At 41.3% G+C, this 72,089-nt stretch overlaps 3 protein-coding genes and 4 long non-coding RNA genes across 8 annotated transcripts in view; all 7 read left to right on the top strand.

The window, feature by feature from the left end:
- LOC121404523 overlaps nt 1-167 on the top strand; it is a 516-nt gene extending 349 nt beyond the window's left edge. Inside the window, exons 2-3 of the long non-coding RNA XR_005968068.1 lie at nt 1-26; nt 85-167. The exon at nt 1-26 is cut by the window's left edge and continues 96 nt beyond it. This is a non-coding gene — a long non-coding RNA (uncharacterized LOC121404523). The remainder of the gene's footprint in view (nt 27-84) is intronic.
- A 32,321-nt stretch (nt 168-32,488) lies between these two features.
- Nucleotides 32,489-37,698, top strand: LOC121404519. 2 transcript variants are annotated; one of them, XR_005968064.1, is made up of 2 exons: nt 32,489-32,821; nt 32,889-34,805. XR_005968064.1 is itself a non-coding variant. In XM_041594178.1 (2 exons), the coding sequence occupies exons 1-2, from the start codon at nt 32,490-32,492 to the stop codon at nt 37,658-37,660; spliced, it is 339 nt and encodes a 112-aa protein (XP_041450112.1). In that variant the 5' UTR covers nt 32,489; the 3' UTR covers nt 37,661-37,698. The 2 variants fall into 2 exon arrangements, 1 of the variants encoding a protein (XP_041450112.1); XM_041594178.1 differs by lacking the exon at nt 32,889-34,805 and adding an exon at nt 37,654-37,698.
- A 1,133-nt stretch (nt 37,699-38,831) lies between these two features.
- Nucleotides 38,832-39,767, top strand: LOC121404528. Its single transcript, XM_041594183.1, has 3 exons — nt 38,832-39,160; nt 39,224-39,660; nt 39,741-39,767. The coding sequence occupies exons 1-3, from the start codon at nt 38,833-38,835 to the stop codon at nt 39,765-39,767; spliced, it is 792 nt and encodes a 263-aa protein (XP_041450117.1). The 5' UTR covers nt 38,832.
- Nucleotides 39,768-40,119: 352 nt separating this feature from the next.
- On the top strand, nt 40,120-40,874 carry LOC121404522. The gene is made up of 3 exons (XR_005968067.1): nt 40,120-40,191; nt 40,391-40,739; nt 40,803-40,874. It is a non-coding gene; the product is annotated as an uncharacterized LOC121404522 (long non-coding RNA).
- An 824-nt stretch (nt 40,875-41,698) lies between these two features.
- On the top strand, nt 41,699-42,926 carry LOC121404521. Its single transcript, XR_005968066.1, has 3 exons — nt 41,699-41,770; nt 41,969-42,317; nt 42,381-42,926. It is a non-coding gene; the product is annotated as an uncharacterized LOC121404521 (long non-coding RNA).
- A 350-nt stretch (nt 42,927-43,276) lies between these two features.
- Nucleotides 43,277-47,138, top strand: LOC121404527. The gene is made up of 4 exons (XM_041594182.1): nt 43,277-43,348; nt 43,542-43,654; nt 46,539-46,770; nt 46,834-47,138. The coding sequence occupies exons 2-4, from the start codon at nt 43,559-43,561 to the stop codon at nt 47,136-47,138; spliced, it is 633 nt and encodes a 210-aa protein (XP_041450116.1). The 5' UTR covers nt 43,277-43,348; nt 43,542-43,558.
- On the top strand, nt 44,823-45,654 carry LOC121404520. The gene is made up of 3 exons (XR_005968065.1): nt 44,823-44,921; nt 45,121-45,469; nt 45,533-45,654. It is a non-coding gene; the product is annotated as an uncharacterized LOC121404520 (long non-coding RNA).
- Nucleotides 47,139-72,089: the final 24,951 nt, after the last annotated feature.

The following is a 72,089-nucleotide window of genomic DNA, read 5'->3' as shown; positions in this document are numbered from 1 at the left end:
TGTTGTTAGCGGAGTTGAGAGCACAGGTAATATATTTAATACAAATTATTTAAATTAATTACACTATTCATGCATTCTTTGCAGACTTCTCATGTGTAACCGAGGATGTTACTAGTGATTTCTATGCTGACCAGAGCAACACCTCAGCGACCAAAAATTCAGGTGGAGATACCTCTGGTTCCCAACCAAAAAGTCGTCGAGTCGACACAATGGTCGAAAAACTACTGGAAGTAGAGGAGAGAAAGCTCGAGGTGATGCAGACAGTTGTTCAAATCTCGTCGAATTTTTGAGCTGTTTGAAAAACGGCAATAACGGCAGTATTTTAATAAAACAAAATATATTTAGTTAAATGGTTAAAATTGTTTATTTATAAAGGGTTGTTTCTAAGAAGTGGTGTGAAAGAGCGCTCCTTATAGCTTCAGCCCGTATGTTCGAGTTTCCCAGTCAAACTTCATGCTGAGGTTGTTCTTGGACTTGAATGGTTTCTGCATCTTGCTGCCATCTGTCAGAGACTTCGCAATTATGGGTGGAGCAGAAATTGTGAAGAATGCAGCAGCAGATAATTATCTTTGTAGTGTTTTTGATGTCGTTGTCTAGTCCCTTTCCTATCCTCCGATACAGAGCCTTGAGGTGGCCGAAAGCATTTTCCACTACACGTCTAACCTTTGACAAGTTGTAATTAAATGCCTTATGTTCCGGAGTAGACTCAACGGAAAACGGATAGGGTTTCATTACTGTTTTGGAAAATCGAAATGCAGAATCACCTAAGATTAACGCAGGTATTTCTGTATCATTTATAATTTTCGAATTCCCATCGAGTAAATCCGACTCATCCAGTTTTATTTTCCGTAATGTTCTCCTGGGTAAGAAATTCTACTGGCATATATTCATCAGCAAGTACAGCAGTCACCTCCCGACAAAATTCCATCAAAATACGGCACACGATGGCTTTGGACACACCGAAAAGATTCGCTATCGTGCGATACTCCGCAGAGGATCTCAGGCAATATAGTGATATCGCTATCCTTTTCTCCAGAGGGATTGCCAGTCGAAAATTGGAGTCTTTCTTTCGGAGATTGGGCAGAATTCCAACCAGAATATTGAAAGCACTTCTTTCCATACGAAAGTTGTCTTTGAAAAACGCATCGGAGTTTTGCACAACATCTTTCTCCCAAAATGATCCATATCGCGACTATTTAAATTTGTAACACCTTATTTAATTGTAAGAACTCCTAGAAAATGTGCTGCCTTCTACTTACAAGGGTCCAAACGCTGCGAGGACGGTGCAGTTCTACAATAAATTGTAACTTGGCTGCAGACAAGCCCGCCGCTTCCATGAATTTTAAAACATCCTCTTCGTTTTGCTCCACCGCAGATAAAATAATGAGGTCTGTGTCTGTAAGATTCCTCGTGATTTTATTCATTATTGATTTGATTAAAAAAATTTGTTTTGCTGTCATCAGCTGTTCTCAAGACGCACGTCTGCAATGTAAACGCCTTTTCTGCTTCATTGCGTATATTCCGATATCGATAGCAGACGCACCCAGTGTAAAAAGGCTATAACTCTTCACTGGATTCGGTCGCATCCATCTTCGGGTGGCTGAGATTCAGGAGTGGTCGGATGAAGCTACGTGGCGGCATGTCTTTACAAAACAAAACCCAGCAGATATTGCGTCAAGAGGTTGTGACGTCAAGGAAATCGTCCAGTCAACCTGGTTTGAAGGACCCGCATTTATAAATGATGAAGAAGAAAACTGGCCTAATAACCCTCATTTCGAGCCTTCAGAAGATGATGAGCTGGAGAAGACGAAGAACGCGGTTTCGGATTTAGTAGATGTCATCGAGGGATTCTTGTCACACCTCAAGCTGCATCGAGTGTTTTGTTATATGTTCCGCTCTATAAGAAAATGTAAGAACCCGAGCATAACGTTTGAAAAAACGGTCTCACCGACCGAGTATGATGAAGCCTTTCGCAAAATTGTTGAAATCATCCAACATAACGAGTATCGTCGCGCAGGCCTTCAACGGGGCCGGTGTTTCGTCATGTCATCGTCTTAGTCAATGTTTTATGTTAAGATTATTTTTGAATTCTTTGAAGTCTAGTGTAAGTAGGTTAGGGCAAGGCGGGAGCGCAATAAAAGCTCGCTTTTTCGCTCAAGGCGAATTTGCCCCGCTTTGCACCGAATTATAATGCATTTTTAGAACATAGTCGTAAAATTGGAATTCGATCGAGCGCACACATAATTATTTTCGTCCCGCCTTTTAATAAACTTTAAACGCCACCAACAGTTCTTTTTTTCGGTATTTTTTGATTGGAAAAACTATTCTAATTTTTCACTCTCCTCGTGGGGGCGCCTTGAAACAGGTCCTGGTACGGTCAAGTCTCTGCCACGGATGCTGGCTAATTGTAGTCGGGCGGAGCGCAGAAAACTCTCGTAGTGAAATTACTCCAATCCATGGTTAAACAGGATATGCTAATGGATGCGTGGCCGAGAGGGAGCTCGGTGCTATATATGCGAACTCTGGATACCTGCCGACCTCCAATTTAAATTAGGCTTCCCGGGGCAAGCGGGCTATGCCTCGGGTGACTATAACCTTCCCGCCTACTCGTGGGAGCAAACATGTCAATTACAAATATTAAGCCAAATAACCTAAAGAAGGCGCTTTTAATAACATCATCACGACCGCCATCACGGGTGCACTGACGGACATGGGGACTGATTCCCGGACGGTGAGTCTCATCGATCTGATGCTTCGATGCAGGACCATTGAGGCCTCACTGGGGACGTCAACCTCCACCAGGTTTGTCAGCAGAGGTACGCCGCAGGGCGGAGTCCTCTTTCCCCTCCTATGGAACGTAGCAGTAAATGAACTGCTGCGAGAGATAGAGCGGGTGGATGTCACGTGGTGGCGTACGCTGATGATGTTGCCATAACATTCTCTGGGAAATTTCCACAGACGCTATGCGAGTGCATGACAAGCACTGTCATGAAACTGTCTCAATGGGCAGACAAATGCGGGCTAGGTGTTAATTCGTCCAAAACAGAACTAGTACTCTTCACCAGGAAGTACAAGATTCCGACACTGATTCCCCCAAAACTCTGTGGGGAAGCGCTAGTTTTTAGCAATAATGCCAAGTATCTTGGTCTGATCCTCGATAGGAAGCTCGATTGGAAACTGAGCATAGGGGATAGGGTAAGGTAGCCTTCTTACCTCTGGCCCTCTATACCTGCAGAAAAACCGTCGGGCTCAAATAGGGAATGACACCGTATATAGTCCGGTGGCTATATACAGCCATCATACGACCAATCCTAATGTACGGAGTGGTGGTGTGGTGGCCAGCACTGGACAAGAAAACTTGTCGTAGCAAACTCAGCCGCGTCCAACGCATGGCAGAGCTATGCATAAGGGGCGGGCTACGTTTGGACACTCGGGAATCTTGACGAGACTCCCGTAACTATCGGAGGGGACAGATCACTGTATACCGAGTGATCACCTATCGACGCCCTTCCAGGTATCAATCCCACTCAGGGGACTGGGAGAGGGGCGAACCTGGACCCGCAAATGCGATCCACAATTACACTGATGGCTCAAAGTTAGACGGCCGTGTGGGTGGTGGTGTCTACTGTAACGAGCTCAACATTAATCATTGTTTCAGACTCCCGGATCACTGTAGTGTTTTCCAAGCGGAGGTTGAAGCAATCAACGAGGCTATTTCTATCGTCTCCAAGCTTTCTTTAGACAGACACTAAGTGTGTGTCTTCTCATACAGCTAAGCAGCTCTCAGAGCACTTGGATCAATATCTTCGAACTCTACGACTGTTAACATATGCCGCAGGTCTCTTAATTAGAGCGCAGAGCATTTAGATCTTTCCTAATATGGGTCTCCGGACACAGAGATATCCACGGAAATGATGCTGCCGACGAACTAGCCAGGCAAGGTTTCTTGTCCATAATAACTTCTATAATAAAAACGAGGAGGAACGTTGTGAGTCGCTTTTGTTTCCGCGACTCAATTTTTATACCCATACTCAGTCAGTATACATACATGTGAGCTTATATTTGAGTAGAATTGTATCTGTTTACATTCTTTTAATACATCTGTCATCTAGAAAATGACATCTTCTACGCCAGAGGGCGCACTAAGCAGAGTTTGTGAGCAGAGTGCGAGCGAAAGGGAAATTGAGTAGCGCTGCAGCTGCAGCTGCAGGGGCTGTGGTTTGCACCTAAAAATGAATTTCTTCATTCTTTCTATAATAATGGTTCAGCAATCTGGTAGATATGGTCATTCTCTACAATACTGCGTTTTTCGTACCTTCAATATTTTGGATGCCACAGATTGTCATTTGTGAGGGCGAAAGAGAGCGGTTAGAAATTTTAAAATACACTTGCAAAAGTGTGATGTCACATGAGTCAGGAAACTTTTATAATCTCTGAGAACTAGGCGCTCATCGGGACTGACAGACGGACGGACAGACAGACATGGATTATTCGACTCGGATATTGATGCTGATTAAGAATATATAAATGCGGTCCGCAAAACTAATACATGTGAAAGGTTGTATTTAAATGTATGTTTATTAACGAGATATATAAGTAATGGATACAGCTTTGTTAGATATGTTTTTATAAGCGACAACTGATTTAAGTACGACTGATTTTATTTACGACTGACGAAAACGACGACTGACTACGGACTGGCGAGAGGCCTCTGAGCGGCGTCGGCTGACGTTCTCGCGATCTCCTCTTTACTCTCCCTGCTCTCAGCTCTCTCTGGGAGGTCTGCACTTGTGTGCGCGACCCAGCCTTCTTACATTCGGCCATCCTGACATTCGTCATCCGTCCCGGATGACAACAGCTCCTCGTTTTCCTCGACAAACTTCCAAAGCTTGAGATTGTCACAACTAGTCGCTGTCACGTTTGGTCCTTCGATGTCCGGGGCTGCTTTCTTCACGTCGTGTCGTCCGTTACGCTTGACGTTGACGATCTCATACGGACCAAGGTATGAACTCGCCAGCTTTCGACCAGCAACGAATTGGGTTCGCTTTACAGCGACGAGATCGCCCAATCTGTAGCCATGCTCGACACGTCGTTTCTTGTCAAAGTTGGCCTTGTAGGTCTTCTGTGCTTGCTGTATATTCTGCCTGGCTTCATTTCGCAACATTAGACGGTCGTCGTTAAACTTCTCTACCAGCTCCTGATTCAGTAGTTCCATTAGTCGATCTTCTGCTTTGCTATTCATCTTGATGCCGAACATGATTTCGAATGGTGATACTTTCGTCGACATATGAATGTGGGAGTTAATCGCTCTTTGCACAGAAGGTACATACTTGAACCACTTTGACGGTTCCTCTGATGACAGCTTTGCTATGATCGAAAGGATTGAGCGGTTAACCCTTTCAACTTGACCATTACCTCTAGCAACACCAGTTGTTGACCAGACATGTTCTACCATGTTAGCGCTGAGGAACTCAGCAAACGCGTTGGCGGTGAATGCAACGCCTCTGTCGCTTATCAGGCGCCTCGGAAATCCGAACACGTTGGACCATTCGCTCAGCTTCGTTATGACCTCTTCACAGCCTGTAGACTTCGTTGGAAACAGCCAGACAAACTTTGAAAACCCATCCACTACTGCCAGTATAAACTTATAATGTTTAGACGTCGCATCCATCGGACCCAAGTGATCGATGTGCACCGTATGGAGTGGTACATCTCCCTTGTCGATGCAATGCAAGAGGCCTTCTTGCTTGCCGGTTTTTTTGCTGTGAATAATACAACTTATACAGTTAGATATGAAATTATTTACCTTCCCCTCTAAGTGGGGGATGTAAAACTGCTGCTGAATACTGTGCATCGTCTTTGTCGTTGACCAGTGTCGTGTGCAGTCTTGATCACCTCGCGCTCCATCTGTTTCGGGACTACCAGTAGCTCGTGTCCGACAACTTCTTTATAAAGTAGTCCACCTTTCAGCTTGTAGTTCTCATATGCACCGTTTTGTAGAACTCGAACAATTGCTCTTATCCCATCGTCGCTCTGCTGTGCCTTCTTTAAACGTGATGATATCTCTGATGTAACGACGTAGACTTGAGGATAACGACTTAGAGAGTCCACATGCTTCATTTTGTCTGCCGCTCGATGTTCCATTTCGAAGTCGAAGTCCTGCAAATGGAGCACCCATTGCGCCACTTCTCTTGGTATGTCAAGCTTACTCGTCGTCTGCTTAAACGCGATACAATCCGTGACCAGCTTAAACCTTATCCCCAGCAAATAATGTCTAAACTTTTTCAATGCCAGATATGCAGATTTGACCTCGAGTATGTAACTATGTTGCTTAGATTCAGCTTGCTTTGTCTTCTTGCTCCAGAAATAAACCGGGCGAAGCTTACCATCAAACAACTGCAATATAACTGCGCCGTATCCATCTTTGGACGCGTCAGTGTGAAGCTCGGTTGGCGCATCCCTTATGTAAATTCGTAAAACAGGCTCCGTTACAAGAAAGGATTTCAACTGTTTGATAGCCTGTTCTTCCTCTGGTCCTATCTTAAAATCGACGTCTTTTTTTAAGAGATTTGTAAGCGGACGTGCTACCTGCGCATATTGTGGTACAAACTTGCGAAAAAATCCTGTAAGCCCCAGGAATGCTTGGATGGCCTTGACGTTTTTCGGCATAGCAAAGCGATTTACAGCAGAACACTTCTCTTCTCCTGGCCAGATTTGACCATTTTCGATAATGTGTCCCAAGAACTTAATACGCCGCTGCAGAAAACTAAATTTTTTCCACTTAATCTTCATTCCATACGAAGCTGCTTTCTCTAGAACTTTCTTTGTTTTGGTCATGCATTCTCCGACGTCGTTGGCATAAATAATTATGTCATCCATGTACAGCTGCATAACGTCTTCATTGATAAGCGGCTGAAATATGTGATTTACAAACCGTATGAAAGCTGCTGGGGAGTTTGTAAAGCCGAACGGCGCCTTGTTGAATTCAAAAAGTCCTTCACGAGTAACAAACGCAGTGTAAGCTCTGCTATTCTCTTCCACGGGCACATGGAAAAACCCATTTTCCAAGTCCATAATGCTGAAAAACTTTGCTGCTTTGAGTTTTTCCAGAACGTCGTCCATCATCGGCACGGGAAAGCGATCTTTCAACACCATGCTATTCAGTTTCCGATAGTCAACGCAGACTCTCAACGTGTGATCTTTTTTCTTGACTATTACGATTCTGCTCGCTACGTGAGACGTCGATTTGCGCACAATACCCAGATCGAGCCACTCCTCAATCTGCTTCTTTACAGCTGCTGCTTCATCTCCAGACAAACGGCTTGGCGACTGGCAAAACGGTTTTATAACTCCATCTGGAACGATCTTCAGTTCTATTGGACATATTATTGGTACTTCGGCTGACTTATAACTGCTTTCCACTAGCTGCTCGATGTTCTTCTGATATTGGGGTGGAGCATCAAAATTACCTGGAGTTTCGATGACATTATAGACCATTTTATACTCTTCTTCCGACTTTTTCTGCTGTTCCAGGCTTAGAAAAGAGACTCCGTTTAAATCGGCCATAAGTGTGAACTTCTTAATGAAATCGTAGCCCAAAATTCCATCACATTCCATCGAATTGTTTGGAACCACCAGAAACTTATGCTCGGTTCGCAGCTGATCCACTTCTATGTAGGCGTTAAAAAATCCAATTGGCTTTGTATTCTTGTTTCCCAGGCCACGCAAGGTTGTTGCACTTTCCAGCATCTGCACACCGTTCAAATTTTTGAATACTCCTTCTCTGACCAAGGTCACGTCCGACCCAGTGTCAACCAGGCACTCCACTTCACATTCGTTTACGAGTATTGTCTTAAAGCGACTGCGATCCATAATTAGATTCACCCTTCCATCTTTCTTTCGGACAATTACGGGAAATATGTCCGTACTCGTTGCAACGGAAGCATTTGGTATCAGCTGTACACGACATTCGTTTGTGATCCGGAGAACCGCAATTGAAACAGTATTCTTTTCTGCCTTCAGGCACCGTCGCTTTACTTTTGTACACCACTGTGCTCTTGTCATCGCTGGGTTTTCCTTGAACTAGCTCGTAAATGGCATACTCTTCCTTAAGGGCTTTATACGACCGGCACCGATGCATCGCGATTTTAAACTCGTTTTTTATTTGCAACCCGTCTACGATATAGCGCAATACTGCTTCCTCTTCAACACTGCCGACGCTTGCCAACTTTTTCATGCTTAGCATATACTCATGGAATGTCTCCGACTTCAGCATTTTACGATTTCTCAACATTTGGTGAATATCCGCACTATTTGTACTCTTTTCGAATTCGCTTATTAATCTGTCTTTCAGATCGTCAAAATTAGACACGCACTCGGATTCCAAAAAAAGCTTAGCAGCGCCACACATCTTGCCTCGGGCCTGAACATATTTTTGTTTATCCGACAGTTCGTAAGCCTCCGCATTATTCTCGAAAATGTGGAACCACTGTTGCACAGGGATAGAGTATCCATCGAAGTCGCTCAGAATTTTCTCGAAATTACTCGCCGATATTTTCACTTGATTATCTCTGCGTTCATTTACCTCTATTTTCAGGGTTAACAGTTGCATCATTTGTTGCACCCTGGCGTCGATGTTTGCCACGCTTCCCTCAGCCATTGCTACCTTGTTTTCCTCTGGAATCAGCCCGGTTTCGCGATCTAGCTCCGTCTCGGACAAATTTTCATCTAGCAGCAGCAGATTCTCCTTTTCGATTCTTGTTTCCACTTCGTTGATTTTTTTCGACGGCGTACGTCTGGTTCTCGGCATTTTCCTTTTTATTTTACGTTTGTGTATGTATTGCGAGCGACGCGACCGAGCTGTTCTTTTCTTTCTTCTTGCGAACCGACACAACGAGTACCCACAACAACGACGTCGACCGAACCGTTCTCTTTCGTTCTTCTTTTCCGAATGTCTGTGTTCGTGTGTGTATTACGAGCAGACAAAACAGCGAGCAAGCGAACCGAACTGTTCTCTTTCGTTACTTTTCGACGATCGTATGTATATTACGCACCGACACAAAACAACCCCCGAAAATAACGAGGTTGACCGAACTATTTTTTCGCTCCTTTTCTGTTCTTTCGTATGTGTATGCACGCCGCAACACAAAATTTGAATTTCGAACAATTTTTCGCTTTTTGGGCAAATACTGTAATTTCACAACTGTTCGACTGTACAACTTTACGACTTTTCTTCTTTTTTTTTTTTTGAAATCACAATAAAATGGTCCATCCACTTTAGGCAACTTTTTCACTTATCATTACTAACCGCGCATTCAAAACAGGACGAGCCCCCAAATGTGAAAGGTTGTATTTAAATGTATGTTTATTAACGAGATATATAAGTAATGGATACAGCTTTGTTAGATATGTTTTTATAAGCGAAAGACAACTGATTTAAGTACGACTGATTTTATTTACGACTGACGAAAACGACGACTGACTACGGACTGGCGAGAGGCCTCTGAGCGGCGTCGGCTGACGTTCTCGCGATCTCCTCTTTACTCTCCCTGCTCTCAGCTCTCTCTGGGAGGTCTGCACTTGTGTGCGCGACCCAGCCTTCTTACATACATATACCCCCTTAACAATTAGTTTAAGGGTATAAAAGAACTGTAAACGTAACTGTGTGCTGTGCTTGGTTTCAGAAAAATAAGATATTTGATTTTATATTCGCTAAAATTCGGACTATCAATTTGGCAGGAAATTTAAGCGCATTACGTTATGAGCAAAAATTCTCGAGCTTCGAAACACATTGAGCTATGGAGCAGTGTCAAATTGATCGTTTTGCGAAAGGAGGTTCTTGAAAGGATCAGCTAGTTTTCTCTTCTTCTTGGATTTTACCAGCGATTCTGAGCAGCCCTATATTTTTCTACGAAAAAACCATACGAGTATATCCAAAACTAATTAAAATTTCATAGACCTAATAATTCGACCAAATTTTCTGACATATCTTTTTAGAGACCAGATCAGATTTAAGACACGAGCAGAATAGCACTTAAACAAAAAGCACACAGGTTTGCTATGCTACTATCAGTATATGCGGTTAAATTACCGAAGTTCATATCAGAAGGAAGAGCTCGTCGATCTTTTGGAACTTATGAAGCGCCAAAACGACCTGGAATTGATGTCCACTCTCATCGTCAGCACTGTACTGATTATAATCATAATTATATATAATTATATAAAAATATATAAAAACGTAGTATCGTAGAGAATGACCATATCTACCAGATTGCCGAATCTGAATCAGATCATAATTGCTTACCACACCTCCTCCAGCAAGAAACCCGCTACTCGTTATCTTTAACGCTCGCACACTCTGCCGCGTTCAGTGCGCGAGCAACCCCTAGCGGAGGAGATGTAGAATCTATATGGAACATGTACAATCTACATGTTAGATGTAGAATATACATTGTATATGTAGATGTAGATAGCAGATGTAGCAAAAAAATGTAAAATATATATATTTTTTTTGTTTCTAAAATTCTAAAAAATTATTAGCTCAAATATGTATATACTGACTGAGTACGGGTGTAAGTAGAGTCGCGTCCCCAGAAGCGACTCACACGTCACACGTTCCTTCTCGTTTTACTTCTTAAATTCGAAAAAATTAAATCAAAATGAAAAATATATATACTGACTGAGTACGGGTATAAGTAGAATCGCGTCGCCAGAAGCGACTCGCACATTCCATCTTTTACATCGTTACTTACAATTGTACATAAATATTTGGCAAATGCCGTCGGCTTTCGACTTCGTTCTTGCCGTAATATCAACTTTGTCAAAAAATGTATGTTCGGCTAAGCGCCATCCATGGCAGCACAAAGAGAGGAGAGCTAATCTCTTACGCACAACATATTCTACCTGACGCTGCGCTCTGGAGCCATTTGCCCCTGCCCGAAACTCGTCAGCCGACGAAGGCTGTGAGGGAGGGTCGTCTGCGGAGCAGATGCACTTCAAGATCAATCACCACCGTAATTAAACGTTTTGCTGTCTGACACAGTGACCTGCCTGCCAAAAGTTCTATACGTTCATAACATAAATATATTGCTTTCAAAGGTCTTGAACCGGACCCGCGTCTTCAATCGACCCATCATAAACTCTCGCTAGCAAATTTACACCTTTCGCTATTTTTCAATACAAACCATATATAAAGCTTAAGTCCAGTAAACTTTGAAATAGTACCTGAACAATCAACGTCTTTTAATACCTCGCAAAACAACGCTACTGAAAAAGCTCAGTAGCTCAACATTTGGTGACCCCGACGTAATTTAAACATATATATACATATATAGATTATATCACGAACAAAACAAAACCATAACACTTGTAGGTTGGTTTAATTCGCTTTGAACCACGGTTTTTCGGTTTGTCGTTTGTGCAGAAGCAACAGAAACGGTTCTCGCGTCATCTGCTTTGCGGTCGCTTGCTTGCTGTTGTTTCGTTTCGGTTTCGTGCTCTCAGTGTGCATGCCTTTGTTGTTGTCGGATGCACAAGTGCAGTGCGTTTCAAACCATTTAGCTCTCGCTGCTGATCTGTAAAACTGCAAGACCGTGTGTTTTGAACGCTGCATCGATTGTACAGTTCGTGTAAAACTGTTCGAGGCTATTCACCGGCTGTTAACCTCTACACTCTCTTAGTGACTCTAAACCCAGCCTTTCTGCTGAACATACACGGTGTTCTAATAGCACCCCTTCAATCTTGCCCCCATCACCATTGTTCGTCGATTCGGAAGCTGCATGCTACAAGCGCAAGGTGCAATCCATAGTAGGGGCAGCACGGAGAATCGAAACGGCCGTCGGCAAGGAGAGGATTGGCGAGCTCAGTGAGGAGGAGTTGAATGTGCGACTAATGTTGCTGGCGGGAGTTGAACAAGCGGCAGCCCACAATGCTCCCATGCTCAACAATGCGGACGGACCATGTTGGAGAGGCCCCAGCTACAGTCATAGTGCAGAGTCGGCCTCGCCTGCCGGAATTAAAGCTTCCCGAATTCAGCGGGGGCTACGCGCAATATGCTGCGTTTTGGGGCATGTTTGCTGCAGCTTCTCCACATTCGTTAGGTCAGAATCATTGTCAATTATGGAGGCAAAGGACCTGCTCTAGACACAATCTCTTCGCTAGAATTCAGCCACGCCAGCTATCCCATCGCCTTAGACCTTCTTAATAAACGATTCAATAACAAGCGTTTAATATTTCAGGCACATGTCACCGACATTTTGGGTGTGCAGCGTATTGAGACCTCGTCTGTGTCCCAGCTCCGGTCATTGTCAGATACTGTAAATGCCAATCTGCGGGCATTGCAGAGTGTGGGGACAAAGGACCAGATTGCTGACTCCATTCTGATACATATCCTGCTACAGAAAGTGGACAGCGCCACACAAGCCAAGTGGGAGGAATGCTCGTCAATGGATAGCATACCCACAAGCCAGCAATTTACCGCTTTTCTGGAGCAGAGATGCCAGAGGTTGGAGACTCAGGAGTACGCTAAGGACATGTACACTAATAGCAATCGGAAACACTGCCTAGTTGCAACTACCTTCAAGCCGATTGCCTGCGCGCTCTGCGGCGATACCGGACATTCGATATATCGATGAGAACGTTCAGCAACCTTTCTGCTCGACTTCGGCTCCAGGAAGCTAATAAGCTATCCCTATGCACCAGCTGCCTCCGATCAGGCCATCAGCAAGGTGAATGTCGTTCACGATCCTGCCGAGTATGTGGTGCTAAGCATCACACACTACTTCATTTCGAGTCTTCGTCCTATACTTCTCAAGCCATTCTGCCTCAACTCTTCAAATCAACATCGACTCTACGAATTCCCGCGATATCCTCTGTCGCTGAACATGCCGTAACATCGTCAGCCACGTCGCTCTTGGCCCAGAGGCCCCACTGCCATAATCAGCGTAAAGAGCCGCTCCGGGATGTTGATTCCTTGCCGTGCCCTGCTCGATTCTGGATCGCAGCTGCATTTCGTCACTTCTCTTCTGTTGCAGCTACAGAAGAAAGAGTCGGAAGTTTCTGTTTCTGGTCTTCGGTACTAGTACCGAAGAAAGCTCTTCCGGGCACAGAACAAAAGAAATGGTGATTAGTAGTTGACTATCGTCAAAAAAATAAAAAAAAACTCCTGTCAGATAAATTTCCTCTACCAAGAATTGATGACATTTTAGATCAACTAGGTAGAGCAAAATACTTCTCATGCCTTGAATTAAAGTCAGGTTTCCATCAAATTGAACTAGAAGAAAGTTCACGTAATATAACGTCTTTTTCAACGAGCAATGGCTCATAACGCTTCACGCGACCACCATTTGGTTTAAAAATAGCGCCAAATTCATTTCAAAGAATGATGACTATAGCATTCTCTGGACTTGAAGCTTCGCAAGCATTCCTATATATGGACGATCTTATAGTCATTGGTTGTTCCGAAAAACATATGCTCAAAACTTTACAAGATATTTTTGAGGTATGTAGGAAACACAACCTAAAATTACACCCACAAAAATGCTCATTTTTCATGCACGAAGTGACCTTTCTCGGTCATAAATGCACAGATAAAGGAATCTTGCCAGATGACAAAAAATATGACGTCATCAAAAACTATCCAGTCCCGCATGACGCGGACAGCGCTAGACGATTTATTGCATTTTGCAATTATTACAGACGTTTCATTGAAAACTTCGCCGACTATTCATGGCACATAACCAGATTATGTAAAAAGAATGTTCCATTTGAGTGGTCAGATGAATGTCAAAACGCATTCCAATACTTGAAAGATAAACTAATCGTACCCACTCTATTACAATAACCAGATTTCAGCAAAGAATTTTGCATAATAACTGATGCAAGTAAGCAAGCATGTGGGGCGGTTTTAACTCAAAACCATAAAGGACTCCAACTTCCAATAGCATATGCATCACGTTCATTCACAAAGGGTGAAAGCAACAAAAGCACAACTGAACAGGAATTGGCAGCAATTCATTGGGCAATTACTCATTTTCGACCATATATTTATGGAAAACACTTTACAGTGAAAACAGACCACAGACCTCTAACGTACTTATTTTCAATGGTTAATCCTAGCTCAAAACTGACACGCATGCGGCTCGAGTTAGAAGAATACGACTTTACAGTCGAGTATCTAAAGGGTAAAGACAATTTCGTGGCAGATGCACTGTCACGAATAACAATAAAGGAATTGAAAAAACATAACGGCAAATATACTAAAAGTCACTACAAAACAGACAAGACATTAATAGTAGCGCTACTCAACCCGGTGACCCTAATAACAAATAGTAAAGAAAACGAAGCAATCTTGTCTACATTAATGTAATGTAATGTTATGTAATGTAATGTAATGTAGATGTTCGGCTAAGTGCCGGCCCATGGCAGCACATTGCTGCCATTTCATTGCTCAAAACCATATGTAAGATCTCTTAAATGTAACGTCTCTCTTTATTACCGTTTTTTTTGCTTTGCTTATGCTCTATCTGGTGCTTTGCTCTCTGTCGGCGTTCGACAGCCGCTGTGGGGGAGGCTCATCAGAGAAAGCAGAAGACACTTCAGATTCGATCATCACCGTAGTTAAACGTTTTGCTGTCTGGCACAGTGACCTGCCTGCCACAGAGTTCTAAACTAAACCTTACATAAACCTAACAACAGTCTTGAACCGACCTCCGCGTCTTCAATCGACCCATCCTTAACTCTCGTTATCATATCCGCACACCTTTCGCTAGTTTTGGATAAAACATATATATTAACTTAAGAACAATAAACTGTGAATATATTAACTGTACAATCGTCGTCTCTTAAATAATCTGGCAAAACAACACTACTGAAGAATCTCAGTAGCTCAACATTTTGGTGACCCCGACGTGATAGAAACATAAACTCGTTAAATTTTATCACAAAAAACATAACATTTTCGTTGGATAAATTTGCTTTGAACCACGGTTTTTCGGTTTGTCGTTTGTGCACAAGCAACAGAAACGGTTCTCGCGTCATCTGCTTTGCGGTCTGCTTGCTTGCTGCTGTTTCGTTTCGGTTTCGTGCTCTCAGTGTGCATGCCTTTGTTGTTGTCGGATGCACAAGTGCGTTTCAAACTGTTAGCTCACGCTGCTGATCTGTAAAACTGCAAGACCGTGTACAGTTCATGTAAAACTGCTCGAGGTTATTCACCGGCTGTTAACCTCTACACTCGCTCAGTGACTCTAAACCCAGCTTTCTACTGAGCATACTCGATGGCTTTTAATAGCACCCCTTCAATCTGGCCCCTCACCTTTGTTCGTCGATTCGGAAGCTGCATTCAACAAGCGCAAGGTGCAATCCATGGTAGGAGCAGCTAGGAGAATGGAAACTGCCGTCGGCAAGGAGAGGATTGGCGAACTCAGTGAGGAGGAGTTAAATGTGCGACTAAAGTTGCTAGCGGATCTGGTCACTTCGTTCAGCGAGCACCATATTGCCCTGGAGAGGATTGATCTCGATGAGAGGGAGGAGTTTGACGAATGCGTGGTCATGCTGGAAATTTGCATGAAGCGTGAGTTGAACAAGCGGCAGCCCACAATGCTCCCATGCTCAACAATGCGGACGGATCATGTTGGAGAGGCCCCAGCTACAGTCATAGTGCAGAGTCGGCCTCGCCTGCCGGAATTAAAGCTTCCCGAATTCAGCGGGGGCTACGCGCAATATGCTGCGTTTTGGGGCATGTTTGCTGCAGCTTCTCCACATTCGTTAGGTCCGAATCCTTGTCAATTATGGAGGCAAAGGACCTGCTCTAGACACAATCTCTTCGCTAGAATTCAGCCACGCCAGCTATCCCATCGCCTTAGACCTTCTTAATAAACGATTCAATAAAAAGCGTTTAATATTTCAGGAACATGTCACCGACATTTTGGGTGTGCAGCGTATTGAGACCTCGTCTGTGTCCCAACTCCGGTCATTGTCAGATACTGTAAATGCCAATCTGCGTGCCTTGCAGAGTGTGGGGACAAAGGACCAGATTGCTGACTGCATTCTGATACATAGCCTGCTATAGAAAGTGTACTGCGCCACACAAGCCAAGTGGGAGGAATTCTCGTCAATGGATAGCATACCCACAAGCCAGCAATTTACCGCTTTTCTGGAGCAAAGATGCCAGAGGTTGGAGACTCAGGAGCACGCTAAGGACAATAGCAATCGGAAACACTGCCTGGTTGCAACTACCTTAAAGCCGATTGCCTGCGCGCTCTGCGGGGAAACCGGGCATCGATATATCGATGTTCTCAGTTCAGCAACCTTTCTCCTATCGCTATGCACCAACTGCCTCCGATCAGGCCATCAGTAAGGTGAATGTCGTTCACGATCCTGTCGAGTACGTGGTGCTAAGCATCACACACTACTTCATTTCGAGTCTCCGTTCACACTTCTCAAGCGATTCTGCCTCAACTCTTCAAATCAACATCGACTCCACGAATTCCCGCGATACCCTCACCCTCACTCGACCCAGCATAGGGTCAGACATAAAGTCCGGAGTAGCGGTGCTGAAGACAATAGAATAATCTCTTACGCACAACATTGCCAACCTGACGCTGCGCTCTTGAGTCATTTGCCCCTGCCCGAAACTCGTCAGCCGACGAAGGCTGTGAGGTCGGCTCGTCTGCGCTCGTTTTGCTGTCTGACACAGTGACCTGCCTGCCAAAAGTTCTATACGTTCATAACATAAATATATCGCTTTCAAAGGTCTTGAACCGGACCCGCGTCTTCAATCGACCCATCATAAACTCTCGCTAGCAAATTTACACCTTTCGCTATTTTTCAATACAAACCATATATAAAGCTTAAGTCCAGTAAACTTTGAAATAGTACCTGAACAATCATCGTCTTTTAATACCTCGCAAAACAACGCTACTGAAAAAGCTCAGTAGCTCAACAATGTACATATATATATTTCAGAGAATTGTTTTTACAATCCATATAATTACATTTAAGGATCCTTTTATATACGGCACTTATTTTCGAAATTTCTGAATTTCAAAGGTCTCAGGTTCTTAAAATGTTCCTTTTGTTATGAAACAATAAAATAAAAAGTTTAAGCCCGATTGGAATACGTTTAGAGGTGCAAACTTGAGGTCAAAATTTAAAAAAAAACGATATTTTCACAATGTTTGTATGGAAGCTATACCTTATATCGCTCTGATCAGACTGATTTTTATATATGATTTAAAAAATGAGAATATAACTCTTCTCCAAAAATTTCAACTCAATTGGTTAATATTTAAGCCCACAAAAAATAGTTAAAGCACGAAATTTTTACACCTAGCGACAAAAAACAGCCGCTCCCGGATATTTCATGCATTTGTGACTTCTCTAGCCGGTGGTTTTGGCAAATGATATCCTATTCCTTTAATTATACCCGTACTCAAAAAAAAGTTAAGGGGTAAAAGTTTGAGGTAAAAGTGGATGTGTATAACGCAGAGAAGGAAACGTTTCCGACCCCATAAAGTATATATATTCTTGATTAGCATCAATATCCGAGTCGATATAGCCATGTCTGTCTGTCCGTCCCGATGAGCGCCTAGATCTCAGAGACTATAAGAGCTAGGGCAACCAAATTTGGTTTCCATACTCATGTGATATCCCACTGCTACAAGTGTATTTCAAAATTTCGAATTTCAAAAGATGTAATATCGCGTAAACTCCCAGATAGGACCTTTATGACCTTAGTCAAAAAAGACATAACAACACTGTCTAAACTTAAAAAAGCCGCTCAAGAAGAAGGCTTGTACGAAGCTAAGATAGAAGATAAGAATACCAATAAAGATCAGCATAAACCGCAGCAGTCCGCTCAGAAGAATAATGGGAATTATTACCCAAACTTTAGTAGTAATACACAACAAGCTCAGAATCTATTTGGTTCAGGTACATCTAGGCACAATAATAACAATCCTGGACTGCAACAGGAGTTTCGTAACTCCTTGAATAAAGGTCAAGCACAGAATCCAGTGAATTATCAAATGAATCAAAACCAAGCTAGTGGCAGCAGGCCCAATCAACCTACTAAAAGGATTCGGGAAAGTCAAAGCGACCAGATGAAAATGGATGTAAATTTTCATCAAACAGCCTCGGAAGAAACCGAGGGGGATCCTATATAAACCTAAAATAAAATAACAAAATACTTAGAGGTATCGTGGATTCGGGATCATCAATAAACATCATCAAAGAAAACATTCCGAATGCCCCCATATATATAGAAAACCTCAAGGTCCATACCATCAACGGACCAGTTAAGTTATCCAAAAGTATAGTTAGGCCCCCAACAAAGTCTGTCCCAGTGAGCAGAAGTTCTACCTGTATAACTTCTCGGACAACTACGATATCCTTCTAGGAAGAGAATATCTGATGGCTGGCAAAGCCATAATTAATTACAGTGACAATACTGTAAGGTTAGGAGAAAGAACATTCCCAATCATTATTAGTGGAGAAGCAATTGAAGAAGTTAAGACCGCACATAAGTGCAAAGATAACTTCTCGGACAACTACGATATCCTTCTAGGAAGAGAATATCTGATGGCTGGCAAAACCATAATTAATTACAGTGACAATACTGTAAGGTTAGGAGAAAGAACATTCCCAATCATTATTAGTGGAGAAGCAATTGAAGAAGTTAAGACCGCACATAAGTGCGGAAGTTCGGAAGAAGATAATATCGCACAGAAGTGCCTTGACTCATCCTCAGAAGGGGATCAATACTTCATTTCCGCTATCGATAATGAACTAAGGGAATGTCACGAGCTAAGGCTAGAGCATCTGAACGATGAAGAGAAAGAAAGAAGGTGTTGTATGAATTCAGCGATGTGCAGTACAGAGATGGTGACAATTTGACCTTCACAAGTACTGTCAAACATCCAATTCAAACACAACATGAAGATCCGGTATACAGAAAGCCATACAAATATGCCCAAATACATGACGAAGACGTCAATAAGCAAATCAAAGAAATGATTGAACAAGGAATAATTCGGAAATCGAAATCGCCTTACTGTTCCCCCATTTCAATGATTCCGAAGATAGACGCTTTCGGAAAACAGAAGTACAGGTTAGTCGTAGACTACACTGATAGAAAAAAGGCATAGTAAAAATAACTACAACCATATTTGAATTTAAAATGCCATTTTTAAATACAAACATAGTAAAATTTAATAGAATTCACTTTGATTCAAATATAAATGTATTAAAAATGCTTTTTTAATTATATTTTTTGAACAATACGGTCATATTTAATCTAAATACAAAACACTTCAAAATAACTCTAATATATTAAATTTGTAGTTTAATATGTTTCATATTTAAATTGAATATTATTATGACTTGATTTCAAAATTTTTCTTTTAAAATCCAAAGGAAAAACTTTTTATTTCAAATATTCCATATTAAATGAAATCAAATATTTTTTGTATTTATTTTAACTAGGTTTTTATTATTTTTTTATATCCCTCGAATTCCCAACTGGTTCCAGCTGCTGCCGCCTTGAATGCACAGTAAAATTATCTTAGCGCAGGGGCATAATCACAACTAATGCAGTCCTACTCATGTTGCGATTATTTCTAGTTGAAATCTTTAACCAATTCACACCATGAGGACTTGAAATGTAATTTGCGTACGCAAAATAATAACCAACGAGAAGGAACGTGCGAGTCGCTTCTGGGGACGCGACTCTACTTATACCCGTACTCAGTCCGTAGATACATTTTTGAGCATATGAATTTTTAGAATTATAGAATTAAAAAAAAAATTTTACATTTAACATTTTTTTGCTACATCTGCTATCTACATCTACAATGTATATTCTACATTTAACATGTAGATTATACATGTTCCGTTTAGATTCTACATCTCCTCTGCTAGGGGTTGCTGGGTATACTTAGTTAAAAATGGATATAAATATAAATATAAAACATATTAGATTTAAATATTAAACATATTAAATTTAAATATGAAGCATATTAACATTAAATATGAAACAAATTAAATTTGAATATGAAACATATTAAATTTAAATATGAAACATATTAAATTTAAATATGAAATATATTAAATTTAAATATTTCTATATTAATATCAAAATTTAAGTGAAAAATATTCAATTTTAATACAACCACTCTTGGATGAAAATCAATGGCATAAATATTAAAATCTAAGTGAAAATATTAAAATTTCAGGGCTTTTTTCTATCGGTGTATAGAGGTCTCAACGAGATAACCATAAAGGATACGTTTCCAACTCCAAGAATGGATGAAATCCTAGACAAATTAGGAAAGTGGCAATATTTCACCACGATCGATTTGGCAAGAGGTTTCCATCAAATCCCAATGGAACCCAATTCGATCGCGAAAACAGCCTTCTCCACCAAACATGGTCATTACGAGTATGGTCGAATGCCATTTGGGCTAACCAACGCCCCTGCCACAATCCAAAGATGCATGAACGATCTTTTGGAAGACTTCATTTTCACAGACTGTTTGGTGTACTTAGACGACATAATAATTTTCTCCACTTCATTGGACGAACACCTTCTGTCTCTAAGAAAAGTCTTTGGCAAGCTGAGAGACGCAAACCTCAAGCTACAAATGGATAAGTGTGAGTTTCTGAAGAAAGAAACTGAGTTCCTAGGTCAGTTACCCCCGAAGGAATAGTACCAAATCCTAACAAGATAACAGCCATCACAGGGTTTCCCATCCCCGAAACCACGAAACAAATCAAGTCATTCTTAGGACTATGTGGATTTTATAGGAAGTTCATTCCTAATTTCGCTAACATAGCCAAGCCTATGACGCTCAAACTAAAGAAACGAGCAATAATAGATCCTAAAGAAGAGAAATATGTCGAGGCATTCGAGAGACTAAAAGTACTCATCACTCATCAAAAGTTAGTATGGTTAAACAACCTCAAAGAACCAAACATGAAACTACAAAGGTGGAAGATCAAATTAAACGAATTCGACTTCAAAATCAAATGTATACCTGGAAAAGAAAACCATGTAGCGGATGCCCTTTCCCGAGTTAAAGTTAACGAAAACCTACTCTGAGAAGTCTCTGACAGTGCAGGCGCCACAATACACAGTGCGCAAGAAGACAATCTCAATCATATTCCCATTACAGAACGACCAATCAACTATTTCAATCGCCAGATTGAGTTGATCAAGGGAAATGAAGATAAAGTAACTACACAACACTATTTTCATAAATTGATGATCAAAATCACATACATGGAAATGACCAACACCTTGGCTAAAGAACTCATTAAGGAATATCTATGTACCAAAAAGAGTGCATTATATTTCCATAACGAGACTGATTTCCCAACTTTTCATCAAGCGTATTTGGAAATTATCAGTCCAAACAATTTCACAAAAGTTATGAAATCAAGTTCAAAACTCCTATGAGAATTACACCAAATTACGCAGAATTCAAAGAATTGATAATGAAAAACCATAAAGAATTACGTCACCCTGGAATAGAGAAAACCATCAATTGGTTTAAGGGAAAATACTACTACCCTGCCCACCAAAAATTGATACAAAATATAATAAACGAATGCAGAACGTGTATTATTGCCAAGACTGAGCATAGAAATACCAAGTTGTCATTTGAAGTAACACCGGAAGTCTTAAACATCCGAGAACGTTACGTAATGGACTTCTATCTGATAGGTAACCAACAGTTCCTATCATGTATCGATATATACTCAAAATTCACTACACTAATAGAAGTGAACAGTCGTGACTGGTTAGAAACCAAAAGGGCGATACTAAAAGTCTTTAATGAAATGAGAAAACCCCAAGAAATTAAATTATCGTAGAGAATGACCCTATCTACCAGACTGCCGAATCTGAATCAGATCGCATCATAATTATAGCCAGAATGAAGAAATTAATTTTCAGTCGTTTCCCCCCGCCCCCTCCATCAAACGACAACGGAACTCATTTTCCTTCTCGCTCGCACACTCTGCCGCGTTCAGTGCGTGAGCAACCCCTAGCGGAGGAGATGTAGAATCTAAATGGTGCATGTATAATCTATATGTTAGATGTATAATATACATAATATATGTAGATGTAGATAACAGATGTAGCAAAAAAATGTAATATGTAAAATTTTTTTTTTTTAATTTTAAAATTCTAAAAAATCATATGCTCAAAAGTGTATATGCTGACTGACTCCGGGTATAAGTAGAGTCGCGTCCCCAGAAGCGATTCGCACGTTCCTTCTCGTTTTTATTTCTTTTTGTTGCTAAATCATTTTAAAACGAAAGTCTATACTAAGTTTATTATTTCATGGTCATATACTTAAAAAAACTGATTTTTAGTATCACATGTTTGTAACGCTTTTTCAAATATATTGACCCAGCGGAAGAAAAAATTAAATATTAACCAATTGAGTTGAAATTTTTGGAGAAGAGTTATATTCTCATATTTTTAATCATATACAAAAATCAGTCCGATCAGAGCGATATAAGGTATAGCTTCCATACAAACATTGTCAAAATATCGTATTTTTTTTAACTTTGACCTCAAGTCTGCACCTCTAAACGTATTCCAATCGGGCTTAAACTTTTTATTTTATTGTTTCATAACAAAAGGAATATTTTAAGACCCTGAGACCTTTGAAATTCAGAAATTTCGAAAATAAGCGCCGCCCTAATATACATATATAGTAACATATCCATAATGCCCTACACCCACATACGCATTAAGTATACGTTAAGCACTTGACATATTCATAACCACACCCACACCTATACACGTTATGTATATGCCCAGCACTCACCCTTACACCCATGTATTCGCATCTATATGAAATAAGATAAACATATAAGAAGATACCCCAACACCTGAATAAACAACGCATGATTCGTCCATACCGAAATCAACAGGAAGTCCCATGCAACCCAAAACTCAGGAATGCAATAGAACGTCGCTGACCAATACGTTATCAGCTCGTTCCCACACTCCACACCATGACTAATTCAGAATCAGTCCCACACTCCAATAGAAGGGAGAACTCTTGTAAACAAGTGAGTTCTCAAGATGAAAGCTGACACCAATCACCAGCTGCGGCTGCCTGTTTTATCCAAGCCGACGCATCTCCCAAGCCTCCCACACATAGGCCATCGCTTACACTAGTCAACACGATTTTTCCTCAAGGAACAAAACGAACTTTTTCTTAAAGATTTGGAGCCGAATGCATTCGGGAGCCGAATGCGTCACTTCGGAGAGTATGCAGTTAGAAATATCTGTAGAGTCCGTGTCCATCGAGTCCGCACCCTTAACTATCTCCTCAGTTTCGCTCCCACCAACTAATAGATGTCCAGGACCACCGGATACTGCCATCACAGGTGCTAGGCCTGTGGTGCCAAAACCACTGGTAGGAGTCCCACCAAAGCGACAAGTTTTTGTCTCGCGGCTAGCCCCTGATCTCATATCCAATGATGTGACCGCTTTTATACAAATCAAAATAAAAGCCGTCGGCTTAAAGATGGAAAAATTTAACTTTTCTTACGCCAGGGAGATATCTTCCTTCAAGATAAGCGTCTCCCCAACTCAATTTGAAACTATTTGTTCCGCCAAGTTTTGGCCAGAGCATTTGGTGGTTAAAGATTTTAAGGCTAAGAAAAAGAATAGGCCCTCCATTACTCTTCCTAGTATTCAGACCAGTGCTCCATCTCCATCCTCAGCTTCCACCTCTACTTCCACCCATCCAAAAAACTAACTTCCTCTCTTGTAGTTACCTACCAGAATTCTAGAGGCTTGCGTAGTAAGCTCAGCACTCTTTCCCTTGAGAGTCTCGCATTCTCATCCCACGTTATTGTGTTCACCGAGACCTGGTTAAAGCCGGACATCCTTAGTTCCGAAGTTTTGGCAGGTCGGTACACAATTTTTAGAAATGACCGTTTGTCTCGACGTGGAGGTGGGGTCCTTATTGCAGTGGACTCAAACTTCACGTCGGAACATTTCATGGTCCAGGTTCAACAAGACCTGGAATTCCTGTAAAACTGATTCTCCCAGGCTTTCCATTTTCATTACTTGCTCGTATATTCCACCTTCCTCGGCTATCTTAATATACGAGCATCACCTGTCCGCTTTAAAAACAGTTTCTTCCTCGCTATCAGATAAAGACCATATGATAGTTCTTGGTGATTTCAATTTGCCAGGTACTGTTTGGTCTTCGGTAAACGAGTCTAATAACCTTGTGCCCATGTCACGACATGACTTTATCGACGGCTTGCTAGACCTATCCCTGTCTCAAGTCAACCATGTGAAAAATTCCTTGGGTCGATTGCTTGATCTGTGCTTTGTCTCGGATCCGACCATAGCGTTGTTAACCCGACCCCTTCCGCTCAGTATACCTGAAGACTCCTACCATCCTACATTCGAAGTGTCAGTCGATATTGGCCCTACTGTATTGGATCGAATGGGTAGGCTATCTGAACGTGTCCGCTGCTTTCGTAAAGCCGAGTTTACGAAGCTTAATAACCTCATTAGTGATTTTGATTGGTCCGCTCTGTATTTGTGCACTGACGTTATAAAAGGCACAAACATTTTTTACAATGTACTTGACACATTTTTTGATTCTTGTGTTCCACTTTCTTGTCCGGTTAGATCTGGAAAGCCTCCTTGGTGTACCAAAGAGTTATCCAGTATAAAAAATTTAAAATCAAGACTTTATAAAAAATTTCGAGAAGTTGGTTCTCCCTCTTCTCTTTCTCACTATGTAATAGCTCGGTCAAATTTCTCCGTTCTTAACGCTCAATGCTATAAAAACTACCTATCTCGATGCAGGATACGATTTTCACAGGACCCTAAACAGTTTTACAGCTTCGTAAATAGTAAGCTTAGAACGTCCGCACATCCATCCTCGTTATCTTTTCTCAATATGTCAGCACACAATGATCAGGCAATTGCCGATCTTTTTGCCAAATTTTTCCAAGCAACCTATTCTCATGAAAGCTACTCTGGTCAGCCGTATCCATACAGTTTACCAAGGTCGAATGGCATCTTCAGCCCCTTGTTAAATGAAAGCTCACTGCTTCATGATCTTCGTCTAGTTAAGCCGGTGTTTTCACCAGGTCCCGACGGAGTTCCCGGCTGTGTACTTAGGTACTGTGCCGACGCTCTGTGTGGACCCTTGCTTAAACTATTATAACTATAACTAACTATTATTATATAATATAACTATTATAACTCTTCATGCTTCCCCCCCCCGGCCGGGCCCCCGGCCAGCCCCGGCCGCCAGACCCGGGTTCACCGGCCCGGGTTACTTACCCGCTCCCCCATCTGGAAGGAATCTTTTATTATTCCGCTCCATAAGAAAGGTAGCAAGTCTGATGCAAATAATAATAGAGGTATATCTAAGTTATCCGCTATTCCTAAAATGTTTGAAAAAATTTTAACTCCGCACTTGCAACATCTCTGCAAATCACTTATATCTCCGTCCCAGCACGGATTTATAAGGCGACGATCAACAACCACAAATTTATTAGAGTTTACCTCTTTTATCATTAAAGGCTTTCAAGGTAACTTGCAGACGGATGTCATTTACACTGATTTTAGTAAAGCATTCGATTCTGTAAACCATTCCCTTTTAGCACAAAAACTTGACCTTTTAGGGTTTCCGCCTAATCTTTTGAGATGGATTTCGAGCTACCTTCGTTCTAGGTCTCAAAGAGTCCTCTTCAAAAACTCCTTCTCTTCACCTGTTAAGTTAACTTCTGGAGTACCACAGGGCAGCCATCTAGGCCCCCTACTTTTCACACTCTTTATTAATGATCTGCCTTCAGTATGAACAAACTCTCGAGTACACATGTATGCGGATGATGTTAAAATCTGTGTCCGGTATAAGGACATTTCATTTCACTCTCGCTTGCAATCCGACCTCAATAACTTTCAGTCATGGTGTTGTGTTGTTTTTGGGTCCTTACAGCCTCAGCGGTGGTTCTCTTGAGAGAATTTCCTTGGTTGATGATCTTGGTGTTAAACTAGACCCAAAGTTGAAGTTTTCTGAACACATTTCTAACATGGTAAATAAGGCCATGGGCGTGCTTGGGTTTATAAAGAGGTGGTCAAAGGAATTTGACGACACCTATATAACGAAGACTCTATATATCTCGCTTGTTCGTCCGATTTTAGAGTACGGAACTTGTGAATGTTGCCCCCAGTACAAAGTACACCAGGACCGTATAGAATCTGTAACACCACAATTGACTAGTGGTATAGTAGCCCAAGCACAAGCTGGGAGGGGCTTCGGCTGTCGAGGCACTGCCGGTCGGGTTCGTTTGACCGTCTCGACTCCTACTACGTAAACTTAAATATAGAATCCCTTGACTCTAACAGGAGCTTAACTCCGAAAACAACAAAATGTATAACTATACACATTCTACGCACACAAACCGTAATGAAAAAAAAATCAAAACTTTTGTCGATTGCTCCGACAGATGGTATGCGCGAGGCCTTGAGATGGTATTCGACCCGCACTATTCTTTATCCACCCTTCCATGATTTCCGATATGCGATAATTTTTCGGAAATCCCTTAATGTTATCACCCTATCCCATTATGTCTCCATGTCACCAGGAAATAAGTAGCTTAACTGTCCATATTCATTTCATCAAATTTCAAGTTATATTTATAAACTTACGCAAAAACATCCTAACACCAATTCAAGTAAAAATGAAAGAATTCATTAAAATATCAGCATCCTAATGTCATAGAAGAAAAGAGGAGAACAAGTGGCTTAAATCATAATAAAAATAGAAAAATATATTATATAAAAATTATAAAAAAATCAAAAATATATGTATAAGAGGGTATAAGTAGGTTGGTACAATAGAATGAATTAAATAGTATAATATTAAAAAAATTATAGAAAGAGGATATAATTAAAGAATATCAAATCATTTTAGGGCATTAAGGAAATTATTTATTTCCAAACAAACGTCAAACCAAAGATTTAGTTTAAACCGCAATCAAAATTCCATTAAACTTTTTCTTTGTTGGCTAGTGCAAATGTAATGCATTAGAAGAATGCAAATAATTCGGTAAACAAACCCAAAACGAGAAAGGGAATGGCCGACTAAACCTAACGGAAAACTCTGATTAAAAGCTTTACGCAGTTATAGCGGCAGCCGAATATCGTACGCCGGGCGTGCGCGGCTGAAGAGAATACCCGCACAAAAGGGAAATGGACAATTATTTCTTTTTCTGGGCTCACTTACGGCTTACAGTGGTTCCTCGCTGAAAGGCGCCTTTCGCTGAGATTTTCTGTGGAAGCTGTGAAAAATTGTTAGGGTGTGCTCATGGCGGGGGGTTATTCAAATGGGGTATATGTATATATAAACATTTTTTTTTTTTAACCAAAAACAAAAAGTAAATTTTGGAGTACTCCAGAGTGTTTACTGTACTTAAGCTTAGAAGAAGAAACCAAAAACGGTATAAAGACAAGAAAATAAGGAGAGAAAGATTTAGAAAAATTACACTAGGCTACTCTAAATTTAAAACTGCATCCGCAGCGGCTCCATCTGTGGGGGAGTTGAGGGGGTAGCGGCTACTTCCAGCAGCTTGCTCTGTGCAGCGACGGCAACGCGTGGCGGCTGAGCAGAGGCTACGGCCGGTGCAGGTTATGTACCCTCGCCTGTAAAATTCGGTCGTTGCCAATCGGGGTGAAAATAGAAGTGGCCCACACCAAGGTAACGCGGCCTGGTAATAGATAGCGACTTGACCTGGTGTGGGTGTATAGACTGATGCGGGATGAGCTGGCAATCGCGGCCAAGGCACTAAGGCGAAAAAAAAAAACGAAACTCGATGAGCCTACTACAACTCCTGCTTTTCCCTACAGGGCTTTAAACATACCGTTCTTACCGGCTTTCAAACCGGGGAGGATCGTTGGTCGGTGTGTGAGGCGGGGCGGTAGGCGTGGCAGCACCGTGGCAGCAGCGTGGCGGCCGCAAAGCCAAGGGAGTTTTCTCCGAACTCTCGGTACTTTTTTCTTGTTTGTAAGCTTCACTAACAGCACAACACAGCACAGAATTTAATTTTGGGAAGACTTTTCGCGTTTACTCCGGACAGTTATGTAACTGTACTTTTTCGGACACGTGGCCAAAATTATAGCAGCGTTTTTTCCGAACGTTTTGAACTCGCGCACAGATCCAAGGCTTCGAATTTTCAAAAGAGCACGACCTGGCCTTTTAATCTGTTTAAATACGATCTAAAGATCTAAACAGAAAGGGCTTCTCTTTGGTGCGCTGCACTGCACTGGCTCAAGCTTAGCTCAGCTGTTCTATGTGCAGAGCTTGCACGCATCCACCACAAACTATGCTACAAACATAATTTGTTTGCTTCTCAACGGCGACCGCTACAAATCAGTCCAGAAAACTTTTTACTTTTTTCTCTGCGTGGCCTTAACTGGGATGCAGGTGTGAGACTGCCATCTTATCCTCGTAGATTGCTTTTAATAAACCTTCCAACCTTAGTTAGTCGTAGAAAAATGCTTGGTGTGATTTTTATGCACAACCTGATCAAGGGTGACGTAGATAGCCCTGACTTGTTGAGCCGCATAAACTTTACGATTCCTATTAGATCTACTAGAAACTTCATTCCTTTGTTCCTTCCGCTTTGTAGATCGAATTATTCCTTGCACGAACCATTTAGGGTACTTTGCTCGGACTTCAATTCACTCTACCACATAATATCAACTACTAATTCCCTTCCTCTTCTTAAATCACTAATACTAACATACCTTTCCCGTAATTAGTTATATTTCTTAGCTATCTTTGCATGTTTAGCTCTTTGAGTTGTGTTTAGCTCTAATTTTCCTCGAATTTTAGTCTAACACCTATCTTTCCTGCATGCTCGCGATCGGTTCGGTAACACGCGTCACGCGTCATGCGGCAGCGCCCCTCGGTCGGTTGGGCGGGAGGAGGGCTGCGTTTCTGCCTGGGTTTGGCGCGTAATAGGCTTCGGCTTGGTGTCGCATGGGCCACTTGATGGTGCAGTCATTGCATATCAACGTCCAGACAAGAGGCAGCTTTGGATACCATACTAGGCCTGGAACCGATAGACCTCCATCTTAAGTGCAAGGCTGAGATAAGTGCAGCTAGGCTACTAGCCGCGCAGTTCTTCAAGCCATCGCCTTATGGTCACGCCACTATACTCCGCGATGAGGAAGGTGGAACGGCCGGGGGGAGTGAGTACTGTGTTTCAGAGCCCTCGTGGAAAAGAAACTTCAAAGGACACATACCGGACAGGGAGAAATTTAAGAGTAACACGGCCTTGGGGCAGAACGAGCTCTCCATTTTCACCGACGTGTCAAAGACGGCCGAAGGGACAGGAGCTAGAATCTTCTCTGAGGAACTAGCAACCAACACATCCCTAAGGCTACCAGACTGGTGCAGTGTATTCCAGGCGGAGATATATGCAGTATGACAAGCGGCTAAGTTGGAGATACCTCCGAGGAACATAGCAATCTGCGTCGACAGTCAGGCTGCCATGAAAGCCTTGGTATCCTGCAAGACCACAAGCAGACTCATACGTGATACGGTTAACGCGCTAAACGAGATCAGCGCGCACTCAATTACACTCACGTGGGTTTCGGGTCATACCGACATAGCGGACAACGATAGTGCGGACGAATTAGCCAGAGCTGGATCGGTGGAACACCATTCCCAACTGTGAGATCTGTCGCTCGCTTTGGCCCCACTATGACCCTAAACGCACCAAGACTCTCCTAAGCTTCAGGAAGATTCGGGTGCGAACACTGATAGGAGTTATAACGGGAACTGTGTCATCGGCCACACAAGGTTTAGACTGCCCCACCATGACTTCTGTCGCAGCTGCAGGGACGACTTGCCTCCGAGTGACTTCGACTTCGGTTGAGCAGCCCTTTAAGCCTAACCTAACCTAACCTTCTCGCTCTCGTAACTTTCTGTGCAGAAACGCTGTCACTTATAAGCTGTTGCTGCAACGACTCTCCTGTATCATCTCAGTTTTTCCGATTTCGCTTTAAGCATTGCTCTAAGCATTTGCTCTGCACATTGGTCTGATTGATATTTGTTTTAAACTTTTTTTTTCTCGAAATAAAAAAAAAATTAAAAGACATCATTATGGATTTTGCTGTCGTCTTTACCAAATAAACCAGCAAGAAGCAGATCACCCATGACCAGCCTAATATCCCTTGCTGGCTTTGCGAAAGCGTAGTGCACGCAAAATGTGTAGGGATCTCGGGCCGTGTAGCAAATGCCAAGTCCCAAAACAACAGTCTGCATTATAGTTGTGAAGAATGCCGTGCTGTGGAAAACGACATTCGTTCTTTCATGAGGCAGACGCAGAGGGGCTTCAAAGAGCTGATCGTGGGCTTTAAGCAGCAATATGATCGGCTCTTGGCCATGGACACTCAGTTCAGCAGTTTACAGCTGCTGGCTGAGTCTCCGAGCCGCATGAAGTATACTCCGCGGGACTTGCAAATACCGACTGCCTCACGTCCGCCGGCATCCGAAAACTTACTCCGGCCACTCTCTTAGTGCAGCGGGTGAGTACGTTTGCTACTCCAAGGGCAACGATCGTTGCTGGTGATGCAGATTCTGGAGCCGAATACGTCACTTCGGAGAGTATGCAGTTAGAAATGTCTGTAGCGTCCGTGTCCGTCGAGTCCGCACCCAACTCCTTAACTATCTCATCAGTTTAACTCCCACCAGCTAATAGACTTCCAGGACCACCGGATATTACCATCACAGGTACTAGTGCCAAAACCACTGGTGGGATTCCCACCAAAAGTACAAGTTTTTGTCTCGCGGCTAGGCCCTGACCTAACATCCAATGATGTAGCCGCTTTTATACAAAGCAAAATAAAAGCCGTCGGCTTAAATGGAAAAATTTAACTTTTTTTACGCCAGGGACATATCTTTATTCAAGATAAGCGTCTCCCCGGCTCAATTTGAAACCATTTATTCCGGCAAGTTTTGGCCGGAGCATTTGGTGGTTAAACAGTTTAAGGCTAAGAAAAAAAATGCCCCATTACACACATACATTTTTACCACAAATCTAATATACCCCTTAACTATTTTTGAGTACGGTTATAAAAAAGCCTTAACGGATAAACTTTTCTATACTTTTTGTTTGCTTCGTCTTATTAGCTGTTCTGTTCACTACAGAGTAGAAATTGCGCAGCTAGCGATGAAGATGTATTTACGAGTAGTAACGAAACAAAAAGCGCCTAAAGCGACGCAAGATATTTTGGAGAATGTAAATCAGGACACTTTGAGATGGAGAATAAATATTTCAAATGAAACAGAAGCAATAAATTCATGACAAAGATCCATAAGCTTCTCAGTGACCAAAGAAACAATGTCAAAATGTGCATGCAAATCTGTGCCGAGGCCAATTTGTAAGCATTGCAAAACAGTAAAGTAGAGCAGTAAAGGTCACTGTAGTCGAATTTAAAAGTTTTATTGGCATTTTACTGTATGTTGGTGTAGTCAAAATACCTGCACTTAGACACACTACTCAACAAAATTGAACTTTTTCTTTTGGCTGTCGCCCAAAATGACTTTTTCTAATAGATTTCGGAATTCAACAATTTTTTTAGTACTTTATTTTTTTTTTTGTATTTTTTCTTAAAGAATTTTTAAAATCTGGTATTTTTTTCATGGTTTTTTCAGAGGTAGTGCTTCTATTTTTCCCAAAACTTTAGTATCTTATATCTGGTTGCATAGAACTTTGCAGTTCTGAAAAGCAGCTATAAATAGGACCCAGACATTTTTTATCTGCAGCTTAACGCCTGGAAGATATTAAGATAAGATACGCCTTTCAAATTCAAATTTCATAATTTATTGCAGTATTTATTTTTATTTTTATTTTTTTTTTGGAAATTTTGGCTTTAAAAACTCGGGAAAAGTCGAAAGAAAAATAATTCTTGGTATGCATTTTAACCCTCTAACACGTAAGGGTGTCTTGAGACACCAATCATATTATTGACATTATCTTAAAAACTAAGAGCTTTTACGTCATTTGAATATTGTTTTTCTGTTAACAACAAACACGAAATTACGTGCAGAAGCTTTGAAAGCTCTCAAAAGCTTTATGCTATGATTTTTTTGTTCATGTGCACAGAACATGTGTTATTTCGCGCGTAAATTTTGAGCTGTTGCTTTTTATGTTTTCTTGTGGTGTAAAAGTGTATATATAAAACGAATCGAGCTCATTTTTTTTTTTCGTGAAAGGTATGTTTATTAGCTTTTAAAATCAAGTTACAGGCACTCAAATATAAGAAAGATGTGTGTTGTAGCTGAGAAATAGTGATAAGTGTCTGGAGGCTCTTTTGGGGATCCAAGCTATCTTTTTTTTTCAGCAGCTGTTTCACAGCTACGTTCAATTTTTGTGTTGGTTTTTGTTTTTTGTATGATTTTTCTTAATATAAAGGTTAAATATTAGAAAATATGGCAAAACGGATTCGTTACAAGCTGTCCGACTTGACTGATGAACAGTTGCTGGACTTGTTTGAGTCAGTCCCGTCGGATGAGGAAGTGTCAGACATATCAAGTGACGACGGGGACGACGACTTGAATTTGGAAGAAGCTCTGACCAATGCACTAGAGGACGCTGAGACTGTATCATTTATAGACTGTAATGTTGAAAATGTGCAAAATGTGGTAAAGGAACCTGGGCCATCACGGAAAACCGCCAAAAGGCCTCGATCGCCATTACCAATTATGGACGAAACATATTGCAAACATATCTTCGCCATCTTCTGGTGGCTTCAATGGTTTTGGTAAGCAAATATATTTGCGATATGTTATACGAGTAACTAATTTATTTATGTATACATACATGTAAAGTGGTAGTATTGGCGTGAGTCGATAGTCCTCACTCTGATCGCCCACCACCAAGGATTGGTCCATCTCAAAGTCGTCGTCGTTGGTATGTCAGTAGTTGAGTTGGTCGGCAGATGTCAGAAAGTAAAGTTGAATAAGTTGTTTCTAAAGTCGTCAAAATCAGCAGTTCTGTTAATTACATATAATCAAAACCTTTAAACATTATACATTCATATATCCTACTTGTGTACTCAATAATAATACTCAATAAAACACTGATAATATAAAATTATCTTACATGGGGGCTCAACCTACGAAAGTATACATGTGATTACGCACACAACGATAATGATGATGCGTTCAGCTAAAAAGAACAAAAAGCAAAGCGGACCAAATGAGAAGCAACAAAGAGGACAGCAGAATAAAGAAAGAATAGAGGCTGATGAAGGAAGAGTAAAAACGGACGAAGAGAAGACACCAGAGGCGAAAACAGGAGAAGCTGTCAAAATGGACATAAACAAAACTTTTTTTGTCCCATTTGACGAAATAGAAGAACCAGAAGAAAAAACAGAGAGCGAACAACATGTTGGGCTTCGTGGCGCACCAACAGAAGTCACGATCCACCACGACGCAAAATACTCAAATATCAGCGCGGAGATGAGCAACAACAACGAATAGAGTGAGGTGCTCAAACTGCTGGCAACAAAAATTACACAAAACGATTCCAGTAAAAATAATATCCCAATCGAGAGCTTTTCTAAGGTTGTTCCTGAGTTTGATGGAGTGTCAATTCCAATTAAGCAGTGGATAAAATGTTTTGATGAAAATGCCGACGCCTACGAATTGACTGACAAGCAGAAATATGTGAACGCTCGTATAAAAATTAAGGGAACAGCAAAGTTATTCCTGGAGACCACCACTGTGTCGGATTATCATACGTTGATTGGATTGCTGTTGGATGAATTTGACAAGACCCTGACCAGCGCTGAGGTACATAAGCAGCTAAGCGAACGAAAGAAACACGAAAACGAGAATTTTCACGAATACGTCTTAAATATGCGAAAGATAGCTGCTCTTGGATGTGTAGATGATGAGTCGGTGATCCGTTATATAGCCGAGGGAGTAAAGCTGCGTGACGATCTAAAATATCCCTTATACAGTGCTTCAACATTCAAGGAACTACGAAGCCGATTCGAAACAATCGAAATTATGACAAAATCAGCAGTGGACCGCAAACAAGCAGCGAAAAAGTATGACGTCGGTAAAGCAGGAACTCTGGGAAAACGATTTGACCAGAATCAAAGGCATTGTTTCAACTGTGGATCAACGCAACATATGAGAGCCGAATGCAAGGAAGATACTAAGTGCTTTAAATGCAACGGCAGTGGACATACATCCCGTGATTGTCTGGGCTTAAAACCAAGCGTCAATATAATCAGCGAGACAAGGGAAAAGGTGCTGTTCATCAATAATAAAACTGTGTCATGTCTAGTCGATACAGGAGCTGACGTGTCTCTTATGCGAATGAAAATATACAAGGAGAAATTTGCTGAATATCCACTGCAGAAAAGTTTTGCTAAATTGTACGGCCTAGGAAACATTGTCACATCTGTGCTGGGTGCGTTAGATGTGCAAGTGCTGGTTGATGGAATTCGTACGGAACATAAATTTCTCATCGTTCCCGATACAAAACTCAATGTTAACATAATTATTGGCTACGACTTTCTCAAAAAATTTATTGTTGTTTTGGAAAATGGAAAGTATGCTTTTACAGAAGGAGATAGCATCGTTGAGGCAGAGGCTGATCATAATGTTTTCAATGTGGTAAGTCAGGACATGGAATTAGACGTTCCTCAAAAATACCAAGCAGCAGTCAAGCAGTTAATTGATAATTACAAGCCGTCTAAAGTTGAGCGAACCTGTCCTATAAAGATGACAATTATCCCTAATAGAATATGGCATTCAGAGAGCAACCAAGTCGATATGCAGCAGCAGAGAGAGAGATAATTCGCAACCAAGTAGAGGAATGGTTGGAACAGGGCATTATACGAGAATCCTACTCTGACGTGGCGAGTAAAGTTGTTTTAACCAAAAAGAAAGATAAAACGTTGAGGCTATGCATAGACTACCGTGTCTTAAATACGATGGTACTGAAAGATCGATTTCCGGTCCCGCTTATAGACGAAGTTCTCGATAAGATGCAAAGCGCGAAATATTTTTCTCGTCTTCGACTTGAGGAATGGATTTTTTCATGTCGAAATCGATGAGCCCAGCCGCAAATATACAGCTTTCGTGACAAAAGAGGGACTGTTCGAATTTAATAGAGCTCCATTTGGCTATTGTAATTCGCCTGCAGTATTCGTAAGGTTTGTCACATATATTTTCCAACAGCTGATAAATGAAGGTATTATGGAAATGTATATCGACGACATAGTTGTTTTTGGGCGAACAGCCGAAGAGTGTCTAAGCAACATCCAGCGCGTATTGAAACAGGCGCAGCAGTATGGACTCGACATAAAATGGTCAAAATGTCACTTTTTGAGGGAGCGTATCACTTTCCTTGGTTACGAGATAGAAAATGGGAAGATATGGCCTGGGAAAGAAAAGGTAAAAGCTGTAAAAAAATTTCCGATGCCAATTAATATCAGAGGTATTCAGGCGTTTCTTGGACTTACTGGCTATTTTCGCAAATTCGTAAAAGACTACGCTTTTATTGCCAAGCCATTAACGGAACTGCTGAAGAAAGATGCCGTTTTTAAGATAGAAGGATCACAAAAACAAGCAGTAGAACAACTAAAAGCAGCACTAATAGAAGAGCCAGTGTTGAAGATTTGGAGTCAAAGCGCCAAAACACAGTTGCATGTGGATGCATCAAAACATGGCTTTGGTGGAACATTGCTGCAGCAGCACGATGGTAAATGGCACCCCGTTTTCTACTTGAGTAAGAAAACAACACCACAAGAGGAAAAACTTACCAGCTATGTACTTGAGGTAAAGGCAGCATACCTAGCAACAAAGAGACTCCGCCATTACCTATTAGGAATAGAGTTCGACTTGGTAACAGATTGTGCGGCTTTTAAAACGATCTCCAAAAGAGATATTCCCCGAGAAGTAACGCCGTGGCTGATGTACTTGCAGGATTTCACCTTTAAAGCAGAGCATCGTGCTGGAAGCAGAATGCAGCATGTTGACAGCCTGAGTCGTTTTCCGGTGATGATCGTGACTTCCGAAGTTAATGCACGGATCAAAAGAGCACAACAGAGTGATGAACACTTAATGGCAGTTAGCGAAATTCTAAAGCAGAGACCCTATGCAGATTATGTTCTCAGAAATAACCTTATCTTTAAGCAGGTAAAGGGCCAAGATCTGTTGGCAGTACCAAAATGTATGGAAAAGGAGATAATAACAAACTCACACAATTTTGGCCACATGGGAGCGCAGAAAACAATTCACGCAATTCAGCAGGACTTTCATATACCACACTTGGAGAAGAAAACTAAGCAGGTAATTTCCAATTGTATCGAGTGTATCACCCATAATCAGAAATTGGGGAAACAAGAGGATTATTTGCACGCTATCGACAAAGGCGACACACCCTCTCAACGTTGCATGTGGATCATTTGGGTTCATTGGACAATACATCGAAGAACTACAAGTATATATTTGCTGTCGTAGATGGTTTTTCAAAATATACTTGGCTATTTCCTACAAAGTCGACAAATGCGGAAGAAGCTATCAAACACCTGGAATCATGGGTTTCAATATTTGGCAGCCCGCAGAGAATTATCAGCGATAAGGGAGCGGCGTTCACATCGCATTCATTCAAGGAATTTTGCGCAACGAACAATATTGATCACGTCGAAACAACAGCTGGCGTACCAAGGGGTAACGGACAGATTGAACGGGTTAACAGGGTTATCATTTCAGTACTCTCAAAAATGTCAGCAGCGGAACCAGCAAAATGGTATAAATACACATCGCAGGTGCAACAGGCCATAAACTCTCACATACATGCATCAACTAGATACACGCCGTTCGAAGTCATGTTTGGTGTACGTATGAGAAACAACTCCAGTGCTGAGCTTCTGAGGATCCTTCAAGAGGAGATGCTGTCGAACCTGCAAGAAGAACGTAAGGAAATTTGGCAAGAAACCAGGCGCCAAATCGAAAAAGCCCAAGCTGCTTACAAGGAGAGTCACGACAAGAAGAGAAAGGGGCATCATGGTTATCAGCTAGGCGACCTAGTAGCCATTAAGGTGACGCAGTTTATAACTGGAAGGAAGTTATCCAACAAATATATCGGCCCGTATGAAGTCATTCGAGTGAAACGGAACGGCAGATATGATGTTAAGAAGGCAGCTGAATTTGAGGGTGTACTACAGACCTCTACAAGCGCTGACTTTATGAAGCTGTGGCGCTATGCTTACTGCGAGGAAGAAAATGAAGAGCAGAGTGAAGAGGAGGAGACATCTGGGACAGATGTTTTGCAGGATGGCCGAATGTAAAGTGGTAGTATTGGCGTGAGTCGATAGTCCTCACTCTGATCGCCCACCACCAAGGATTGGTCCATCTCAAAGTCGTCGTCGTTGGTATGTCAGTAGTTGAGTTGGTCGGCAGATGTCAGAAAGTAAAGTTGAATAAGTTGTTTCTAAAGTCGTCAAAATCAGCAGTTCTGTTAATTACATATAATCAAAACCTTTAAACATTATACATTCATATATCCTACTTGTGTACTCAATAATAATACTCAATAAAACACTGATAATATAAAATTATCTTACATACATAGGTATTGAATCAATAACAAAGGAGCCGAGTAAGATTGTGTGGCGACAGCAATGTTTGCAGTTGCATGCGAGCGACATAGTCTTTCGAGGAGATTCTTCGCTGCCAGCTGAATTAATGAAGCTTAGAACTCCATCACAGCTATTTTGCTATTTTTTCAATTCAGAAATAATGAATATGATCACGGAGGAAACCATGCGCGCAGCTTTAACGAATAATATATCAAATAAGTTCAAAATTAACAGTAATGATATCCACCGTTACATCGGTATTTTGATGTATATGTCCATTTATCGCTATCCAAATCTGAAAAGCTACTGGGCAAAACACGCGTTTGGACCTATACAAACCTGCATGACCCGAACCAAATTCGAGGGAATTAAACAGTACTTCTCACTGCGAGATGAGCGCGAGCGGATCAAAAAGTTTCCCAAAACTTTAGTATCTTATATCTGGTTGCATAGAACTTTGCAGTTCTGAAAAGCAGCTATAAATAGGACCCAGACATTTTTTATCTGCAGCTTAACGCCTGGAAGATATTAAGATAAGATACGCCTTTCAAATGCAAATTTCATAATTTATTGCAGTATTTATTTTTATTTTTTTTTTTTGGAAATTTTGGCTTTAAAAACTCGGGAAAAGTCGAAAGAAAAATAATTCTTGGTATGCATTTTAACCCTCTAACACGTAAGGGTGTCTTGAGACACCAATCATATTATTGACATTATCTTAAAAACTAAGAGCTTTTTCGTCATTTGAATATTGTTTTTCTGTTAACAACAAACACGAAATTACGTGCAGAAGCTTTGAAAGCTCTCAAAAGCTTTATGCTATGATTTTTTTGTTCATGTGCACAGAACATGTGTTATTTCGCGCGTAAATTTTGAGCTGTTGCTTTTTATGTTTTCTTGTGGTGTAAAAGTGTATATATAAAACGAATCGAGCTCATTTTTTTTTTTCGTGAAAGGTATGTTTATTAGCTTTTAAAATCAAGTTACAGGCACTCAAATATAAGAAAGATGTGTGTTGTAGCTGAGAAATAGTGATAAGTGTCTGGAGGCTCTTTTGGGGATCCAAGCTATCTTTTTTTTTCAGCAGCTGTTTCACAGCTACGTTCAATTTTTGTGTTGGTTTTTGTTTTTTGTATGATTTTTCTTAATATAAAGGTTAAATATTAGAAAATATGGCAAAACGGATTCGTTACAAGCTGTCCGACTTGACTGATGAACAGTTGCTGGACTTGTTTGAGTCAGTCCCGTCGGATGAGGAAGTGTCAGACATATCAAGTGACGACGGGGACGACGACTTGAATTTGGAAGAAGCTCTGACCAATGCACTAGAGGACGATGAGACTGTATCATTTATAGACAGTAATGTTGAAAATGTGCAAAATGTGGTACAGGAACCTGGGCCATCACGGAAAACCACCAAAAGGCCTCGATCGCCATTACCAATTACGGACGATTCAGCAAACATATCTTCGCCATCATCTGGTGGCTTCAATGGTTTTGGTAAGCAAACATATTTGCGATATGTTATACGAGTAACTAATTTATGTATGTATACATACATAGGTATTGAATCAATAACAAAGGAGCCGAGTAAGATTGTGTGGCGACAGCAATGTTTGCAGTTGCATGCGAACGACATAGTCTTTCGAGGAGATTCTTTGCTGCCAGCTGAATTAATGAAGCTTAGAACTCCATCACAGCTATTTTGCTATTTTTTCAACTCAGAAATAATGAATATGATCACGGAGGAAACCATGCGTGCAGCTTTAACGAATAATATATCAAATAAGTTCAAAATTAACAGTAATGATATCCACCGTTACATCGGTATTTTGATGTATATGTCCATTTATCGCTATCCAAATCTGAAAAGCTACTGGGCAAAACACGCGTTTGGACCTATACAAACCTGCATGACCCGAACCAAATTCGAGGGAATTAAACAGTACTTCTCACTGCGAGATGAGCGCGAGCGGATCAAAAAGTTTCCCAAAACTTTAGTATCTTATATCTGGTTGCATAGAACTTTGCAGTTCTGAAAAGCAGCTATAAATAGGACCCAGACATTTTTTATCTGCAGCTTAACGCCTGGAAGATATTAAGATAAGATACGCCTTTCAAATTCAAATTTCATAATTTATTGCAGTATTTATTTTTATTTTTATTTTTTTTTTGGAAATTTTGGCTTTAAAAACTCGGGAAAAGTCGAAAGAAAAATAATTCTTGGTATGCATTTTAACCCTCTAACACGTAAGGGTGTCTTGAGACACCAATCATATTATTGACATTATCTTAAAAACTAAGAGCTTTTACGTCATTTGAATATTGTTTTTCTGTTAACAACAAACACGAAATTACGTGCAGAAGCTTAGAAAGCTCTCAAAAGCTTTATGCTATGATTTTTTTTGTTCATGTGCACAGAACATGTGTTATTTCGCGCGTAAATTTTGAGCAGCTGCATTTTATGTTTTCTTGTGGTGTAAAAGTGTATATATAAAACGAATCGAGCTCATTATTTTTTTTCGTGAAAGGTATGTTTATTAGCTTTTAAAATCAAGTTACAGGCACTCAAATATAAGAAAGTTGTGTGTTGTAGCTGAGAAATAGTGATAAGTGTCTGGGGGCTCTTTTGGGGATCCAAGCTATCTTTTTTTTTCAGCAGCTGTTTCACAGCTACGTTCAATTTTTGTGTTGGTTTTTGTTTTTTGTATGATTTTTCTTAATATAAAGGTTAAATATTAGAAAATATGGCAAAACGGATTCGTTACAAGTTGTCCGACTTGACTGATGAACAGTTGCTGGACTTGTTTGAGTCAGTCCCGTCGGATGAGGAAGTGTCAGACATATCAAGTGACGACGGGGACGACGACTTGAATTTGGAAGAAGCTCTGACCAATGCACTAGAGGACGCTGAGACTGTATCATTTATAGACTGTAATGTTGAAAATGTGCAAAATGTGGTAAAGGAACCTGGGCCATCACGGAAAACCGCCAAAAGGCCTCGATCGCCATTACCAATTATGGACGAAACATATTGCAAACATATCTTCGCCATCTTCTGGTGGCTTCAATGGTTTTGGTAAGCAAACATATTTGCGATATGTTATACGAGTAACTAATTTATTTATGTATACATACATAGGTATTGAATCAATAACAAAGGAGCCGAGTAAGATTGTGTGGCGACAGCAATGTTTGCAGTTGCATGCGAACGACATATTCTTTCGAGGAGATTCTCCGCTGCCAGCTGAATTAATGAAGCTTAGAACTCCATCACAGCTATTTTGCTATTTTTTCAATTCAGAAATAATGAATATGATCACAGAGGAAACCATGCGCGCAGCTTTAACGAATAATATATCAAATAAGTTCAAAATTAACAGTAATGATATCCACCGTTACATCGGTATTTTGATGTATATGTCCATTTATCGCTATCCAAATCTGAAAAGCTACTGGGCAAAACACGCGCTTGGACCTATACAAACCTGCATGACCCGAACCAAATTCGAGGGAATTAAACAGTACTTCTCACTGCGAGATGAGCGCGAGCGGATCAAAAAGTTTCCCAAAACTTTAGTATCTTATATCTGGTTGCATAGAACTTTGCAGTTCTGAAAAGCAGCTATAAATAGGACCCAGACATTTTTTATCTGCAGCTTAACGCCTGGAAGATATTAAGATAAGATACGCCTTTCAAATGCAAATTTCATAATTTATTGCAGTATTTATTTTTATTTTTATTTTTTTTTTTGGAAATTTTGGCTTTAAAAACTCGGGAAAAGTCGAAAGAAAAATAATTCTTGGTATGCATTTTAACCCTCTAACACGTAAGGGTGTCTTGAGACACCAATCATATTATTGACATTATCTTAAAAACTAAGAGCTTTTACGTCATTTGAATATTGTTTTTCTGTTAACAACAAACACGAAATTACGTGCAGAAGCTTTGAAAGCTCTCAAAAGCTTTATGCTATGATTTTTTTGTTCATGTGCACAGAACATGTGTTATTTCGCGCGTAAATTTTGAGCAGTTGCATTTTATGTTTTCTTGTGGTGTAAAAGTGTATATATAAAACGAATCGAGCTCATTATTTTTTTTCGTGAAAGGTATGTTTATTAGCTTTTAAAATCAAGTTACAGGCACTCAAATATAAGAAAGATGTGTGTTGTAGCTGAGAAATAGTGATAAGTGTCTGGAGGCTCTTTTGGGGATCCAAGCTATCTTTTTTTTCAGCAGCTGTTTCACAGCTACGTTCAATTTTTGTGTTGGTTTTTGTTTTTTGTATGATTTTTCTTAATATAAAGGTTAAATATTAGAAAATATGGCAAAACGGATTCGTTACAAGTTGTCCGACTTGACTGATGAACAGTTGCTGGACTTGTTTGAGTCAGTCCCGTCGGATGAGGAAGTGTCAGACATATCAAGTGACGACGGGGACGACGACTTGAATTTGGAAGAAGCTCTGACCAATGCACTAGAGGACGCTGAGACTGTATCATTTATAGACTGTAATGTTGAAAATGTGCAAAATGTGGTAAAGGAACCTGGGCCATCACGGAAAACCGCCAAAAGGCCTCGATCGCCATTACCAATTATGGACGAAACATATTGCAAACATATCTTCGCCATCTTCTGGTGGCTTCAATGGTTTTGGTAAGCAAACATATTTGCGATATGTTATACGAGTAACTAATTTATTTATGTATACATACATAGGTATTGAATCAATAACAAAGGAGCCGAGTAAGATTGTGTGGCGACAGCAATGTTTGCAGTTGCATGCGAACGACATAGTCTTTCGAGGAGATTCTTCGCTGCCAGCTGAATTAATGAAGCTTAGAACTCCATCACAGCTATTTTGCTATTTTTTTAATTCAGAAATAATGAATATGATCACGGAGGAAACCATGCGCGCAGCTTTAACGAATAATATATCAAATAAGTTCAAAATTAACAGTAATGATATCCACCGTTACATCGGTATTTTGATGTATATGTCCATTTATCGCTATCCAAATCTGAAAAGCTACTGGGCAAAACACGCGCTTGGACCTATACAAACCTGCACGACCCGAACCAAATTCGAGGGAATTAAACAGTACTTCTCACTGCGAGATGAGCGCGAGCGGATCAAAAAGTTTCCCAAAACTTTAGTATCTTATATCTGGTTGCATAGAACTTTGCAGTTCTGAAAAGCAGCTATAAATAGGACCCAGACATTTTTTATCTGCAGCTTAACGCCTGGAAGATATTAAGATAAGATACGCCTTTCAAATGCAAATTTCATAATTTATTGCAGTATTTATTTTTATTTTTATTTTTTTTTTTGGAAATTTTGGCTTTAAAAACTCGGGAAAAGTCGAAAGAAAAATAATTCTTGGTATGCATTTTAACCCTCTAACACGTAAGGGTGTCTTGAGACACCAATCATATTATTGACATTATCTTAAAAACTAAGAGCTTTTACGTCATTTGAATATTGTTTTTCTGTTAACAACAAACACGAAATTACGTGCAGAAGCTTTGAAAGCTCTCAAAAGCTTTATGCTATGATTTTTTTGTTCATGTGCACAGAACATGTGTTATTTCGCGCGTAAATTTTGAGCAGTTGCATTTTATGTTTTCTTGTGGTGTAAAAGTGTATATATAAAACGAATCGAGCTCATTATTTTTTTTCGTGAAAGGTATGTTTATTAGCTTTTAAAATCAAGTTACAGGCACTCAAATATAAGAAAGATGTGTGTTGTAGCTGAGAAATAGTGATAAGTGTCTGGAGGTTGGGGCTCCAAGCTATCTTTTTTTTCAGCAGCTGTTTCACAGCTACGTTCAATTTTTGTGTTGGTTTTTGTTTTTTGTATGATTTTTCTTAATATAAAGGTTAAATATTAGAAAATATGGCAAAACGGATTCGTTACAAGTTGTCCGACTTGACTGATGAACAGTTGCTGGACTTGTTTGAGTCAGTCCCGTCGGATGAGGAAGTGTCAGACATATCAAGTGACGACGGGGACGACGACTTGAATTTGGAAGAAGCTCTGACCAATGCACTAGAGGACGCTGAGACTGTATCATTTATAGACTGTAATGTTGAAAATGTGCAAAATGTGGTAAAGGAACCTGGGCCATCACGGAAAACCGCCAAAAGGCCTCGATCGCCATTACCAATTATGGACGAAACATATTGCAAACATATCTTCGCCATCTTCTGGTGGCTTCAATGGTTTTGGTAAGCAAACATATTTGCGATATGTTATACGAGTAACTAATTTATTTATGTATACATACATAGGTATTGAATCAATAACAAAGGAGCCGAGTAAGATTGTGTGGCGACAGCAATGTTTGCAGTTGCATGCGAACGACATAGTCTTTCGAGGAGATTCTTCGCTGCCAGCTGAATTAATGAAGCTTAGAACTCCATCACAGCTATTTTGCTATTTTTTCAATTCAGAAATAATGAATATGATCACGGAGGAAACCATGCGCGCAGCTTTAACGAATAATATATCAAATAAGTTCAAAATTAACAGTAATGATATCCACCGTTACATCGGTATTTTGATGTATATGTCCATTTATCGCTATCCAAATCTGAAAAGCTACTGGGCAAAACACGCGCTTGGACCTATACAAACCTGCATGACCCGAACCAAATTCGAGGGAATTAAACAGTACTTCTCACTGCGAGATGAGCGCGAGCGGATCAAAAAGTTTCCCAAAACTTTAGTATCTTATATCTGGTTGCATAGAACTTTGCAGTTCTGAAAAGCAGCTATAAATAGGACCCAGACATTTTTTATCTGCAGCTTAACGCCTGGAAGATATTAAGATAAGATACGCCTTTCAAATGCAAATTTCATAATTTATTGCAGTATTTATTTTTATTTTTATTTTTTTTTTTGGAAATTTTGGCTTTAAAAACTCGGGAAAAGTCGAAAGAAAAATAATTCTTGGTATGCATTTTAACCCTCTAACACGTAAGGGTGTCTTGAGACACCAATCATATTATTGACATTATCTTAAAAACTAAGAGCTTTTACGTCATTTGAATATTGTTTTTCTGTTAACAACAAACACGAAATTACGTGCAGAAGCTTTGAAAGCTCTCAAAAGCTTTATGCTATGATTTTTTTGTTCATGTGCACAGAACATGTGTTATTTCGCGCGTAAATTTTGAGCTGTTGCATTTTATGTTTTCTTGTGGTGTAAAAGTGTATATATAAAACGAATCGAGCTCATTATTTTTTTTCGTGAAAGGTATGTTTATTAGCTTTTAAAATCAAGTTACAGGCACTCAAATATAAGAAAGATGTGTGTTGTAGCTGAGAAATAGTGATAAGTGTCTGGAGGCTCTTTTGGGGATCCAAGCTATCTTTTTTTTTCAGCAGCTGTTTCACAGCTACGTTCAATTTTTGTGTTGGTTTTTGTTTTTTGTATGATTTTTCTTAATATAAAGGTTAAATATTAGAAAATATGGCAAAACGGATTCGTTACAAGTTGTCCGACTTGACTGATGAACAGTTGCTGGACTTGTTTGAGTCAGTCCCGTCGGATGAGGAAGTGTCAGACATATCAAGTGACGACGGGGACGACGACTTGAATTTGGAAGAAGCTCTGACCAATGCACTAGAGGACGCTGAGACTGTATCATTTATAGACTGTAATGTTGAAAATGTGCAAAATGTGGTAAAGGAACCTGGGCCATCACGGAAAACCGCCAAAAGGCCTCGATCGCCATTACCAATTATGGACGAAACATATTGCAAACATATCTTCGCCATCTTCTGGTGGCTTCAATGGTTTTGGTAAGCAAACATATTTGCGATATGTTATACGAGTAACTAATTTATTTATGTATACATACATAGGTATTGAATCAATAACAAAGGAGCCGAGTAAGATTGTGTGGCGACAGCAATGTTTGCAGTTGCATGCGAACGACATAGTCTTTCGAGGAGATTCTTCGCTGCCAGCTGAATTAATGAAGCTTAGAACTCCATCACAGCTATTTTGCTATTTTTTCAATTCAGAAATAATGAATATGATCACGGAGGAAACCATGCGCGCAGCTTTAACGAATAATATATCAAATAAGTTCAAAATTAACAGTAATGATATCCACCGTTACATCGGTATTTTGATGTATATGTCCATTTATCGCTATCCAAATCTGAAAAGCTACTGGGCAAAACACGCGTTTGGACCTATACAAACCTGCACGACCCGAACCAAATTCGAGGGAATTAAACAGTACTTCTCACTGCGAGATGAGCGCGAGCGGATCAAAAAGTTTCCCAAAACTTTAGTATCTTATATCTGGTTGCATAGAACTTTGCAGTTCTGAAAAGCAGCTATAAATAGGACCCAGACATTTTTTATCTGCAGCTTAACGCCTGGAAGATATTAAGATAAGATACGCCTTTCAAATTCAAATTTCATAATTTATTGCAGTATTTATTTTTATTTTTATTTTTTTTTTTGGAAATTTTGGCTTTAAAAACTCGGGAAAAGTCGAAAGAAAAATAATTCTTGGTATGCATTTTAACCCTCTAACACGTAAGGGTGTCTTGAGACACCAATCATATTATTGACATTATCTTAAAAACTAAGAGCTTTTACGTCATTTGAATATTGTTTTTCTGTTAACAACAAACACGAAATTACGTGCAGAAGCTTTGAAAGCTCTCAAAAGCTTTATGCTATGATTTTTTTGTTCATGTGCACAGAACATGTGTTATTTCGCGCGTAAATTTTGAGCAGTTGCATTTGTATGTTTTCTTGTGGTGTAAAAGTGTATATATAAAACTAATGTTATGGGGTGTAGGAGTGTAGGCGGCTTTTTTAGGGGGGGGAGGGGGGGGCCCGGGGGCAGACATATCAAGTGACGACGGGGACGACGACTTGAATTTGGAAGAAGCTCTGACCAATGCACTAGAGGACGATGAGACTGTATCATTTATAGACAGTAATGTTGAAAATGTGCAAAATGTGGTACAGGAACCTGGGCCATCACGGAAAACCACCAAAAGGCCTCGATCGCCATTACCAATTACGGACGATTCAGCAAACATATCTTCGCCATCATCTGGTGGCTTCAATGGTTTTGGTAAGCAAACATATTTGCGATATGTTATACGAGTAACTAATTTATTTATGTATACATACATAGGTATTGAATCAATAACAAAGGAGCCGAGTAAGATTGTGTGGCGACAGCAATGTTTGCAGTTGCATGCGAACGACATATTCTTTCGAGGAGATTCTCCGCTGCCAGCTGAATTAATGAAGCTTAGAACTCCATCACAGCTATTTTGCTATTTTTTCAATTCAGAAATAATGAATATGATCACGGAGGAAACCATGCGTGCAGCTTTAACGAATAATATATCAAATAAGTTCAAAATTAACAGTAATGATATCCACCGTTACATCGGTATTTTGATGTATATGTCCATTATCGCTATCCAAATCTGAAAAGCTGAAACCTGCATGACCCGAACCAAATTCGAGGGAATTAAACAGTTCTTCTCACTGCGAGATGAGGGCGAGCGGATTAAAAAGGGTGAGCCAGGATACGTTCCACTGTTCCGCACGCGAAAACTTGTCGACTGTCTTAACCAAAGGTTTGATTCCGTTCCAAAGCAAGCCCGCCTTTGTGTTGACGAGCAAATGTGCAGCACCGAAATGAAGCACCACTTGAGGCAATATATGCTCAATAAGCCACACAAGTGGGGTATAAAGCTATTTGTTTTTTTGCGATTCTTTTGGCTATGCATACCGCTTTGAGATATACAGCGGCGCAGGTGATAACGTGATCTTGCCTGGTCACCCAGATCTTGGTGCTTCGGCCAACATTGTTGTACGTTTAACAAAAACCGTACAAACTTTCAAGCACCACATTATTTACTTTGATAGTCTTTGATGGTCTATCTGCGTGCGAAAGGTATTTATAGCCTTGGTACAGTGCGTGTAAATCGTATCCCTAATTGCAAGACTCCAAACGATAGTACTATCAAAAACAAACCAAGGGGTTTTTCGACCGAGTACGTAGGCTCCTCATATGGAGTCGAAATAAGTAATGTGCTGTGGAAAGACAACAAGGCAGTTCGCTTGTTGTCGACTTATTTGGGTGTTCAGCCATTTGAAAGGGCTAATTCGCATGAAGGAATAGCAAAGTTTGCTCGTTACGACAGGAAATCTAAGCGAAGTTGATTGCCCACAAATTATTCGCGAATATAACGCTCACATGGGTGGCGTAGACCTAATGGATGGACTTATGGGCCGCTATCATATCAGAGCTAAAACTCGGGATGCTGCCACTCGAATTTTTTACCACTTGATTGATATGGCAGCAACAAACGCTTATGTTTTATATAGGGGAATAGAAAAGGAAAGAGAGAACATGGGCAAATTGCTTGAATTCCTGGAATTTCGCGAATCGATTGCTGAAGGTCTGGTGACATTTCAAACCAAAAACTTTTCAGGTCATCCAATCAATCGATCTTCACAAGGACGGACAACCCAGTCTCCATCCTCTTTATCAGGGCGGACAACACAGTCACCATCCTCTCAGACAGAGTGGAAAATGCAGTCTCCACTCTCTCAGAGACCTTCGCAGCTAAACCTCAAACTAGGCGCAAAAGCGAACCATCCAATATGGGACTTGCGGTTTGACCAGCTAAACCATTTTCCGGATTGGTTGGATCGCGATAATGGAAGAAAATGGTGCAAATACTGTAAAATTTCTCAAACGCAGTGCATTTGTGTTGCACATAAAAAAAAAATTGTTTTTCAGTGTTTTTTTTACACTCGGAGCCCCAACAGTGTCTTGAGATACTTATTCAATTTTTCTCACCTTACAGTTAACGAAAGCTTTTGCACTTTTTCTGAGTACATATTTAATTTCAAGAGCCCCAATTCACTTTAGAAATAAATTATTTGAATGCGTTTCTTTCATTATTCTGGAAAATAGGCTTAGAGGGTTAAGTTTTAGATAGACGCATTAATTAGGCGTCGTTTAAGGTGCTGTTCATTAAAATCTATGGATAAACGGTGGAGCTAAAATTCGTTAACCAAATCTCAAAAGTGAACAAAATAGACAACGAGAAGGAACGTGTGAGTTTCTTCTGGGGACGCGACTCTACTTATACCCTTACTCAGTCAGTATATTCATTTTTGAGCTTATGATTTTTTAGAATTTTAGAATTTAAAAAAAAATTTTACATTTTAAATTTTTTTGCTACATCTGTTATCTACATCTACAATGTATATTATACATATAACGTGTAGATTATACATGTACCATTTAGATTCTACATCTCCTCCACTAGAGGGCGCTCGCGTACATAACGCGGCAGAGTGTGCGAGCGAGAAAGAGAATGAGCAGCGTGTCTCTGGCTGGTAGAGGCGGGGAAGCAACTGAAAATAAATTTTTTCATTCTGGCTATAATTATGATTCGATCTGATTCAGATTCGGCAATCGGGTAGATATGGTCATTCTCTATGATACTGCGCTTTTAGTTTTATCGTATTTTTAAAATTGTGTCTGTCACAGATTTTCGTCCTTTGTGAGGACGGAAGGGGGCGTTGCGAAATTTTGAAATACACTTGTAGCACTGTGATATCACATGAGTCCGGAAACCCTAGCTCTTATAGTCCTAGCTCCTAGCTGCCCTAGCTCTTATAGTCTCTGAGATCTAGGCGGTCAACAAGACGGACAGGCAGACAGACAGACAGACGGACACACAGACATGGCTATATTGACTCGGCTATTGATGCTGATCTGCGTTACACACATCCACTTTTACCACAAATCTAATATACCCCTTAACTCTTTTTTGAGTACTGGTATAAAAAATACTTTTTGGAAGGTTGCGGGCCCAACTGCCAATTTGAAACAAAGCAAACGAAAAGGGGTTGAATTTTTGGTACCTGAACGTGTTTCTTTGGCATTGGACCAGCAACGGTATTTTCCAGGTAAAATTAGTTTTGAGTCGTGTTGGTCAAACAGCTGCAAGTTGACCGTTTATCCATAGATTTTAATGAGCGTGTATCTAAAACTAAAAATGTTGGCCAAGAATTATTTCGACTTTTCCCGAGTTTTTAAAGTGAAAATATCGAAAGAAAAAAAATAAATAAATAAAAAATAACTGCAAAAAATTATGAAATTTGAATTTGAAAGCTTAATATCTTCCAGGCGTTAAGCTGCAGATAAAAAGTGTCTGTGTCCGATTTATAGCTGCATTTGTCAGCTTTTCAGAACTGCAAAGTTCTATGCAACCAGATATAAGATCTTAAGATCTTAAGTTATGTGAAAAATAAAAGCACTACCTCTGAAAAAAAATATTAAAATAATCCCAGATTTTAATAACTTAAAAAAAAACTAAACCACAAAAAAAAACCATAATTCATTAGAAATTTTTAAACCCCGAAAACTATAAGAAAAAGTCATTTTGGGCCACAACCTAATTGTCGTGTTGACTAGTGTGATCAAAAAAGTTGTAGGAAATGCATTTTAAGTTTCGCAGTAAATAAAAAATCTAAGAATTTTAATGGATGCACTGTTAATTAAACAGCATGCCTTGGATATATCCAATTTTACTTCCTGAATAACGTATACTTAACGTAACGTATACTTAATAAAACATAACACTCAGGTACAATGTTGCCTTTAGGCATCATTTCACTAAGGACAAACCAGGATATTTAGGACTTTGAAATTCATTTTGGTTATTATTTGTGGTCATATTAATAATAATAATTCGGCCCTGAAAGGGTTAACTCGATATTTCTTCAGGTACATATGTAAAAATAAATAAACGAACCTGTAGAGTAAAATCCAGATCCAACGCTGATGTGATGGATTATCACGAGAGAAAATTTTGCAATGGCTATTTAAATTAATTGTAGATTTTCTGTGTTTCTGATGCTCATAACGATCAATCGATCTTAGCAACAATATTGAAATTTCCCGAATCTGTAAGAAAAACAAACAAGTAAAGATCAAAACGAACGGGAACGTTGTGAGCCGCGTTTTATATCCGGTACTAACTCAGTATATTCATAAGTATGTGAACTTTTGGCTAATGTAACCTCTATAATATATTTTATACGTAACTAGCGGAACCGGCGAACTTCGTCTCGCCTCAATTTAATACCTTAAGCAATTAAAAAAATTAATATCATACGTTATTTTCATTGCGAAAACAATAACTTTTTTATTTATTAAGAAACTTGCGATTGAGCGGTGTGTATGCTATTAAGTGAAATTTGTTTTTGTAAGTGGGTGTTGATGTTACTGAGACGAGTTGTAAATCCGAACTGTTTTATTCTCATAAATTATGCATATAGGAAACTCTAACATAATTAAACTAAGACCAACGCTAAGAAAAGAACAAATGTGCGGCACTCCTTGATAGTGACAAGTGTGTGTGACTGTGCGACAAATTGGGTGTCCCTTTCCTCAAGTGGCCTTCTTCAAGTAGACTGTATTACTTATGGGTGGCCTGTATGGTTCCTGTTCATGTTTATGAACATCTTGCCTGCGATCCGCTAGAGTTAAGATAGCTGCGGGTTTGTAGGCCTCCTTCAAGGGGACTGTATTTGTGTGCGGCGTGAACTGCTGTCGGTTCTGTTCATGTATATGAACAGTATATTTTCTTTCAGTCCGTTGATAAAACAGAAATGATTCTGAAGTTTGATTGCGGAGAAATCAAATATATTTTCTTTTGTCCGATTTTCAGAAAGTAAACTAATTTTTCAGCTGCGCCTTTTTACCCGTTTGTTCCACATGACTTCTAACTATACCCGGACACGCTTCACTATAAATTAATTTTTTCAATTATTAGGTATAAGATACGCAATATTCCATTTCCGTTATCTGCAGTTGATCGACTCCCATTATGTCTTCCGCTACGCACATTGATGCTTCGTGTTATTATCTCTTGTACGGATTCCCGTTCTTCCTCATTCATATTTGTAAACCATCTTTTAATATTAGAATTACGATTGATTTACAGGCGTTTATCCAGAAAACTTCAATGCAATGTCCGCAAGCTTTCGTGCCACATCAAGGCTGCGCCCCTTTCGTGCAATTTGTGGTTCTTCATGAGTTAATTGATTCACACTGTTCAGTAGCCTAATTGCATTACGTTCTTTTCCCCGTTGGAAAAGATTTGATATTCTTTATCGTGGCATCTATATTAATCTGCATACATATACATATTAATGATAATAAAACTCACACAATACACACAAATCACAAATTTATCTACCACTTTCCACATAATTTCCCGACTTTTCCAACAAGCAGGTACTTTTAAACTACTTGTTATACCCGTACTCAAAAAAGAGTTAAGGGGTATATTAGATTTGTGGTAAAAGTGTATGTGTGTAACGCAGAGAAGGAAACGTTTCCGACCCCATAAAGTATATATATTCAGCATCAATAGCCGAGTCGATATAGCCATATCTGTCTGTCCGTCTGTCTGTATTGTTGAGCGCCTAGATCTCAGTAGACTAACGATACGATAAAACTAAAAACGCAGTATCGTAGAGAATGACCATATCTACCAGATTGGCGAATCTGAATCAGATCGGATCATAATTATAGCTAGAATGAAGAAATGCATTTTCAGTTGCTTCCCCCGCCTCCTACAGCAAGAGACCCGCTACTCATTCTCTTTCTCGCTAGCATACTCTGCCTAGTTATGTACGCGAGTGCCCTCTAGCGGAGGAGATGTAGAATATAATTGGTACATGTATAATCTACATGTTCAGTTTTTCATGACGCGGGCCCTTTCGAATGTTATTGCTCATTCACAATATATACGGCCTACGTGCGGTCGCCTCCCATTCATCCCTGCCCGTTTCTGACTCCTTATTTCACCTCGTCGTTTGCCTGTGGTTTTAGGTCTCCAATGTGCCGTCCGTGTATGCTTATTGCTGTCTCTCAGTAGCTTGCATATCACCGGTGATACGAAATCAATAATCTGGTAAGGACCGGCATACTTTGGGGCCAATTTTGCTGCGAACCCCTCAGCTGCGTTAGACAGGTGATGCTGTTTGATCCACACCCTTTCTCCAACCTTCGGCTTCCAAGCTCTCCGTCGCAAGTTATAATATCTTGCTTGATCCTGGGCTGCTCTTTCCAAATTTTACCTTACCAGCTGAAAAAGTTCCTTAAGCTTTATCATGTGTTCGTCTGAAGTGAGTGCATCCTGTCCCGTGCTTAGTGTTTCCTCATCGTACAGAGCCTTTGGCAGCCTGGGCTCTCTCCCTAGCACTATGAATGCTTGTGCGAATCCCGTGGACTCCGTGACCCTAGAGCTTACCGCCAGCATTAATTGGGGCCACTTCTCGTCCCAATATCTCTGGTCTCCTTCGGTGAATTGAGCGATCATTGTTTTCCCGTTCTGTTGGTGCGTTCCGTTGGATTTTCTTGCGGTGTGTATTGGGCCGTAAGCTGGTGTCGCACTCCCATCTGCTCCAGAAAACACCCGACTGGTGAATTGCACCCCATTGTCGGTGATCATCACCTTGGGCACGCCGAGCCGGGAATCCTCTTTGAACGCCTTTATCAGTTCTTCTTCCGTGGCCTTTCTCAGCGGCACCAGCTCGGTCCATTTTGAAAACCGGTCCACCAGCACCAATAGTATGGCATTCCCCTGTTTTGATCTGGGTAATGGTCCCACAAAATCTGCACACACCGTCGCCCATGGTTCCTCGGGTACTTTTGTCAGCATCTTCCCGGCCGCTTGCATCTGATTTGGTTTGAAACGCATGCAGGTGTCACATATTCTGACATACGTCCTCACGTTCCGTTGCATCCCCGGCCAATACCTGTCTGCTATCCTTGCCATCGGGATGTCACGGTTCTCCCTCATGACCCGCTCCCGAAGATCCTTCGGCACGCATAGCTTCCAAGCCACTACTTCTTCGTCGCCGGCCCGGTGCGGGATATGCCGGTACACTACGCCTGCCTTCTCAACATAGTCCGGGAACTTGATCGGATCCTTTCTCATATTCTCCTTGACCTTTTCTATCCATGAGAATTGCCCTTCGGCCTCCTGCCCAACGTCCACCGGTCGCCTACATCGCTCCTCCATGGTCTGTCGAGATAGCACGTCAGCCACTACGTTCAGCTGCCCCTTCCTATACGCTTTTTAGAAGTTGTACTGCTGCAACTCCAGAGCACATCTTGCCCATCTCTCTATGCTGTTGAGCCATTTCAATGCCATGTAATCGGTGACCACCTTGAAGGGTTTGAACTTTCTGATGGCCCATAAAATGACAAGGCATTCCTTTTCTGCAGCGGAATAATTTTTCTCCGCATTGTTCAGCGTCCGGCTGGCATACAAGATCACCCTTTCGCCCTTTTCTGTTTCTTTGGTGAGAATCGCTCCCAATCCATAGTCGTTGGCGTCCATCTGCAGCACGAACTTCTTTGAAAAATCCGGGCAGATTACAGTAGTCAACACGATTTTTCCTCAAGGAACAAAACGAACTTTTTCTTAAAGATTTGGGGCTTAGAAATGGTTTGATGATATTTTTTTTTTTTTCTATGGCAGAACTTTTTTTTGAAGAATTTTTGAAAACTGGTATTTTTTTGTAAAGCTTTTTTCAGAGGTAGCGCTTGTTTTTTTCACATAGCTCTAGTATCTTACGTCTGGTTGTAAAGAACTCTGCTATTTTGAAAAGATAATTAAAACAGCTAGAAGTTAAGCCCAAACACTTTGTGATTACAGCTTACCGTCTGGGAAATATAAAGCATTGAAATGCAAAAATTATGATTTTTGTGCGGTATTTTTACGAAATTTTGACTTTAAAAACTCAGGGAAAAAAATTATATCTTGTGTCCTCTATTTTTTTTTGTATAGGTGCGTTAATTTAGGTCGTTTAGGTATCGCTCATTAAAATCTATGGAGAGACTGTGGAGCTAAAATTCGTTAACCAAACCTAAAATGAACAATACAAATTTTGAGGTTGGGGCGACTCCAAGGACAAGCACGAACAGGGTTGTACATTTGGTACCTGACGCGTCCTTTGTTCCAGAGTTGGGCTCGCAACCTCAAAGGTATTTTTTTTTTTTTTTTTAGCATAAGTACCTATACAAAAAATAGGGACACAAATTTTTTTTTGCTTTTCGAGTTGTAATACCGCAAATCTAATTTTTGCATTTCAATGTTTATCCCAAGCGTAATCACAAGGTTTGGGTTAACTTCTAGCTGTTTTAATTCTTTCAAATAGCAGGCTCACCCGTGTCTGGGGGTCGTTTTTCAGCTGATCCATAATCTTTAAAAAATTTTAAATCCCTCCTATCAGAAAAAGTCGGTTTGGATCCTTGAGGAAAAAAAAAGTTCGATTTTGTCGAGTAGTGTTACCAGCCGACCCTACACGGACTCAAATGCCTTTTACTGCTCTGGTGCCTATTCCTACGTCACCTTTTTCTTCAGCAATGCGCTGGTTGATTGGTCGTTCTGTAATGGGAATGTGATTGAGATTGTCTTCTTGCGCGCTGTGTATTGTGGCGCATGCATTGTCAGAAACCTCTCCGAGTAGGTTTTAGTTAACTTTGACCCTGGAAAGTGCATCCGCTACATGGTTTCTTAGCCAGGTAGATATTTGATTTGGAAGTCAAATTCGTTCAAAGTTGATATTCCATCTTTGCAGTTTCATGTTGGGCTCTTTGAGGTTGTTTAACCTTACTAACGGCTTATGGTCGCTAAGTATTTCGAATGTTCTTCCGATCAAGTATGATCGGAAATACTTAGTTTCCCAGACAATCGCTAACAATTCTTTCTCGATGGCGGAATAGTTGATCTCATGTTCATTTAACTTTCGGCTGGCGTTGCAGATTGGCTTATGGTCCTGCGATATGATCGCACCTATAGCCATGTTACTAGCATCGGTAGTAACAGAAAACGTCTTGTGCATGTTTTGATATACGAGAATAGGGCCTGTGGTGATGAGTCCTTTTAGTCTCTCAAATGCCCCGACGTATTTCTCTTCTTTAGGATATATTATTGCTCCTTTCTTTAGTTTGAGCGTCATAGGCTTAGCTATGTTAGCGAAATAAGGAATGAACTTCCTATAAAGTCCGCATAGTTCTTGTTTAATCGAGGAGCGTTTTCCTCAATATACTTGTTCAAGGATAGGGGTGTGTCAATATCCAATAAACTAATTATATTCGATGCGAGGAAATTTGCTGTAATCCAAGAGTAATCCAAAAGTCTAAGGGGTTCAGTTAAGTACTAGCCAAAAACTATTTATTCGGTTTCTAAGTGCATGAGCACTGAGCATAAGCGGACTTCTGATGTGGTGAATTCAATTACAAATTTAATGCAAGAGCGTAACAAAGAGAGTAACAATGAGCGTAAGGTACTACAACGCGAAGATCATTTAAGTGATTATTCATTTAACTTCAAACATACATTTGAACATTTAATGATATTAAGAGTTTGACCGAACATCCCGGTCCCGTTGAAAGGATTGCTTTCAAACTATTGGAGGAATTTCCAACTTGTGTATTGGCCTGATCATGTCCTAGCGGTCCAGCTTGACGTTGTCGAGGGACCTCTTAGGCAACGAACGTAATGATTCGCCAACCAAGAGGTGATTGATTCGGGTCTGACGAGAGTGGCGATATTGGGCGCGAGTTAAGGATCGCTTCTATCTCCACTACGACGGTGCTCAGTTCTTCAAACGTAAACCTAGTGTTTGCCCATGTTCGATTCAATGTAGCAGCTTTGCGCTGTAGCGAACACAGTGTACACAGGAGCGGACAATTCGACGTGCCAAGTCTCTGGCGTTAACGTTCCAGTATTCCAAACGAATGAGAGCGACTAAGGCCTTAGATCCAGCGTGATAGTTTCGAATATGCTAGTGACGAATAAATTTCCAAACAAGTTTAGACTGGCTAGGCAGCAGCAACGGATGTTTTTGGCCGTCTAGTAGGTCTGAATATTCCAATCTTTCACCAACCTTGAAGAGCTCGAATCCATTTACGAGTTCTAAAAACAGAGTAAGAAACTTCAAACTACTCTTCAATGGTTTTTGCTTCTGAAGTAAACGAATATCTTCTGTGAAATGAGTTTGTTGAATGTTCCAAATAAGGCAGTGCGACGCAAAACGAAGCTCATCTGGTGTCGGTGAGGATGTGGTAGGCGTCGATTGCTTCCGACATCTCCTTATGAACCTTATTATACAGGCAATGAGATGAAGACTATGACTGTACGAGCTAATATTATCGACTATCTCGAGGATATAATTTTTCTCCTGTACTGCGGTAAATATACTTTTCCGCTTCTTCGAGTTGACCACGTCCATGTCAATGGCAAGCTTTTTTACTGCTGGTGGCCATTTCAACGAATCCTCCAGCAGAAATAGTGGACCAGAAAGCCAAGTCGATTTGGTTTGCTCGCTAACGTTGCAGCCTCGCGACAGAAGATCAGCTGGATTTTGATGTGTTGGTACGTAGCGCCACCAGACGTCAACTCCTGAATGTAGGAAACCCTATTCCCAACAAAGGTCGATAAAGTGATTGAGTGTTGTTGCAGCCAATGCAATACGAGCTGTGAGTTGCTCCAAAAATAAAACATGACATCCTGCCGTCGGGCTGCAAACATAACCGCGGTACCGATAGTGACGAGAGTGAATTCAAAGACTCCAAACAGTTGCTCCATGCTTTGCTTAGAGTCTGCGGAGTAGACTCGTCCCAGTCCATTTTTAACAGCCACAACTCCTGAAGAATAATCTTAGTGACTTTTTTATCCTTCTCCCCCACAAGCACCTGTCTATACATCTTAGTGACGTCAGCAGTGATGGCGAACCTATGCATTAGAAGGAAGAAGAATGTTAAAACTCATCCTGAATGGTAGGGCCGACTAAAAAAAGATCGTTAAGTAACTTCTGCGATGTTGTACGGCAAGAAGCGTCAAAAACGACTCTGAGCTTCGTCGAGGTTCTGCTTGCCTTGAGAACGAAATGGTGAGGAATATAATAAAGTGGTTCCTCCAAGTTTGGCTTCGTTACTATGGACATGTGACCAAGACTTTCATATTCCTGCATAAAAGATAGATACTGCGAGCGAATCTCCGGTAAACGAGTAAGACGTCTCTCAATGGTAAAAAATTGATTTCGAGCTGTATCGACTGAATTTCCAAGACAGTTTGGGTCTTCTTAGAATGGCAAGCGCATGACAATTCGCCCACTGGCATCCTTCTGTGTTGTATCCCTATAGTGGTTTTCACAGCGACGATGAGTTGGGAGAATTTTAGCTCTTGAATCGCCGATTGAGTCAACCTTCCATAAGTGCTGTACATTTTTGTCGATCGACTCTTCTACAGTCACCAAGCACAACGATGGCTGTATATTCTGTTGGCGTTGGTACCTCCCAGCAACAACCCAACCGAACAAAGTCTTCTGCAACGATGAGTTGGGAGAATTTTAGCTCTTGAATCGCCGATTGAGTCAACCTTCCATAAGTGCTGTACATTTTTGTCGATCGACTCTTCTACAGTCACCAAGCACAACGATGGCTGTATATTCTGTTGGCGTTGGTACCTCCCAGCAACAACCCAACCGAACAGAGTCTTCTGCAACGTGGGATGATTGGGACCAATGCGAATCTGGCCAACAGCAAGAGCTCCATAGAAGGCTTCGGTTCCAATTCGATATGTCGATCTCACTATCTGGCTGGTAGGCAATGTCAGAGGTTATTTCGAACTGGAGAGTTAGCTGATAGCCAGATGTACGCGACTTAATAGACGTCGTCGTACGAGCCTTTAGGTAAGTAAGGGTGGTGTTTTTCACGACAAAGGCGAAGTTTTTGAGCGAAGTTCTCGGTTACAAAATTAACCTGAGAACACGAATCAAGCAATGCTCTACCAAGTTTTTATTCACCTTAGGCATCCTTGACCAATACAATCGCTGCCGCTAACAGTATCTGATCCTCTGCTGCTACTTCCATGTGCGAATGTGACGCTGCTTGATAAGACTGACTAGCAGTAGGTGGCCAGGAGGGTAGCGATGATTGTGTTTCTTGTGCTGGAGTTGAGGTTTGTCCTTCTGACGATTGTGGTGTTTGTTGCGGCTGAGAGTGATGTAAGGTTGAATGATGAGTCCGATTACAGGTACGGCAACGATGAGTCGATGAGCATTGTGCCACTCTATGGCCGTTTCCAAGACAATTGATGGAGGACCGTATCACATTGTCGAACCGTTGATTGCTGTTTATAGCCTTGACTGAACGCTTTATGACCAACGAGTAGGACGATGGGTTGGGTGATTTGAATAATAGAGGTTGCCTTTCGTTGACGAAGACCGGGCCAGATGAATGGGAACTGACAGGGGTTCCAACAGCTGGATTTTAGCCAGGTCGGCAGACTTGTAGTAGCGACCTTCCACTAGGTTGGCTGACACACCCCATAACGATCTATATGAGCATAGCTTGATCAATATTCTCAGGTTTGCCGATGGATTCCAAAGAGCTGAAGATAGCGGAGGCTTAATAACCTTTTCACACCTACGACCATCCATTTCTGGGATGGTCCATAAGGTTTTGCCATTCCGAAAATTTCCCAGTTATTCCACCATTCATCTAGGATGTTCCTAATTGACAAGTTTCTGTGCGGTATTTTTTCGATAATTGTCAAATGCAACCACAAATATTTGACAGTCACAAAAAATAATCGGAATTTACTACGAATATGTAAACAATGACAGACAGGAAAATGGTAAAAACACTAACAAAACATCTGATATGCCAGAATTGTCTCAGGTACACAACTCGGTTTGTGGACTGGGATCCTGGGATCATCTGATTTATGAATGCTCTGCAAAACTCATGCATGATATTGCACACGCTATGGGCTGACAGACCACGCTTCAGTATTTTCAAAACAGATATCCATTCCAATAAATTCTCCTCGACAATGTTAGCCTCATTAGCATTATCATCCATGTCCAGAAACATGATTAGCTTGTACAAGAATATGTATTGCTGCTGAATCACATTCACAACCATTGCAATGTTATTTATATTCATTTTATTTATAAATGTTTACATATTTTTACCGCACGCAATTGGTGTGGATGGTCTCAGTGTGAATCGGTGTTTCACGTCTTTCAAAAACTCCCACCGTTCCACGGGATGGGCTCAGTGTGCAGAGGGCATTATCCACTATACTGCGAAGCTGCTGACTGTTACTCCTTTCAACAGGTTTTAATGCAAACAATGACTCGACTCCTTCTATAAAAATAAGAGTAGAATTATCATAACGTTCTTTGAGTTTTTCTAGAGCCTTCGGATAGTTTTCGCTGGTAACCTGGAATGCCTGTACTGTGTCTAACGCCGCCCCTTTAGGCAGGTCAGCAAATATTTAAACCTATGCTTTCGTTCAGATCTCCTGCTAGTTTTTGCATTCTGGATAGCTTTATTGTTATGTAGATACCTACATAACAAGTCCGCACGTCCTTCATCGTTCTGACTAAGATCTTCGATGTTAGATTAAACATGTAGAATTTTCTTGAAATACGTTTCCAGATGCTCAAGCGATAGCGAAGCTCATCAATAAAAATTCGGTTTTCCTATTTGCCTTCCACCACGGATTTGATACGAGAAATATTGCGCCTTATATTGCTCCGTTGTCGTTTCAAATTTTCGAGCGTCGTTAATTTGTGGTGTAGTGTAAGTTACACGCACACAGAAGTAGGGATTCCAAACTTAATGCACGCAACAACAGCAAGAAGGCACCAAGAGAACAAAACGAGAGGTTAATGAACCCGCGATCGATCAGTTAGCTTCTGATATGATTTTCAGCAATGTCGATGGAAACTGCGAGACGAAATGCAAGTGTAGTTTTTGCATTTGCAAATTATGTACCGACGAAACTGTTTGATAGAATATACATAAATGCGAGTTATTTAATTGTTCACAGAACTAACACAAAATGTTTGATCCAGGAGCGTTTTCCTCAATAAACTTTTTCAAGGATGGGGTGTGTCAATCTGCAATTAACTAATTATATTCGATGCGAAGAAATTCGCTGTAATCCAAGAGTAATCCAAAAGTCGAAGGGGTTCAGTTGAGTACCAGCCAAAACCTATTTATTCGGTTTCTAAGTGCATGAGCACTGAGCATAATCGGGCTTCTAATGTGGTGAATTCAATTACAAATTTAATGCAAGAGCGTAACAAAGAGAATAACAATGAGCGTAAGGTACTATAACGCGAAGGTCATTTAAGTGATTGTTCATTTAACTTCAAACATACAATTGAACATTTTATGATATTAGGAGTTTGACCGAACAGTCCTAAGAATGACTTGATTGTTTTGTAGTTTCTGGAATGGGAATCCCTGTTATGGCTGTGATCTTGTTGGGATTGGGATTACTATTCCTTCGATTGTGACTATATGGCCGAGGAACTCAGTTTCTTTTTTGAGAAATTCACACCTATCCATTTGTAGCTTGAGGTTCGCATCTCTCAGCTTGCCAAAGACTTCCAATAAAGTGGAGAAAATTACTATGACATCTAAGTATACCAGACAATCGGTGAAAATTAAGTCTTCCAAAAGATCGTTCAGGCATCTTTGGAATGTGGCAGGGGCGTTGGTTAGCCCAAAGGGCATTCGAGTATACTCGTAATGACCGTGTTTGGTAGAAATGGACGTTTCCGTGATCGAGTTGGGTTCCATTGGGATTTTATGGGAACCTTTTGCGAAGTCGATCGTGGTGAAATATTGACACTTTCCTAACTTGTCTAACTTGTCCTTTCTTGGAGTTGGAAATTTATCCTTTATAGTTATCTCGTTGAGACGGTTATCTCTTAAGTCTACGACTAGCCTGTACTTCTGTTTTCTAGAAACATCTATCTTCTTTGGGATCATTGAAATGGGGGAACAGTAAGGCGATTTCGATTTACGAATTATTCCTTGTTCAATAATTTCTTTGATTTGTTTGTTCTCCGCTTCTCCACTAGGAATGATTGGGAATTTTTTTTTCCCCCTAATGTTGCAGTGTTGTCTCTGTAATTAATTAAAGCCTTACTGGCTGTCAGATATTATCTTTCTAGCAGCATATCATGCTCAATTGGGCAGACTTTGTTGGAAGGCCTAATTATACTTTTTGTTAAATTAACTGTTCCGTTGGTGGTATGGACCTTGAGGTTTTCTGTGTTTATTGGGGCGTTCGGAATCTTTTCCTTTATGATATTAATTGATGATCCCGAATCCACAATACCTCTAAGTACTTTATTATATAAATTTAGCTTTATATAGGATCCCCCCCGGTTTCTTCCGAGGCTATTTGATGAAAATGTACATCCACTTTCTTCTGATCGCTTTTGCTTTCCCTAATCCTTTTTGTAAGTTGATTGGGCCTGCTGCCACTAACTTTGGTAGTTCACAGTATTCTGTGACTGACCTTTATTTCCAAAGTTATGAAATTCCTGGTGCAATCCAGCATTATTATTAATGTACCGAGATGTACCTGAACCAGATGGATTCTGAGTTTATAGTGTATGGTTTGTATTGCTACTGAAGTTTGGGTAATAATTCCCAGTATTCTTGTGAGCGGACTGTTGTTGTTTATGCTGTTCTTTGTTAGTATTCTTTTCTTCTATCTTGGATTCATACAAGCCTTCTTCTTGAGTGGCGTTTTTAAGTTTTGGCAGGGTTGTTATATCTTTTCGAACTAGAGTCAAAAAGGTTCTATCTGGGAGTTTAGGAGATATAACGTCTTTAATAGTATTATCTATCTATTATAATAGTCAACACGATTTTTCCTCAAGGAACAAAACGAACTTTTTCTTAAAGATTTGGGGCTTAGAAATGGTTTGATGATATTTTTTTTTTTTTTCTATGGCAGAACTTTTTTTTGAAGAATTTTTGAAAACTGGTATTTTTTTTTAAGCTTTTTTCAGAGGTAGCGCTTGTTTTTTTCACATAGCTCTAGTATCTTACGTCTGGTTGTAAAGAACTTTGCTATTTTGAAAAGGTAATTAAAACAGCTAGAAGTTAAGCCCAAACACTTTGTGATTACAGCTTACAGTCTGGGAAATAAAAAGCATTGAAATGCAAACATGATGATTTTTGTGCGGTATTTTTTACGAAATTTTGACTTTAAAAACTCAGGAAAAGTTGAAAAAAAATTATATCTTGTGTCCTCTATTTTTTTGTGTATAGGTGCGTTAATTTGGCGTCGTTTAAGGTATCGCTCATTAAAATCTATGGAGAGACTTTGGAGCTAAAATTCGTTAACCAAACCTAAAATATGGAAAAAATGAACAAAAAATACCTTTTGGAAGGTTGCGGGCCCAACTGCCCATTGGGAACAAAGGAGCGCGATCAGGTACCAAATGTACAACCCTTGTTTGTTTGCTTTGTTCTAGCTGTTTTAATTATCTTTTCAAAATAGCAGAGTTCTTTACAACCAGACGTAAGATACTAGAGCTATGTGAAAAAAACAAGCGCTACCTCTGAAAAAAGCTTTAAAAAAAAATACCAGTTTTCAAAAATTCTTCAAAAAAAAGTTCTGCCATAGAAAAAAAAAAAAATATCATCAAACCATTTCTAAGCCCCAAATCTTTAAGAAAAAGTTCGTTTTGTTCCTTGAGGAAAAATCGTGTTGACTAGTGTTATTAGCTACTAGTGTTTTTGTTTCCAAGTCTTCTATAAACTTACAAAGACTCCCGTTGAATTTGGTGAAGCAGATCTATCTCAATAGTTCCTCGTATGGTGTGTGGTTTTTGAATTCGTCGATTAGAGCTGTTTTCAACTTTAGCCAGGTGGTTGCTTGAACCATTTGTGATAATAGCTGTGCATCTTTGGTTAGCTGCACTTCAATGTCTTCAATGAGTTCTATGAACTCAGATTTCCAGCTGATCCGTCATATGCCGGCAGTTGTCGAATTAACAGTAGTGTTTGGTTTAAGTAAATTTTACTTAGGGATGATGGCAATGCCATTTTGATTTATTGGTTCACTTCACGTGAATTTCACTCAATTGTAAATTTGGTTGGTGATTTATTTAAATCGTTGCATCTTTAGTTATACAGTTTTGGTTTTGTTTAACGTTTAAGAGTTAGTATTTATCCCAGTGCTACGTTGCACCTAGGTTCTTTGGCGGATTCACTTGGGCTAACTAGATTCGCTGATCTCCAGCAATCTATTCGTTTAGATTTATTCTAATAGATCAGTACCGAAACAATAACGTTAGTGTTGTGAATCCTACCGGCTGCGCCAATAAGAATTCCATGGTTCAAAAGTTGGTTTTTTAAAAAGGATGTTTTTATTTAACCGAACTGATATAAGAACAGAGGATATGATAGCTGTTCGGGCCAGCGGCTATTTAAGCGTCTATTTCATAATATTAAATGTAGCTGTACCTATTTGTATAGGAGTATCGAAACCTAAGCTTATGTATGTCTCCAGCGTTCGGCAGTGCTGCTGCGCTCTCCCTGTTCAAGGGCGCTCTGCACCTACCGCTTCGGCTTTGCTTTGATCGGCCGTCGTGGCCTAAGTCAGTTCTATGCTAATCTCTCGCCGCATAGGTTGCATACCCAACACCCGCTTGTGTACATTTTTCTGGCCGGGCAAAAGAGCGAGTAGTTGGTTAATAAATAAATATTATACCATTGTAAATCGAAGTTCTTTAACTGATTTTGGAAAGATATAGGTGCCAAAAAAGCTTGGCATCTCAAACATTGGTGACCCCGACGTGATTTAACTCCATTTTTTTCGTTTAAAAACTATAAAAATCGAATAAGATATTCGTTGCTGTGCGGTTTAACGACAAAAAATACATTTTGTGCAAATAAGAACTGTGTAGTGCAAGTTCAGTGAGACTGCAGCCGTGTAATACTCCGTTACTTAATCGTCGAATCTCTCTTGCTTTGCGTCGCTGCAGCCGCGGCCCTTGACTTTCCGTGTCTACTATTCTCGCTCCCGTTCTGTTCGCCGTCGCTGAAGCGGTCTTACATTCTCCGTTGTTTCGTTGCATTACACCGGTTGGCATTGACAAAAAACCGAATATGGAGGAAAAAAGGCTCAGGCTTTACAAGCGTAAAGTTCAGTCTCTGCATGATCGGTTGCACCGTCTTGGCGAGTCATTCTCGGGGAATAAACTTGACAAACTAAGTGTGTCTGAAACAGATGTGCGCCTCGATATGTTGGAGGAAATGCGTGAGGAGTTCAACAAATCCCATCATGAGTTGGAATCACTGGATGAAGACGAGATTGGAAGTGAGCTGAGTGAAACCTTCGATACGCTGTTCATTTCTTTGAAAGCCTAGCTTCTCCGGTGGCTATGTGGAATATGCGGATTTTATTGCCATGTTCAATTCGGAGGAGATATCGGGATGCATGATAATCCACATGCTGCTGCAAAAACTAGATGCGAAGACTTATTTTTGTTTTGTGCTCCGCATTTTCTTTTTGTTTAACTTAAACAGCCGGTGTTTTTTATCTATAATTTAACTCTCTAACTAACTTACATTAAAATCATACTTTTACCGCGGGTGCATGCCTGATAATTGTGTAAAAACACATCTTATTTAATAAATTTTGTGCGTCGGTTAGTCGTGTGTTTGTGTTGTTGCTTTTCGTAAGTACGCCCTTTCATTACATTTAGCCGCTCTTTGTCGTAGTTATTGCCTTCTATCACTCTCTCTATCACCTAACTCGCAATAACTGTTCTTTCTCTCTCGCTCTTGTAACTTTTTGTGCAGTAACGCTCTCACTTATAAGCTGTTGCTGCAACCACTCTCCTCTCTCATCTTATTTTTACCGATTCGCTTTAAGCATTGCTCTCAGCATTTGCTCTGCACAGTGGTCTGATTGCTATTTGTTTTGAACTTTTTTTTCCCCAAAGCAAAATAAAAGCCGTCGGCTTAAAGGTGGAAAAATTTAACTTTTCTTACGCCAGGGAGATATCTTCCTTCAAGATAAGCGTCTCCCCAACTCAATTTGAAACTATTTGTTCCGCCAAGTTTTGGCCAGAGCATTTGGTGGTTAAAGAGTTTAAGGCTAAGAAAAAGAATAGGCCCCCCATTACTCTTCCTAGTATTCAGACCAGTGCTCCATCTCCATCCTTATCTTCCACCTCTACTTCCACCCATCCAAAAAACTAACTTCCTCTCTTGTAGTTACCTACCAGAATTCTAGAGGCTTGCGTAGTAAGCTCAGCACTCTTTCCCTTGAGAGTCTCGCATTCTCGTCCCACGTTATTTTGTTCACCGAGTCCAGGTTAAAGCCGAACATCCTTAGTTCCGAAGTTTTGGCAGGTCGGTACACAATTTTTAGAAATGACCATTCGTCTCGACGTGGAGGTGGATCCTTATTGCAGTGGACTCAAACTTCACGTCGGAACATTTCATGATCCAGGTTCAACAAGACCTGGAATTCCTGTGCGTAAAACTGATTCTCCCAGGCTTTTCCATTTTCATTACTTGCTCGTATATTCCACCTTCCTCGGCTATCTTAATATACGAGCATCACCTGTCCGCTTTAAAAACAGTTTCTTCCTCGCTATCAGATAAAGACCATATGATAGTTCTTGGTGATTTCAATTTGCCAGGTACTGTTTGGTCTTCGGTAAACGAGTCTAATAACCTTGTGCCCATGTCACGACATGACTTTATCGACGGCTTGCTAGACCTATCCCTGTCTCAAGTCAACCATGTGAAAAATTCCTTGGGTCGATTGCTTGATCTGTGCTTTGTCTCGGATCCGACCATAGCGTTGTTAACCCGACCCCTTCCGCTCAGTATACCTGAAGACTCCTACCATCCTACATTCGAAGTGTCAGTCGATATTGGCCCTACTGTATTGGATCGAATGGGTAGGCTATCTGAACGTGTCTGCTGCTTTCGTAAAGCCGAGTTTACGAAGCTTAATAACCTCATTAGTGATTTTGATTGGTCCGCTCTGTATTTGTGCACTGACGTTATAAAAGGCACAAACATTTTTTACAATGTACTTGACACATTTTTTGATTCTTGTGTCCCACTTTCTTGTCCGGTTAGATCTGGAAAGCCTCCTTGGTGTACCAAAGAGTTATCCAGTATACAAAATTTAAAATCAAGACTTTATAAAAAATTTCGAGAAGTTGGTTCTCCCTCTTCTCTTTCTCACTATGTAATAGCTCGGTCAAATTTCTCCGTTCTTAACGCTCAATGCTATAAAAACTACCTATCTCGATGCAGGATACGATTTTCACAGGACCCTAAACAGTTTTACAGCTTCGTAAATAGTAAGCTTAGAACGTCCGCACATCCATCCTCGTTATCTTTTCTCAATATGTCAGCACACAATGATCAGGCAATTGCCGATCTTTTTGCCAAATTTTTCCAAGCAACCTATTTTCATGAAAGCTACTCTGGTCAGCCGTATCCATACAGTTTACCAAGGTCGAATGGCATCTTCAGCCCCTTGTTAAATGAAAGCTCACTGCTTCATGATCTTCGTCTAGTTAAGCCGGTGTTTTCACCAGGTCCCGACGGAGTTCCCGGCTGTGTACTTAGGTACTGTGCCGACGCTCTGTGTGGACCCTTGCTTAAACTATTATAACTATAACTAACTATTATTATATAATATAACTATTATAACTCTTCATGCTTCCCCCCCATCTGGAAGGAATCTTTTATTATTCCGCTCCATAAGAAAGGTAGCAAGTCTGATGCAAATAATTATAGAAGTATATCTAAGTTATCCGCTGTTCCTAAAATGTTTGAAAAAATTTTAACTCCGCACTTGCAACATCTCTGCAAATCACTTATATCTCCGTCCCAGCACGGATTTATAAGGCGACGATCAACAACCACAAATTTATTAGAGTTTACCTCTTTTATCATTAAAGGCTTTCAAGGTAACTTGCAGACGGATGTCATTTACACTGATTTTGGTAAAGCATTCGATTCTGTAAACCATTCCCTTTTAGCACAAAAACTTGACCTTTTAGGGTTTCCGCCTAATCTTTTGAGATGGATTTCGAGCTACCTTCGTTCTAGGTCTCAAAGAGTCCTCTTCAAAAACTCCTTCTCTTCACCTGTTAAGTTAACTTCTGGAGTACCACAGGGCAGCCATCTAGGCCCCCTACTTTTCACACTCTTTATTAATGATCTGCCTTCAGTATGAACAAACTCTCGAGTACACATGTATGCGGATGATGTTAAAATCTGTGTCCGGTATAAGGACATTTCATTTCACTCTCGCTTGCAATCCGACCTCAATAACTTTCAGTCATGGTGTTGTGTTGTTTTTGGGTCCTTACAGCCTCAGCGGTGGTTCTTTTGAGAGAATTTCCTTGGTTGATGATCTTGGTTTTCTGAACACATTTCTAACATGGTAAATAAGGCCATGGGCGTGCTTGGGTTTATAAAGAGGTGGTCAAAGGAATTTGACGACACCTTTATAACGAAGACTCTGTATATCTCGCTTGTTCGTCCGATTTTAGAGTACGGATCTTGTGAATGTTGCCCCCAGTACAAAGTACACCAGGACCGTATAGAATCTGTAACACCACAATTGACTAGTGGTATAGTAGCCCAAGCACAAGCTGGGAGGGGCTTCGGCTGTCGAGGCACTGCCGGTCGGGTTCGTTTGACCGTCTCGACTCCTCCTACTTAAACTTAAATATAGAATCCCTTGACTCTAACAGGAGCTTAACTCCGAAAACAACAAAATGTATAACTATACACATTCTACGAACACAAACCGTAAAGAAAAAAAAATAAAAACTTTTGTCGATTGCTCCGACAGATGGTATGCGCGAGGCCTTGAGATGGAGGAGGAGGAGTTAGGAGTTCTACACGCGAATTTTTCGAGTGCGGACGCGTCGAACAGCTGCTCTGCATAACAAACCCAAAATCGCGATAGAGACCTGCGGAAAATACGGCAAATTAACACAGGCGTTGCTTACACCGCGTGCTCACCTGGGAGGATCAAGGCACCCACTTTCCTGGCTCCAAAATCCGGGCTTCTCGCCGCTCTTCCACGGTCGCCCAAGGGGGCAGGGAGGGGCTGGGGCTCACGTCGACTGCGCACTCGGCCTTTTCACTCAACGCCGAGGGGCTCCCGCCTTTTTTCGCCTTTTTTCTTCTTTGCTTCTACGATTCCCATGAGCAAAAAAAAAAATTTTAAATAAAACAAAAACCCCAGCAGAAATATGGGGTTTGGGGGGGGGGGGGGGGGCGGGGGGGGGGGGGCTGGGGGGATTTTCTCGGCTGCTTCACATTTTTCACTCCAGGCACCTCAGCTGTGCAACTGGTATACCAGGGCTGGAGAGCGCAGGTCGCTAACCAGCTGATCGAGTGCAGTGCTGTGAAGGGACACTAGGTGTCAAAGCAGCCAGCTCTTGCCAGCGATCGCTGCGGAGAATTTGTAGCACCCACATCAGCTAGCTTCTGCCAGCGACCGCACCGGAAGGGAAGTACTGCCTAACCCCTAGGCGGAAAACGTTTATATATAAGCAAGACACTTCGCCAGCCGCCAAATCACCTCCGCCCAGGCGGCGCCTAGGCCGGCAGGATGCTCGGGGGCTCGAATCTGGCCCAGCTCTCAGACTCTGACGACCTGCAGGCGTTCGCTCAGAGAGCGAAAATTGCGAGGTCACCCTCTGGGTCTGCACCCCATTGCGACGCGAACATGGACGCCGACACGCCCAAAAGAGGCAGGGAGCAAGGTAGCCCTGCTAGCACGGAAAGGGCGAAAAAGAAGAAGAAGAAGGTCCCCAAAAGCCTACAGGCCTTGGCGTCCGAAATGGGAGAGATCCTAGACGGGCTGGTCCTCGAGATCATAGAGAGGAGACCGGCAGCGCGGTACATAAACCAGGCGACAAGGGACTCTATAGTAATCCTTAAAGAGTTGCACTCGTCAATGTGCGCGAGGATTCAAGAGGAGCAGCTCAAAGTCCACTCACCTGAGACGGCGGACCAACAGACATCCCCGTTCGTAGGCAAGCTAACGGAGGCATCGACACAAACGGTAGAAGCACCGCAGGCAGAGACATGGTCTACTGTCAGCAGCAGGCCCAGAAGCCGGCCTAGCCAAGCGCCGGTAGTACGACCAAACAGACCCAGAGAGACTACATCCCACCCGCCCAGGCGTAATAGGCCAGATGCTATTATAATTGCCACTACAGGAGACCTGTCTTACAGCGACATTCTCAGGATGGTGACCAGGAGGGATGACGGCAAGCTGAAGGAAGTCGGCAACAATGTCGACAGAGTCCGACGGACAGCAAAGGGAGAGCTCTTGCTAGAGCTGAATGGTGCGCTAAAGGAGAACACAGCCCAGCTAACGGAGGATATAAGCCAGGTGCTTGGCACTCAGGCAGGCGTCCGGGCGGTGGTAAGCGAAGCGTTTGTCGAGATCCGCGACATCGACGACCTAGCCACGAAGGAAGAGATCGCCGAGGCAATGTCTGCCCAATTGGAGCATCCGGTGGGTGTAGGAAGCATCAGGGCCCTGCGCCCGGGATACGGAAGTTCGCAGGTGGCTATCGCTGGACTCGCGTACCCATTGGCGAAGCGTCTCACGGATGTGGGCAAAATAAAGATTGGCTGGACGAGATGCAGGATCGTAGAACGATCAGGCCAGAGGCGCTGCTTTAAATGCCTAGAGTTCGGGCACATTGCAGCCAGGTGTACGAGCAACATCGACCGCAGCAACTGCTGCTACAAGTGTGGAAAGAGTGGCCACAAAGTAGCCGGATGCACGGACGAGCCAAGGTGCTTTCTCTGTGCAGAAAAGCATCCTGCAGCGACTGACCACATAGCTGGCAGCAAGAGATGCCCGGGTAGACGAGCAGAGACTAAGAAACGGATAGCAAAGTGAGGTTTTTGCAGCTAAACCTCAACCACTGCGAAGCTGCGCAGAATCTACTCTGCCAGCTAGTCAGAGAAACTACAGCGGATGTGGCAGTTCTCTCCGAACCATACCGCAGAACCAGCAACACCAACTACATTCTGGATAGCACGAAAACGGCAGCGATATGGGTATGCGGGCACTCCACCCCCCAAGCTGAGTCTGTTCGCAGGGGAAACGGCTACGTAAGAGCCAAGGTTGGCCAAATTTGGCTGTACAGCTGCTACCTGGCACCACGCCTATCTATCCAGGAGTTCGGAGCCATTCTCGATGAGATAGCAGACGATGCTAGGGGACGGCCAAACATCATCATGGCCGGCGACTTCAACTCCTGGTCAGAGGAATGGGGATCGAGGTCCACCAATGCTAGAGGTCGCACTCTCATGGAAGCCTTTGCCACTCTAGAGCTACAACTTCTCAACACCGGATCAGAGCACACCTTCTCCCGAGCTGGGTTGGGATCTATCATCGACCTTACCTTCTGCAGCACCGCTCTCTTTGGGAGAACAGCGTGGGGACTCAGCAGCGCATACACGGCTAGTGACCACAACGCCATCATCTGCAGCATCGAGGCCCACCCACAAGGGACAGCTCTCCAACCAAGGACGACCTTCAATGCCAGAACCCTCAGGCCGGATATCTTCTTGTCAGAGCTGAGCATTCCCGAGGCCCCGGGAACCGCAGAGGACTGCGCAACGAACCTCATCGGCGCATTGACAACGGCATGTAGGGCAAGCACAAGGCAGCAAAGAAGCCACTCTCGCCACCGCGAGCCGGTCTTTTGGTGGAGCAGGGAGATTGCCGAGGCTCGCACCGAATGCATTCGTGCTAGAAGACGCCAAACTCGCGCGAGGGGATCCCAAGCCTTCCCATTGATGTCCCAGGAGTACGCAGCGAAACGCCGTGCTCTTAAAAGGCTTATCAGAGGAAGCAAGAGGAATTGCTTCCTTGAGCTGTGTGACTCAGCGGAGAACGACCCTTGGGGCCTCGCCTACAAGGTGATAGTCAAGAAGCTTAACGCGGTGAAGCCCCTTACCACGGCTGACCCCGTTAAAATGAAAACCATCGTCGAAAGCCTCTTCCCTACCGTCGACCCAGCTGTCAGCACCTCGCGAACTCCTTATCGCCACATCGGATGGAGCGACATAACGGAGAGCGAAATCCTGGAAATCGCTGGAGCAACCCCAACCGGCAAGGCGCCAGGCCCGGATGGCATCCCTGACACCGCAGTCAAGCTGGCAATGACCGCGCACCCGTCGGATTTCGCGCAGGCTTTCAACATGTGCCTCCGTGAAGGAGTCTTCCCAACGCCTTGGAAGCTCCAGAAGCTAGTCCTGCTGCCGAAGCCTCAAAAGCCTCCCGAGGACCCCTCGTCGTACAGGCCCATCTGCCTAATCGACAACGTGGGCAAAGCACTGGAGCGCTGCATTTGCAGGAAGCTCCAAGCCGAAATTGCGCAGGCAGGTGACCTGTCCCCCATGCAGTTCGGTTTCAGGAAGGCAAGATCGACAACTGACGCGATCCGCATAGTGACGGACATCGCGGCAAAAGCCATAGAGGGTAC

Source organism: Drosophila obscura, unplaced genomic scaffold, assembly GCF_018151105.1.
Source record: "Drosophila obscura isolate BZ-5 IFL unplaced genomic scaffold, ASM1815110v1 contig_209, whole genome shotgun sequence".
Classification (NCBI taxonomy): Eukaryota; Metazoa; Arthropoda; class Insecta; order Diptera; family Drosophilidae; genus Drosophila; species Drosophila obscura.
Note: the sequence above shows the minus strand (reverse complement) of the source record. Positions and strands in the feature narration are given on the sequence as shown.

Excerpts from the sequence above, each read along its gene's own strand:
- LOC121404528 (XM_041594183.1), top strand. The coding sequence starts at position 38,833 with ATGGCAAAACGGATTCGTTACAAGCTGTCCGACTTGACTGATGAACAG. Across the intron at positions 39,161-39,223 it reads TGGTGGCTTCAATGGTTTTG|GTATTGAATCAATAACAAAG; the intron begins GTAAGCAAACAT and ends ATACATACATAG. Across the intron at positions 39,661-39,740 it reads AAAAGTTTCCCAAAACTTTA|CTTAACGCCTGGAAGATATT; the intron begins GTATCTTATATC and ends TTTTATCTGCAG.
- LOC121404519 (XM_041594178.1), top strand. The coding sequence starts at position 32,490 with ATGGCAAAACGGATTCGTTACAAGCTGTCCGACTTGACTGATGAACAG.
- LOC121404527 (XM_041594182.1), top strand. The coding sequence starts at position 43,559 with ATGGCAAAACGGATTCGTTACAAGTTGTCCGACTTGACTGATGAACAG. Across the intron at positions 43,655-46,538 it reads CGGATGAGGAAGTGTCAGAC|ATATCAAGTGACGACGGGGA; the intron begins ATATCAAGTGAC and ends CCGGGGGCAGAC. Across the intron at positions 46,771-46,833 it reads TGGTGGCTTCAATGGTTTTG|GTATTGAATCAATAACAAAG; the intron begins GTAAGCAAACAT and ends ATACATACATAG.